This window comes from Pseudophryne corroboree, chromosome 4 (genome assembly GCF_028390025.1).
Source record: "Pseudophryne corroboree isolate aPseCor3 chromosome 4, aPseCor3.hap2, whole genome shotgun sequence".
In the NCBI taxonomy this organism is placed as follows: Eukaryota; Metazoa; Chordata; class Amphibia; order Anura; family Myobatrachidae; genus Pseudophryne; species Pseudophryne corroboree.
The window spans coordinates 449,974,284-450,046,372 of NC_086447.1; the positions used below are offsets into that span (position 1 = coordinate 449,974,284).

General features: G+C 45.8%; 1 long non-coding RNA gene across 1 annotated transcript; it reads left to right on the forward strand.

Moving 5' to 3' along the window:
* The first annotated feature begins 9,227 nt into the window (after window positions 1–9,227).
* On the forward strand, window positions 9,228–60,576 carry LOC134909748 (uncharacterized). Its single transcript, XR_010176021.1, has 8 exons — window positions 9,228–9,426; window positions 32,906–33,024; window positions 52,464–52,833; window positions 53,004–53,132; window positions 53,285–53,402; window positions 59,649–59,786; window positions 59,926–60,063; window positions 60,369–60,576. It is a non-coding gene; the product is annotated as an uncharacterized LOC134909748 (long non-coding RNA).
* Window positions 60,577–72,089: the final 11,513 nt, after the last annotated feature.

The following is a 72,089-nucleotide window of genomic DNA, read 5'->3' on the forward strand; positions in this document are numbered from 1 at the left end:
TTTCAGAACAGGCGCAGAGATGAACCTTTGTTTTAAAAGATGAAATGCTTGCATGGCTTCTTCAGACCACTTGGACGGGTTAGCACCCTTCTTAGTGAAAGCAGTAATAGGCGCCACAATGGTGGAAAAGTCTCGTATAAATTTTCGGTAATAGTTGGCGAACCCTAAGAACCTCTGGACCCCTTTGAGGGTTAAGGGTACCGGCCAATTTTGGATTGCTTGTAGTTTCTCAGGATCCATCTCTAGTCCGGAACCGGACACAATGTACCCTAGAAACGGAATGGACTTGACTTCAAAGACGCATTTCTCTAATTTGCAATAGAGATGATTGACACGGAGACGGGACAGAACCTCTTTAACCCAAAAAAGATGTTCCTCTAAATCTTTGGCAAAAATGAGGATATCGTCTAGATAGACCACGACATGACGGTATAGAATGTCTCTGAAGATCTCATTGACAAAATGCTGGAAGACAGCTGGAGCATTGCTCAATCCGAAGGGCATGACGAGGTACTCATAATGTCCGTCACGGGTGTTAAAGGCGGTCTTCCACTCGTCACCCTCACGGATCCGGATGAGATTGTATGCACCTCTCAAGTCCAGCTTTGTAAAGATGGTAGCTCCGCTAACTCTGTCAAAGAGCTCAGTAATCAGGGGTAAAGGATAACGGTTCTTGATGGTAATGTCGTTCAAACCTCTGTAGTCGATGCACGGCCGCAGACCACCATCTTTCTTTTTTACAAAAAAGAAGCCTGCGCCGGCTGGGGAAGAAGAAGGTCGAATGAACCCCTTTGCTAGGTTCTCTTTAATGTATTCCTCCATAGAATGCGTCTCAGGCAGAGACAACGGATAAGTTCGGCCTCGAGGTGGAACCTTCCCTGGAACGAGATCAATCGGGCAGTCCCATTCTCTATGAGGAGGAAGGATATCAGCAGAAGCTTTACTGAACACATCCGTGAAATCTTGATATGGAGGAGGTGGAACATCAGACGACCTGGGGGAGGAAGAACAGACAGGCAATACTTTAAACAAACATGTCTCAGCACAGGAGGAACCCCATGCCAGGATTTGCGTAGTCGTCCAATCAATTGTAGGATTGTGAAGACGGAGCCATGGAAGGCCCAGGACCACAGGATGTGTGGCTCTTGGAATCACTAAAAAAGAAATAAGTTCGGAATGAAGAACTCCCACTCTCAGACGAACTGGTAGAGTCCTTAAAGAAATAACTGCATCAAAAATTTTGCTGCCATCCACGGCAGTTAAAGAAATGGACGAAGGAAGTCTCTCGGTGGGTAGGGACCACCGTTTAACATAGGCTTCGGTAATAAAGTTCCCAGCTGCTCCGGAATCAAGGAGGGCAATGACGTTCCGATAATGTTGAGCAACTTGAAGCGAGACTGGGAGATTACAATCTTGAGGAGATGGAGAGGAGATCATTACTCCTAGCCGGCCCTCTCCTTGGCGAGCTAGGATTTGGAGTTTCCCGGACGTTTGGGACAGGCATTAATGGTGTGAGACGGAGCTGCACAATAAAGACAGAGAGACTCGGAGAGACGTCTTCGGCGCTCAGCAGGAGTTAAACAGGAACGGCCAATTTGCATGGGCTCATCTTTAGTTGGTGACAGTTGGCGAGGAGGAGGAGCAGAAGATTTTGGAGCAGATGATCTTCCACGCTCAGTTGCTCTCTCTCTGAAACGTAAATCAACTTTCGTGCAGAGTGAGATTAGCTCATCTAACTTAGAGGGTAAGTCTCTGGTAGCTAACTCATCTTTAATACGCTCAGATAAGCCATGCCAGAATGCAGCATACAGGGCCTCGTCGTTCCATGCCAGTTCGGATGCCAGGATCTGGAACTGTATCAGATATTGTCCTACAGTACGTGACCCCTGGCGTAAACGGAGAATCTCGGATGAAGCTGAGGTTACCCGGCCTGGCTCGTCGAAGATGCGCCTGAATGTTGACACGAAGGCAGTGTAGGAAGATAGCAGGGTGTCGGACCTCTCCCATAACGGTGATGCCCAATCAAGGGCTGAGCCACTGAGAAGAGAAATAATGTAGGCAATTTTTGTACGGTCACTGGGAAAATTGCCAGGTTGTAGCTCAAACTGAATCTCACACTGGTTGAGAAATCCCCTGCAGAATCTTGGAGATCCGTCAAATTTTGCTGGCGTTGGAAGATGAAGACGTGGAGCAGAAATGGGTAAGGTGGGTGGGGTTATAGCTAGAGTTACTGTGGTTGACGCACCAGACGCGCCTGATCCACGGAGAGTTGTCTGAATCCCATCCAGCCGAGTAGAGAAATCCTGGAGACAGCGGATGATGTGGCCCTGTGCAGCCTCCTGATGTTCTAGTCGGGCTGCCAGTTCTTGCATCGGCCTGGCCGCTTGATCCTGGTCTCCGGCTGGATTCATTAGGTCAGTGCTTACTGTCACAACTGAGGGCCTGAGCTGACGGGAGGCAGCCTCAGTTGTAGGGGCTGAGATGTACCGGAACCTGGGAGGTTGTATCAGACCCCTGGACATGTAAGTAACATGAATAATAACTGCCCGAAGGCGTGACCACGACAACTTGGATAAAAGTCAATGATGTTTATTATGACAACTCCGCAACACAGCAGCAGTAAAAGAAAACATAAAAGTCAGCAAAGAATAAATACAGTTCCTGGGTACTACAGGGTGGCAGGAGCCACAGGGCACTGGTAGTGTGAGATAGTTCTTATAATCTTCTAGATGGAAAGTCCTTACCAGGCCCGACTGTAGCAATGGCGATAACCCAGGATTGTACCAGCTGGTGTTCCAGGAAAAGCTGGGTTGCTGAAGATAAAACGGCTGCTGTGGATACTGGCTGGAACCAGACTGTTGTTAGCACGGAGTGGATACTGGCTGGAACCAGTTAAATAATAAATGAAGCTTGAGAGCGATGCAATATGAATGAAATGTAGAACTTGAGAGCGGAGAAATAATAATACCGGTGGAGAGTGGTAAAGTGTAGAAAGGACACCGGCCCTTTAAGAGAAGCTGTACTCTGCTGGAAGCTGGGCTGGAAGCAGGTAATGTTGTAGCTGGAAACAGATGAATCCACAATGGATCGGAGAGTCAGGCTACACCGCAGGTGGAATGCTGGTGCGGGTCTCTATGGTGGAAGTCTTGAGACAGGAGCTGGAACCTGGAAGACAATCACAGGAGAGAGACAAACAGGAACTAGGTTTGACAACCAAAGCACTGACGCCTTCCTTGCTCAGGCACAGTGTATTTATACCTGCAGCAAGGAAGGGATTGGCTAGGCAATTATGCAGATTAACAATACTGACAACAGATTGGAGTAAATGATCAGCTGACAGAATCCAAGATGGCTGCGCCCATGCAGACACTTGGAGGGAAGTTTGGTTTGTAATCCATGTGGTAATGAAAACAGCAATGGCGGCGCCGGCCACTGGAGACAGGAGGCGCCAGGCTGACAGATGCACATCCAACCACGCGGACACAGCGGAGGCCGCGGCTGACGTAATCGCCACTCAGACACTCTGCATGCAGAAGTTCAGGGACGGCGGCGGAGGCCGCGGGAGACGCCATGCCAGGTGTAATATGGCGTTTACTGTGACAGTGTCCCAGAGTGACAGGAGAGGATACAGGAATGTACACATCAGGATAACAGATGGGATCCGGTCCTGGAGCGCTGAGCCAGCCTTAGGAGGCATCTGATGGGTAAGAAATGGCGTCCAGATACCCGGATCGTGACAATGGTATTATTGGTCCAAATCACTGGAAGAAAATGACAAAATCACTGGAATTAAATGGCAGTAATGTCGGGAATTATATCAAATGGCAGTACCACTGGACATATACGGAAGTGTCAGACAGGATGGCATTTAAAAAAATTGGCCCCAAACAGCACATGATGCAAAGAAAAGAGAAAAAGAGGTGCACTGTGGTCGCTGGATGGCTAAGCTAAGCGACACAAACACCTCAATATCACAGGACTTATTTGTTCTAATCAATGGTATTATTGGTCCAAATCACTGGAAGAAAATGACACAATCACTGGAATTATTCGTTCTAATCAATGGTATTATTGATCCAAATCACTGGAAGAAATGACAAAATCACAGGAATTATTCGTTCTAATCAATGGTATTATTGGTCCAAATCACTGGAAGAAAATGACAAAATCACTGGAATTATTCGTTCTAATCAATGGTATTATTGGTCCAAATCACTGGAAGAAAATGACAAAATCACTGGAATTATTCGTAAACATTTGTAGAAAGTCGCTGCTTTCTGATTACAGAAATGCTCAGATATTCCTGCTAATCCACAATCCCTTCCTAGAGGAAAAAGAAATTGAGAAACCGTTGTTTGAGAACGTTTGTTATCTTTCCCTTACAAAGGAACAAACCACTTTCCAAGAAGACTGACGTTTTTGGGATTATGGAGACATAATGTTTTTGAATATAAATCCTAAAGCAGGTGGTGTATTAGAGCAAAAGAGTGCAAGAGACCAGCCATGCAGTTTCTGAAATATTATGACAAAATGTTACTGTATTTCATAAGCACTCATTCCTAACTCTGCTAAGTACTGTTTGGTATACTGTATCTGGCTTCCATGAGGTAGTTGTCCATTATTTCAGCTTCCATTGACCTTTTTGAAAGCGGTAGAAGTTATCGATTCTTTTTTTTTTTTCCCCTATTTTTAATTTTCTCCTGCATAGCCCAGTAAAATGTTGCAATGTTAAGTATTGACTTGTGCCTTCTGGGGGTCCACTTCTTCACCAAACCCAGCCAAATCTCATCCTAACCCTCTGTTCCACGTTCTCTGTGTACCCCATCTGTGTCACCCATGTCTGTCTACCCCTCCCCTTTAGATTGTAAGCTCTCACGAGCAGGGCCCTCCCTCATGTGATTATCCTTTGTCTTACTTTAATAATCTTCAACTGTACCACATCCATCAGTCTTCTGCCACCTGATACTTATTCCAGTGTCATCTGCTGATGTAACTATGTGTATTTACCCTGTACTTGTCCTATACTCTCATCAACTGTAAGTTGCTGTTTTCCTGTTTGATTATTTATGTACTCTGTAATTGGGCGCTGCAGAACCCTTGTGGTGCCATATAAATAAAGGATAATAATAATAATAATAATATAGGGTGTATAATCCCCAGGTGTATCTCACACATCGCTCAGTACAGATTACAGGATGTATAATCACCAGGTGTATAACACACGTCGCACAGTACAGTATACATACTGGTCACAACAATGCAGCAGATATTGAGCACTGATCAGGATAATAGAAGTGACACAGAGCTGCAAGATACAGCAATGGCCTACTGTACTGTACTATATATGTATACTGCTGGTCACCAAAATGCTGCACTGTCCTATTATATACTGCTCACAAAAATGCAGCACAGATATGGAATGGATACTTGCAGTGACACAGAGCTGCAAGATACAGCAATGGCCTACTGTACACAACTATATACTGTTGGGTCACCAAAATGCTGCACTGTAATACTATATATACTGCTCACAAAAATGCAGCACAGATATGGAATGGATACTTGCAGTGACACAGAGCTGCAAGATACAGCAATGGCCTACTGTACACAACTATATACTGTTGGGACACCAAAATGCTGCACTGTAATACTATATACTGCTCACAAAAATGCAGCACAGATATGGAATGGATACTTGCAGTGACACAGAGCTGCAAGATACAGCAATGGCCTACTGTACACAACTATATACTGTTGGGTCACCAAAATGCTGCACTGTAATACAGCAATGGCCTACTGTACACAACTATATACTGTTGGGTCACCAAAATGCTGCACTGTAATACTATATATACTGCTCACAAAAATGCAGCACAGATATGGAATTAATACTTGCAGTGACACAGAGCTGCAAGATACAGCAATGGCCTACTGTACACAACTATATACTGTTGGGTCACCAAAATGCTGCACTGTAATACTATATACTGCTCACAAAAATGCAGCACAGATATGGAATGGATACTTGCAGTGACACAGAGCTGCAAGATACAGCAATGGCCTACTGTACACAACTATATACTGTTGGGTCACCAAAATGCTGCACTGTAATACAGCAATGGCCTACTGTACACAACTATATACTGTTGGGTCACCAAAATGCTGCACTGTAATACTATATATACTGCTCACAAAAATGCAGCACAGATATGGAATTAATACTTGCAGTGACACAGAGCTGCAAGATACAGCAATGGCCTACTGTACACAACTATATACTGTTGGGTCACCAAAATGCTGCACTGTAATACTATATACTGCTCACAAAATTCCTGCACAGATATGGAATGGATACTTGCAGTGACACAGAGCTGCAAGATACAGCAATGGCCTACTGTACTGTACTACTACATACCTCCCAACTGTCCCGATTTTCGCAAGACAGTCCCGTTTTTGGGGGACTGTCCCGCTGTCCCACCCGCGGGCCACAGTGTCCCGCGGTGGGGGGGTCAGTTGGGAGGCTCTGTCAATCGCTGCTCTGCTTAGCAGAGCAGCGGTGAACAGACGCTGTGCGCATGCGCACAGCGTCTATTCAGTTGAGTCAGAGGGAGAGGGAGCATGCCAGCGGCTCACAGAGCGCTGGGCATGCCTCCTCAGTGACGAAAACGGGGGCGTGGCTCGCGATCGCGGGTCCTCCCACGAAGCCACGCCCCCTTTTTATAGGTTACGACCCTTTTCAGGAGCGCGCGCGGCTTCGCCGCGCAAGTGTCCTGCTCCACGAGTAAAGAAAGTTGAAAGGTATGAACTATAATTATATACTGGTGGTCCCCAGTCCCCACAATAAAGCACACTGAGCACAGATATTTGCAGCACACTGAGCACAGATATGGAGTGTTTTCAGGCAGAGAACCTAGATATTTTCAGCACACTGAGCACAGATATTTGCAGCACACTGAGCACAGATATTTGCAGCACACTGAGCACAGATATGGAGCTTTTCAGGGAGAGAACGCAGCCACGTCCTCTCTGTTCAATCTCCAATGCACGAGTGAAAATGGCGGCGACGCATGGCTCTTTATATAGAATACGAATCTCGCGAGAATCCGACAGCGGGATGATGACGTTCGGATGCGTTCGGGTTAACCGAGCAAAGCGGGAAGATCCGAGGCTGCCTCGGAACCGTGTAAAATAGGTGAAGTTTGGGGGGGTTCGGATCTCGACGAACCGAACCCGCTCATCTCTAGTTTTTTCTGTTTTCTTCTGTTTACAAAATATTAATACATGTGAGCATTCTTTGTATTTCTTATATCCATTGCGGATGCTGGTGGTAGTAAGGAGCCCTGTCGCTTTGATTGTGGTTTTGTTTTGTATTATCCTAATCCTATTTAGCCCTAAGTCCTTTTGGCTACAATCCTTAGCGACACTGTTGTTGCAAATGCTTTTGTGCTTTGTGCATTCTACACCTATGTCCATCCCAGTCTCTTGTTTTGTCTCTCACCCAATGTCTTCTCCCCCCCCACTGTATTTGGCTATGCCCATACTTTAAATACTTGCAAATCACATCACAAGGGGGGCTAATGACGCTATGTATCTGGCCATGCCCCAATTAGTGAGCCGTAGTGACTCAGCTGTTGCTGTGTTACCTGCACCTGAGGCATGCCTACTGGTAAGTATGGTGAATGGGCGATGTGTGTTCAGGGAGATGTGAGGAGACAAGTAATGTGTACCTTAACACAAGAGACTGACAATGGTGTGTGTGTGTGTGTGTGTGTGTGTGTGTGTGTGTGTGTGTGTGTGTGTGTGTGTGTGTGTATCTATGCCCCAGGATGAAAGTGCTTAAGGGTACTGAAACGGCTGTCGGGTCATCTGCTGAACCATGCAACTCATGATCACTGTACCCTGTCACATGATGAATATACAGCATTTTTGCATGTTTCAATGTGACTGATGGTATGATATTACATTAATGCACTTTTCTTTGTTTTTGCAAATATGATGTGCCGGTTTATTTCTGGACATTCTAGAATACGCTTGGTAGTAATCTTTTACAATTGTATCTACTTTCCTATCAATTCTTTCTAAATAATAATAACTGTGCACCCACACAAGAGTCTTCTTTCTGGTGTAGTCACATCAGGAGGGATGATGGGCAGGCAAACTTGGTGTGCTTGTCATTGGAATGTGAACTGGATGACAGGCTGATGGGGTTGCGCAGCACTGTGTGCCTGAACAGGTCATAGTATTGCCATTCTATGTGCACATCACCACTTTTATTCTGTTGTGGTTATGGACTCTCATTAAATGTTTTTGCAGGGGTTTAAGTTTGCTAACAATCTGTTGTGTCATGGTGATTTCTCTGGATTCCAGCAGCTTTGCAGTGTTCTTGTAGAATATAGCGTCTTTCACTGTGTCTGTCATCTGCTGGTGACTCTCCTCTGATAGAGTACTGTAGCTCCCTCACTTCCTCATTCATCCAATTCTCCATGCTGCTGTCTCTGTACTGTTTTCCTGGACTCTGACAGATGACATCATGTCAGAGCATCCCAAGAAGCTTCAATAAGCTGCGTTTTCAGAGAACCTAAAGGAGTTAATGAAGCGATTGCCAGCTGGGAATAGTTGCAGCCTGGCACACCATACAGCATTCCGGGGGCAACATGCCACATCACAGTAAGATGAGCATGGCTACATCTGTAAGTCTATGACCAATTCTCCCCAAGTGACTACTGGTTTCCTCTATCATTAAGCAGTAAACAGCTGCTGATGCTATACTTTCAACATGTTTATATTGTATGTGTGCTGCTATCTACCATTGCTATTAAATGTCACCAATGGCATTTTGTGACCATGTATTTCCCAGCACAGTAAGCATGGACCAAATTTTCATGTATACGCACACCTTCTAGGTGACATCAAAAACTTTAGCACAAAGTGATAATATCAGGTCTCCTTCCTGGTCTGTCCTTCTCTATCGGATCTCCTTGCCCAGCGAAGAGACAGCAACAGCACCTGTCAAATGGAGGGATGCCATGGTGCATGGGGGAAGGGGGGGTGTTAGATAGTGTTATCTGCCCTCATTCCGCCTCTTCTTCCCTGCTCCACAGCAACTGGACTTGGTGGTGGCAAAGATCCCCTCCCTTCTATCTCTCTTCCTCTCCCACACTTTTCTGTATCTCTCTCTCTCCTCTGTGGGTGGGGTGGGAAGCTGTAGTTGCCTCCTCCCCCTTTATACTTCCTCCCCATCAGCCCCGCCTGTGTGCGGTGCTGATCCTCTGGGGTCCCACCACGTGCCTCCTCTCACAGAACTGCGACTTCCTGTACCAGCCGTGCAGTAACCAGTGTGTCTGTGTGTACCGCAGAAGATGCACCTGCCACCAACAGTGAAGCTGGAGAGCCGGGCGGGAGCAAGCAGATCCTGCAGAAGGGGAGGTATCTGTGTACTTACCACACACACACACGCAGGTCCCTGCTACCCTCACAAAGAGGGAGGGGGAAGCTGCTGTCCTCTACGTGGCCGGACACTGCTGCCAGCCCACCTACCCACTCTCTCTGACTGCCTACTGAGGGCAGACTCCAGAAACCCATCCTTCATGCCCTGGGACCCCTCTGACACACTGCTTAATTTACAAGCTCCAATAGTTCTGTGCTCTGTCACCCTCTCTACTAGCACTTAAGGCCAGGGGTCATACATGTGCCCCTCCAACAGGTTGCTTATGATATTTGCAAATGCTACATGCGGACTATGTACTCTGTGCAGGCTGGTTAATGCAGAGGGTGCCAGGGGTACATAAAATCCCAATTATTGCTTATTAGCCAGTAGTGTCTGTCGCCTGATGTTGTTTTTACATTATACAACATATTTTGTATGCTGTATAATGTTCTATGTTAGAACACTGTTTAAACAAATCAGTATTCAAGAGATTGCTGGTATCTGTACTTGTTCTTCGTGACATGGTTACATAAGTTTTTAGATGTGTTGGTCTGGCCGCCTATCTTATTGTTCATTAACGGCATTCTATTAATGAACAATAAGATTGTTTAGTGATTTACTGTATATGTTTATATAGAACATGTATGGAGTATATTGTATTAAATATGTGTGGGCACACGGAGAGTAGTCACAGACTTAGCATGGAACCATCTCTTTGGGGCCAGACAAGACAACACTCGGATAAGACAGGAATAGGGACAATGTGCTGCACCTCACGTGGGCTGGAGTCCAACAATTAAAATATATTTTTCTCTGACGTCCTAGTGGATGCTGGGAACTCCGTAAGGACCATGGGGAATAGCGGGCTCCGAAGGAGACTGGGCACATCTAAGAAAGAATTAGGACTACCTGGTGTGCACTGGCTCCTCCCTCTATGCCCCTCCTCCAGACCTCAGTTAGAATTCTGTGCCCGGCCGAGCTGGTTGCACACTAGGGGCTCTCCTGAGCTCCTAGAAAAGAAAGTATATATTTAGGTTTTTTATTTTCAGCGAGATCTGCTGGCAACAGACTCACTGCTACGAGGGACTTAGGGGAGAGAAGCGAACCTACCTGCTTGCAGCTAGCTTGGGCTTCTAGGCTACTGGACACCATTAGCTCCAGAGGGATTGAACACAGGCCCAGACTCGGTCGTCCGGTCCCGGAGTCGCGCCGCCGTCCCCTTTGCAGAGCCAGAAGCAAGAAGAACGTCCAGGAAATCGGCGGCTGAAGACTCCGGTCTTCATTAAGGTAGCGCACAGCACTGCAGCTGTGCGCCATTGCTCCCCATGCACACCACACACTCCGCTCACTGATGGGTGCAGGGCGCTGGGGGGGGCGGGCGCCCTGGGCTGCAATAAGAGTACCTTATATTGGCATAAAACACATAATATAGTCAGTAAGACTATATATGTGTAAAATCCCCTGCCAAAAATATCCTTAAAAAAGCGGGAGAAATCCCCAGAGAAGAGGGCGGGGCTATCTCCCTCAGCACACTGACGCCATTTTCTCTCACAGCTCCGCTGGAGGGATGCTCCCCAGGCTCTCCCCTGCAGTTTCCAAGCTCAATAGGGTGAAAAAGAGAGGGGGGGCACTAAACATAGGCGCAAACTGTATATTTATAGCAGCTATAGGGGAAAAATCACTGTGTGTAGTGTGAATCCCTGCATTATATAGCGCTCTGGTGTGTGCTGGCATACTCTCTCTCTGTCTCCCCAAAGGACTTTGTGGGGTCCTGTCCTCAGTGTCAAAGTCAGAAAAATGTCTCAATGCACGTTGCCATATTTGCACCGCACACTGGTCCGCGCTGCGCGTGCGTGCGCTCTCCCGTGGATGCGCATGCCCGCAATAACGTGCACTCGCAGGCGCGGTATGCGTATTTACGGTAGAGTTTATGTAGTCGTAGCGTGCGACTCATTCGTTACAAATGTTCACAATTAATGTAGTTTATAGATCATGGTCCCTTTGATAGATTCTGAAAGTTTGGTTAAAATACAATGTCCCAGAGCTGAGGAATCCCTCTTTATATCGTACGAAGGGTCTAACAGGAATCATACAGCAGTGTTTGGTACCCATCGGAAGAGTATTTAATTAGCAATATTCCGGTGTTGGTTTGGAGCGTATTAATCGCTCGTGCGAATAGTTATGGACATAAGAAGTTTATGTCCATTTCTATTATTTACACATACTCAGGTATGCGGCGGGAAACCCAGTTTCCCACCCACCTGAGCTGTTGGAAATCATCACAGCCCACCTGTATGAATCACCCTATGACCTTTTGTTATGATGCAGGGCCGAATTCCTTCGGCCAATGGACAATGGGATTGTAGGACCAGGAGATTGCATTGTGTGTGGGGCATAAATAGGCAGGCCGACCACATCCAGCTCACTCTCTCATCAACGGTTATCTGCTGATAGCCGGGAGCTGGATATCGAGGCGCAGGCGATCATACCCTTTGTGCGTAAGTTTCTCTCCGTTATCATTGTCTTTCTGTGAGCCAATATCTCTCTCTCTCTCTCTCTCTGTTCTGTTCTCTCATATCTCCCCTAGACTAGGCTAGTATTGTATTGTATTAGATAGTATTGTATTGTATTGCATTTAGGTCAGTGTAGTATTGTCTTTTTGTATTTATGGTTTAGTTCTGTGGTTAGGAAGTCTCTGTTATATTGTAGTGTATCAATTGTACTGTTATCCCCTTTTACAAGTATATTAGATATAATACAGTTAATAGGCCTTGGAACCTAAACCAGCATCTGTGTATTTCCTATAGTGTTAAGTGTTCACTTGAGCGTCGGTGACGCTCAAGCAGCTTTGTAGTTAGTCAGGTTACACAAGGTTGCACTTACACCCTGTACTCACATTAAGGTATTCAGTGTATTTCATTGGTATAAGGTTTTAACATAAAGGTATAGCGTTGTGAGCGTCTGCGCCGCTGGTGACCTCCTCGTGGTCTCGAGCGTATGCTACGCCATAGCGAATCATTCCCCTAGACATAGCCAATAACGTGTCCTGTGATCCCTGGGCCGTGAGCGAACGTGACGCTTGAGCGTCTCGCCTACGGCTGAGCGATCGTTACGCAACTAGCGTACCATTACGGTACTTCTTAAGTAAACAGCGTACAGTGTTCTTAGCTTCATAAAGGGTTGTTATAAGGCAAAGGAATTTAGCATTGTCAATTGCGGGCTCGTCCTATACTTCTCATATCTGCACTAGGTAGATCAGCAGACATTATCCCTCCAGCAAAGGGTGGGAGGTTGTCTCACAGTGCTGACGGGATAAGCGTCTGCTTCGCTTAGATAAAGAGTGCTGAAGGAACCCGGTAACCGGAAGTAAGAACAAAACGCTTGTGTCCTTTTAAAACTGTTTATTTTTCTTTTGTCTTGCGTACGCACGCATACATACCTGCATTTCTTTTCACTTGTGTATTTCATTTTTCGTATATCACTATTCCTGTTTGCCAAATTTTATAGTTGATAGAAAGTGCTAAAAAGAGATTTGCTGTTATTTAATAGTAGAGGTAATAGTTAAAGTATAGAACAACACACGGTTTGTCTGAAGATACAAGGCAGTCAGTGTGGATTGCGGTAGATGATCAGGGATCATTTACATTGATAAAAATATATTGTGTTACGGTGGATCCTTTGCATTGCGTACACGTGTCGCTAACAAAGACTAGCGTACGCAATCCAAAGGCAGACGCACGCAGCGTTCATTACGCAACGTAGCGTCCGGTTACGCCCACGTAGCTCAAGTTGTGATAAAGTGAAGTAACGCAAAGGCGATAAGTAACGCACAGCGGTAGATAACGCGACGCGGAAAATAACGCAAGTCTATTTTTGGAGAATCTGAAATTTAGTTTAACAGATCCTGCTCCTAATTGGTAACACTGTTGGGCTGAAGACAATTTCTGCGCAGAAATAGATATAGAAACAAAAGTGTACATGTGTTGAGTGAGTGTGTTTTGTATACAAAAGTTTATATAACTTTAAGGTGGAACCAAAAGGAAAGCCGGGTACTCGTCAAGGGACATACGTGTAAGTGACATATACGGTGGCTAGGGAGGCATCCCTGGTTAAATAATATTTGAGCATTAGAGTATAGCGGACCATAAGGTAACAAGACCAGGAGGTCATAAGGTAACAAGACCAGGAGGTCATAAGGTAACAAGACCAGGAGGTCATAAGGTAAAGGTAACAGACCAGGAGGTCATAAGGTAACAAAGAGGTCCGCTATAAAAGTACAGTGGCACAACGCCTGGGGTGTTGGTGCAGAACCCATATAGGCCATACAAGCTCTGGCTGAAGGAATCGCAGCCGGAAACATAGATTCCATTGATCTTTCAGTACATGACAAGTAGTGCTCGTGTACTGAACGATTGGACCGCACGTAATTGTGTGCAGTAGTTAGTAATCTGACCTAATACCATTAGAGTAAAGTGGTCACAAACGCTATCTGTACATTCTGACGTGATTTGTGTAATTTTTTATTTTTGGAAGGGAAGTTCGCTGGTCACTCAGGAACTATCTAACAACCCCAACTTTACTGGAAAGAGTAAGTGTCCTGCGGGTAACCCTCATATGTTCCAGTAAATAAAGGTTCACAGGGGCCCTAGGTTGGGTACAGCAGCTCTGGCTACAGTGATTGCAGCACAGGCCAACGTGGGCGAGAAGTAAGTGGGGTACTTGATAAACCACCACCGCCGGCCTGCCCAAGGACATCTTGGTTTGTTTGTAAGGGTTCGCTGAAAGCCTTGATATTCAAGGAGGAATAGGCAACGCCTGCAGATTATGGGGGCCATTTGTTCAGGTAGGGGGCGATCAACCTCGGTTCGGGTTGATTCAGAGAACCGATCCATCGGGTCGGCACGATATGTGATGTGTAAGAAATATGGAAATCACGCTGAAGTTTTATGTGATGAATGGGAGAGAATGACTGTACAAGACAGGGACAAATTCCCAAGAATAGGTAGCTTCAGTCCAGTAGTGTTACAAAAATTTAAGGAGGAGGATAAGTCTCGTTGAACCAACGAAGAGACAAAATAAACATTATGAATATTTACAGTTATGGCACCAGGAAGGTGAGATACAGAGAGGTTTGGCTCTGGCGGCAGGATCTGGGGCAGTCAGGAAGTTGATTGCCACAGCTCCTCCTCCACCATACATTGCAGGAGAGGAGTTGATTGCGGAGAGAAAAGCACAAGGGTGAACAATAAAAATGCTCTTAGCAACAGTAGTACAGAGTATAAGAATAAGTGTAATAAATGTAACAATGATTATTGTAATACTGTTGAATGTACAACTATTAACCTGTGCAAGCTGCACCCCATGTCAAACCTCCCTCAGGAATACAAACAAGAAAGTGAGCCCAGAACGATGTCGGCACCTCTTCCAGAAGCCATCCTACAAGACATCCAGGTGGACACGACCAAATTGGTAAAGGCAATAATCAAACCCCCTAACGGAGGGTCAGGTGAGGTCGTGTCCACAGGTACGTACAATGTTTTATATCACGCACAAACAAATGTACCCCATATTGTAAGACCAAAACAAGGTGATGTAATTGAGTTTAGTCCTGTCAGGGTGATCACAGTCCCCAATGGGAAGACTGACGATCAGGGAACCATTCCCGTCAAGGACAGTGCAATGCGCCATCCCTGGTCCCGGACAGAATTGAGATCAATCATGTCTGATTACCCAGATCCTAGGAAAGATCTAACTGTATGATCAAAGATTCACAGAAGGTATATGAACCCCCTAGACAACGACATAATCATGGTATACAAGGAATCAGGTAGGTACAGGGAAAGCGGTTGAGGGTGATGAGCATCCAAACGTTTGAGGAGGCATCAAATCAGCCAAGACCCCAGTTCACTGACACTTGGAGAAAGCCAAGGATCTGTTACCATTGTAGAAGAGAAGGGCATTATGCCAACAACTGTAATAACCCACATAAAGTTAGACCCCCTAGACATGAAAATGAGCATGAATATGACACACCAAATTACAAGCAGGGATCATATAGGAAGAATTTTGGGCCACACCCATAATATATAGTCAGGAAAGGTGATCATTAGGACTGATGGTAAGCCTGAGGTAACGGTTGATAAATTGGGAGGTCATTCACTGAAAGACACAGGAATGACCAGGTGAAACGTTGTAAATGTATTTGTGAAAAATGTTTTTCTCTCCCTCTCTCTATCCCCATCTCTGACGATTATTGGTAAGAATTCAAACATTGCATATTCGCTTGGTCCTTGCAGAAGTCTACCAAACCCCAGCATGACCTATCCACCACAATGTATTCTGGCCAGATACAGACAGTGGAATAATGCAAGTGCTGGTGGGGAGGGACTGCTCAAGGAAACCATTAGACACGTAGATACGACAGCCAAATAGTCTGACAATGTTTTCTTAATGTTGACAATGTTTAAAAATGCTTTGTTTCTCTTTTCCTATTGGTGGTTAATGTCGAGTTATGTAATATATATATGCATATGAATTGTTCTCTATCTCTTTTGTTTTTATTTTCTCTCTCTTCTCACTCATGTTTCCATGATTTAAAGATGGTATGTCACCCCTCAGTTGGACCAATGGTAATGCCAGATTTTTGCTCCTTACAGAAAGATCGTCGGTTAGGAAGGAATATTGCATCACCAGAATGATCGTTTTTGAAGACTGAGAGACAACACCTTTGAGAGGACAGCAGAACAAGAAGAACAACAAGACGAGAGAACTTATTATCGTAACGAGTTCTCTCCCCCTCAAACTGATTTTCTTATACCCCATTTACAAATTTCTTCTTTTCTCCTCCTGTAAGATGGACTTGCCCCAAGAGACTGTGATATGGATTTTTCCCGTTAACCATGATGTTGACCAGAGCAGTCTGTTTCGGTGAGAGTACCAGTGAGGTCGAGAAAGGATCCAGAAAGGTCCTGATGACTGAGACGGAGGTGTAAAATTCCAATAGCAACCCAATCACCAAGCAAAGGCGAGTACCGGGCACGATCTAACAACCATGTTATCTGTAAACATTTTCTTTGAAGGATTGTTAGTTCAAAAAAAAAGAAAAACTGTATCTGTAGGCTCTGTGACAATGGTTGAAGATGGATGCATAAAGAAATGCCAATCCAGTCTTAATATCCATATGGACCAGCATCCATTGAGTGACCATCACTCCTTAGTGGGTAACGTGTTAAACCAAACAGATTGTTGGGTATGCTCTCAAGTACCTCAGGGTCACAGCAAATCAGGGCTAGTACCATTTCCTTTAACGTTAGGGGAGGTACTTGAGCTAAGTGGTGGGAGACCGGTGGACCGGAGGTTTAACATCTCCAGCCCTCCTAGTTTGAAGCTCCACCAATACCATGTGGATAGGTCCCTCTTATGTTTTAACATCTCCAATCCCAGAAAACCGGGAAATTGGGAAGTGTCATGGAGCAACCTTACCATGACCTTTTCACACAGAGCAGATAGAATGCCTACAGATACAGAGCTTGTACGCCACATAGCCAGTAGAGGAAAATCTTTCCGGTATCGATATACCTTAGGAAATAGGATTACTAGAGTTGGAGAGGTATCACCAGGATACTGTGCACATATCGTACAAACCGATACGTGCATTAGGCAGATGGAAGAATTAGGGTCAGGAGATTTCACCTGGAAGGTTTGTAACATGGTCATGTCCTTCTCCGTCCCTTATGTTCTCCCCGATGACGCATATTTCATATGCGGGAGAAAGGCGTACAAGTGGCTTGCCCCAAACTCTGAAGGATTGTGTTATATTGGAAAAGTATTGCCTGAAGTGATGACTGTTACACATGACAAAATGAAAGACATACACCGTGGTGCCCAAGCTCCTTATACTCACACTCATTACGAGCACCGAGTTAAAAGACAACTGTCAGAAAGGTTAGAGCATCCGGCCTCTGATTTTATCCATGAATCCACCGGGATTCAGGTTCTGGTAGCGTTAGATTTCACTCGTACCGCTCGGGGAGTGATGAATTATAGATACATTTCCGCACTCGCCAATTTGTTAGATAATATCACTGAAATGTATGATGACACGTTTAGATACACTGGAAGAGAACTTCAAGCTTATAAAACAGAACTAGTTCAGCATAGGATGGTTCTTAATTATCTTACAGCAGTAACAGGCGGATATTGTGTTACATTGGCAACACAGTACGGCATAAAGTGTTGCACGTATATCACGAATAGCACCGAGGATCCGGTAGAGGTCATAGACCAAAAGATGGACGATATTCTCCAATTGAAGTGGGAATTTCGTCGAAAACACAATCTCACCCTTGCTGCTGTAGGTAATGAGCTGACTAGTTGGGTGTCATGGTTGAACCCGCGAAATTGGTTCTCCGGTTTGGGGGACTGGGCTCAAGGAGTCATAAAAGGATGTTGGAAAGTTTCTACTATGTATCTTGGGTGTCGTTATATCGATTGGATTGATATTTAGATGCGGGCAGGCTTTAATGAGGTGCAAACAAAGTACAAAAGTGATGAGCTTGAGGAGTGAGGAAACTGTAATTAACCTGGATTTGATTTATGACCCAATGATAGAAACCAGAATGTGATGAAAATGCGATTATACGGTCCGTTTCTTTCACCTGTTTTTCTGCTTTTCTCCAAGATACAAAGACCCCCTTGGACGAGGAAGCTGACGAGACGAGATGTATACAGACAACAGACAAGCACCGAAGAAGAAGATTTGACAACTTTAAATATGGACACTTGATGAACTTTGCCATGGATCCCCAGTTTCCCTAGTATTTTTAAACTCACGCTAGCCCAACATTTTTGTAAATCTGATGGCACTGACAAAGCTTGTTGCTCATGCCTAAGGAGCAAAACAGCGCAAAGAAGACGACTCTCAACAGATACCGAACACAACTTCAACAACAGATGTACATTTCCCTGACATAGAATATCATTGCATTTTTCGTAAGTGTTCTTTATCTTCATCTCTACAACCCTCAGGTAACGACACACATAGACGATAGGGAATACAGGCACAGATATCAGCAACCACATACCTCCCCCATTCATGTATCATCAACTAAAATGTGCATCCCCATTTTGTTACAACCACAGCCGAAATGAGCTCGGTAAAGTTTGACAGCCCATCCACAGACCTGTACCACAGGATAAGAAGGAATTCAAATGTATACTTCGCAATACCTCGAAGCTTGATTTACAACACGTACGGCACGATGATACATGACCCCCCAAACATGGATTCATACACACATGCTTCTGCTATCTCACTAGGTCATACCCTCTTCACACCTTCTCCTCTCTCCTCCCCTACCCAACCATGGAAATCAATTAACCCCTGACTTACATTTTTCTCCTTAAATGTTTTGTGGCAGTTATTATTGACTGCCAAAGGGTGGACTGTCAAAGTCAGAAAAATGTCTCAATGCACGTTGCCATATTTGCACCGCACACTGGTCCGCGCTGCGCGTGCGTGCGCTCTCCCGTGGATGCGCATGCCCGCAATAACGTGCACTCGCAGGCGCGGTATGCGTATTTACGGTAGAGTTTATGTAGTCGTAGCGTGCGACTCATTCGTTACAAATGTTCACAATTAATGTAGTTTATAGATCATGGTCCCTTTTGATAGATTCTGAAAGTTTGGTTAAAATACAATGTCCCAGAGCTGAGGAATCCCTCTTTATATCGTACGAAGGGTCTAACAGGAATCATACAGCAGTGTTTGGTACCCATCGGAAGAGTATTTAATTAGCAATATTCCGGTGTTGGTTTGGAGCGTATTAATCGCTCGTGCGAATAGTTATGGACATAAGAAGTTTATGTCCATTTCTATTATTTACACATACTCAGGTATGCGGCGGGAAACCCAGTTTCCCACCCACCTGAGCTGTTGGAAATCGTCACAGCCCACCTGTATGAATCACCCTATGACCTTTTGTTATGATGCAGGGCCGAATTCCTTCGGCCAATGGACAATGGGATTGTAGGACCAGGAGATTGCATTGTGTGTGGGGCATAAATAGGCAGGCCGACCACATCCAGCTCACTCTCTCATCAACGGTTATCTGCTGATAGCCGGGAGCTGGATATCGAGGCGCAGGCGATCATACCCTTTGTGCGTAAGTTTCTCTCCGTTATCATTGTCTTTCTGTGAGCCAATATCTCTCTCTCTCTCTCTCTCTGTTCTGTTCTCTCATATCTCCCCTAGACTAGGCTAGTATTGTATTGTATTAGATAGTATTGTATTGTATTGCATTTAGGTCAGTGTAGTATTGTCTTTTTGTATTTATGGTTTAGTTCTGTGGTTAGGAAGTCTCTGTTATATTGTAGTGTATCAATTGTACTGTTATCCCCTTTTACAAGTATATTAGATATAATACAGTTAATAGGCCTTGGAACCTAAACCAGCATCTGTGTATTTCCTATAGTGTTAAGTGTTCACTTGAGCGTCGGTGACGCTCAAGCAGCTTTGTAGTTAGTCAGGTTACACAAGGTTGCACTTACACCCTGTACTCACATTAAGGTATTCAGTGTATTTCATTGGTATAAGGTTTTAACATAAAGGTATAGCGTTGTGAGCGTCTGCGCCGCTGGTGACCTCCTCGTGGTCTCGAGCGTATGCTACGCCATAGCGAATCATTCCCCTAGACATAGCCAATAACGTGTCCTGTGATCCCTGGGCCGTGAGCGAACGTGACGCTTGAGCGTCTCGCCTACGGCTGAGCGATCGTTACGCAACTAGCGTACCATTACGGTACTTCTTAAGTAAACAGCGTACAGTGTTCTTAGCTTCATAAAGGGTTGTTATAAGGCAAAGGAATTATTGTCATCAGTCAGAGCATTCCCTGTGTGTGTGCGTGTGTCGGTACGGCTGTGTCGGCATGATTGATGAGGAAGATTATATGGAGGCGGAGCAGGTGCCGATAAGTGTGATGTCACCCCCTGCGGGGTCGACACCAGAGTGGGTGGATATGTGGAAGGTATTAACCGACAGTGTCAACTCCTTTACATAAAGGCTAGATGACGTACAGCAGTGGGACAGCCGGCTTCTCAGCTCGTGCCTGCCCAGGCGTCTCAAAAGCCATCAGGGGCTCAAAAACGCCCGCTACCTCAGATGGCAGACACAGATGTCGACACGGAGTCTGACTCCAGTGTAGACGACGATGAGACAAATGTAAAATCCACAAGGGCCATCCGTTGCATGATTACGGCAATGAAAAATGTATTGCACATTTCTGACATTAACCCAGTTACCACAAAAAAGGGTATTATAGTTGGGGAGAAAAAGCATCCAGTGGTTCTTCCCCCATCAGATGAATTGAATAAAGTGGGGTTCCCCCGATAAGAAAATAGTAATTTCTAAAACGTTACTGATGGCGTACCCTGTCCCGCCAAAGGACAGGTTACGTTGGGAGACGTCCCCTAGGGTGGAGAAGGCGCTCACACGCTTGGCAAAAAAGGTGGCACTGCCGTCTCAGGATACCGCCGCCTTAAAGGAGCCTGCTGATAAAAAGCAGGAAGCTATCCTGAAGTCTGTATATACACACTCAGGTATATACTGAGACCTGCAATTGCTTCAGTGTGTAGTGCTGCAGCAGCTTGGTCCAATACCCTGTCAGATAATATGGATACTAGACAGGGATACTATTTTGCTAACCATAGAGCATTTTAAAGACGTGGTCTTGTATATGAGAGATGCACAGAGGGATATTTGCCGGCTGGCATCTAAAATTAATGCAATGTCCATTTCTGCCAGAAGAGTATTATGGACTCGGCAATGGACAGGTGATGCTGCTTCTAAAAGGCACATGGAGGTTTTGCCTTATAAGAGTGAGGGATTGTTTGGGGAGGGTCTCTCGGACCTAGTATCCACAGCAACAGCTGGGAAGTCGAAATTTTTACCTCAGGTTTCCTCACAGCCTAAGAAAGCACCGTATTATCAGGTACAGTCCTTTCGGCCACAAAAAGGCAAGCGGGTCAGAGGCGCTTCCTTTCTGCCCAGAGGCAGGGGAAGAGGGAAAAAGCTGCACCAGACAGCCAGTTCCCTGGAACCAAAATCCTCCCCCGCTTCCTCTAAAGTCCACCGCATGACGCTGGGGCTCCACAGGCGGAGCCAGGTGCGGTGGGGGCGCGTCTCCGGAACTTCAGCGACCAGTGGGTTCGCTCACAGGTAGATCCCTGGGTTCTACAAGTGGTATCTCAGGGATACAAGCTGGAGTTAGAGGCCACTCCCCCTCGCCATTACCTCAAATCTGCCTTGCTGGCTGCTCCCAAAGAAAGGGAGGTAGTACTGGACGCTATTCACAAGCTGTACTTCCAGCAGGTGATAATCAAGGTACCCCCCCCCCTTCAACAGGGGCGGGGTTACTATTCCACAATGTGGTACCGAAACCAGATGGTTCGGTTAGACCCATCCTAAATTTTAAATTCTTGAACACTTATATAAGGAAGTTCAAGTTCAAGATGGAATCGCTCAGGGCGGTTATACAAGCCTGGAAGAGGGTGTCCCCAGGTACCCACCTCACCAGGAGTACCTCAGGTTTGTGGTACAGGACTGTCATTACCAATGCCAGACGTTGCCGTTTGGTCTGTCCACGGCACCGAGGGTATTTACCAAGGTAATGGCCAAAATGATGATACTCCTTAGAAAGAAGGGAGTTATAATTATCCCGTACTTGGACGATCTCCTGAAAAGGCGAGGTCCAAGGAGCAGTTGCTAGTCAGCGTAGCACTATCTCAGGAAGTGCTGCATCAGCACGGCTGGATCCTGAATATCCCAAAGTCGCAGCTGATTCCCGCGACGTGTCTGCTGTTCCTGGGTATGATTCTGGACACAGAACAGAAGAAGGTTTTTCTCCCGGAGTAGAAGGCCCAGGAATTATCATCTCTGGTCAGGGACCTCCTGCAACCAAAACAGGTGTCGGGGCATCATTGCACGCGAGTCCTGGGAAAAATGGTAGCTTCTTACGAAGCGTTTCCCTTTGGCAGGTTCAATGCGAGGATCTTCCAGTGGGATCTCTTGGACAAGTGGTCCGAATCGCATCTTCAGATGCATCGGTGGATCACCCTGTCACCAAGGGCCAGGGTGTCTCTGCTGTGGTGGCTGCAGAGTGCTCATCTTCGTGAAGGCCGCAGATTCGACATACAGGACTGGGTCCTGGTGACCACGAATGCAAGCCTCCGAGGGTGGGGGGCAGTCACTCAGGGAAGAAAACGTCCAAGGACAAAAAACTTCTTTGCATATAAATATTCTGGAACTACGGGTCATTTACAATGCCCTGGGTAAAACAGAATCCCTGCTTCAAAAACAACCGGTGCTGATTCAGTCAGACAACATCGTGTTACGGCAACACGGCTGGATTCTAAATATTCCAAAGTTGCAGTTGGTTCCTACGACTCGTCTGCCTTTCCTGGGCATGATTCTAGACACAGACCAGAAAAGGGTTTATCTCCCGATGGAGAAAGCTCAGGAACTCATGACACTGGTCAGAGACCTATTAAAACCAAAACAGGTGTCGGTGCATCACTGCACGCAAGTCCTGGGAAAGATGGTGGCATCATACGAGGCCATTCCATTCGGCAGGACCTTTCAGTGGGATCTGTTGGACAAGTGGTCCGGATCGCATCTTCAGATGCATCGGCTGATCACCCTATCCCCCAGGGCCAGGGTGTCTCTTCTGTGGTGGCTGCAGAGTGCTCACCTTCTCGAGGGCTGCAGATTCGGCATACAGGACTGGGTCCTGGTGACCACGGATGCCAGCCTTCGAGGCTGGGGGGCAGTCACACAGGGAAGAAACTTCCAAGGCCTATGGTCGAGTCAGGAGACTTCCCTACACATAAATATTCTGGAACTAAGGGCCATTTACAATGCCCTAAGTCAGGCAAAATCCCTGCTTCTACACCAGCCGGTACTGATCCAGTCAGACAACATCACGGCAGTCGCCCATGTAAATCGACAGGGCGGCACAAGAAGCAGGATGGCAATGGCAGAAGCCACAAGGATTCTCCGATGGGCGGAAAATCATGTACTAGCACTGTCAGCAGTGTTCATTCTGGGAGTGGACAATTGGGAAGCAGACTTCCTCAGCAGACACAACCTCCACCCGGGAGAGTGGGGACTTCATTCAGAAGTCTTCAAGCTGATTGTACACCGGTGGGAACGACCACAGGTGGACATGATGGCGTCCCGCCTCAATAAAAAGCTAAAAAGATATTGCGCCAGGTCAAGGGACCCTCAGGCGATAGCTGTGGACGCTCTAATGTGTTCCCTCCTCTTCCTCTCATACCCAAGGTACTGAGGAGAAGAAGAAGAAGAAAAAGAGTAATAACTATAATCATTGTTCCGGATTGGCCAAGAAGAGCTTGGTACCCAGAACTTCAAGAAATGATCTCAGAGGACCCATGGCCTCTGCCACTCAGACAGGACCTGCTGCAGCAGGGGCCCTGTCTGTTCCAAGACTTACCGCGACTACGTTTGACGGCATGACGGTTGAACACCGGATCCTGAAGGAAAAGGGCATTCCAGAGGAAGTCATCCCTACGCTGATTAAAGCTAGGAAGGATGTGACCGCAATACATTATCACCACATATGGCAAAAATATGTTGCGTGGTGTGAGGCCAGGAAGGCCCCAACGGAGGAATTTCAGCTGGGTCGTTTTCTGCACTTCCTACAGTCAGGGGTGACTATGGGCCTCAAATTGGGTTCCATTAAGGTCCAGATTTCGGCTCTGTCGATTTTCTTCCAAAAAGAACTGGCTTCACGGCCTGAAGTTCAGACTTTTGTTAAGGGAGTACTGCATATTCAGCCCCCTTTTGTGCCTCCAGTGGCACCTTGGGATCTCAACGTGGTGTTGGATTTCCTAAAGTCGCATTTGGTTTGAGCCACTTAAAACCGTGGAGCTAAAATATCTCACGTGGAAAGTGGTCATGCTGTTGGCCTTGGCTTCGGCCAGGCGTGTGTCAGAATTGGCGGCTTTGTCTTGTAAAAGCCCTTATCTGATTTTCCATATGGATAGGGCAGAATTGAGTACTCGTCCCCAATTTCTTCCTAAGGTGGTATCAGCGTTTCATTTGAACCACTCTATTGTGGTGCCTGCGGCTACTCGGGACTTGGAGGATTCCAAGTTGCTAGATGTAGTCAGGGCCCTGAAAATCTATGTTTCCAGGACGGCTAGAGTCGGGAAGACTGACTCGCTATTTATCCTGTATGCACCCAACAAGCTGGGTGCTCCTGCTTCAAAGCAGGCTATTGCTCGCTGGATCTGTAGCACGATTCAACTTGCACATTCTGCGGCTGGACTGCCGCATCCTAAATCTGTAAAAGCCCATTCCACGAGGAAAGTGGGCTCTTCTTGGGCGGCTGCCCGAGGGGTCTCGGCTTTACAACCTTGCCGAGCTGCTACTTGGTCGGGTTCAAACACATTTGCAAAATTCTACAAGTTTGATACCCTGGCTGAGGAGGACCTTGAGTTTGCTCATTCGGTGCTGCAGAGTCAGCCGCACTCTCCCGCCCGTTTGGGAGCTTTGGTATAATCCCCATGGTCCTTACGGAGTTCCCAGCATCCACTAGGACGTCAGAGAAAATAAGAATTTACTCACCGGTAATTCTATTTCTCGTAGTCCGTAGTGGATGCTGGGCGCCCATCCCAAGTACGGATTGTCTGCAATACCTGTATATAGTTATTGCTTAACTAAAGGGTTATTGTTTTGAGCCATCTGTTGAGAGGCTCAGTTGTTATTCATACTGTTAACTGGGTATAGTATCACGAGTTGTACGGTGTGATTGGTGTGGCTGGTATGAGTCTTACCCGGGATTCCAAATCCTTTCCTTATTGTGTCAGCTCTTCCGGGCACAGTTTCCTAACTGAGGTCTAGAGGAGGGGCATAGATGGAGGAGCCAGTGCACACCAGGTGGTCCTAATTCTTTCTTAGATGTGCCCAGTCTCCTTCGGAGCCCGCTATTCCCCATGGTCCTTACGGAGTTCCCAGCATCCACTACGGACTACGAGAAATAGAATTACCGGTGAGTAAATTCTTATTTTAATTAGCTTAAACATTGTATTATTTTATTTGGACACTACTGTGTGGTGTGGTGTGAATCAGGGGCACTATGTGCGGTGTGAATAAGATAGTGCTACTGTGTGGCATAATTTTGGGGTACTATTGTGTGGCCTTCGGCACGTGCTCTCCCTTGATTAAGTATGGGAAGGAGGGGCGGGGGGGGGAGATATTATCAGGGCCGGATTAGCAATGGGGCGGATGGAGCTGCAGCTCCAGGCCCCCCATTGAAAATAGGCCCATGGGATCCCATGCAGTGCAACCAGCCAGCGGTGACAGGAGAGGTACTTTTCTCCTGTCACCACTACTCAACAGCATACGCCTCCCTCCCGGCCAAGGTTCCGCCTATCCCCTCCGTGCTGCCCGCAGTGTGCACATCCGCCCTCATCCCCCCATGTTACCTGAACTCAGATACCGAGTTGTGCTAAGCTCCGCCCACACCGCGATAAACTCTGCTCCCGACCCCATCCATGGTGCCTGCAGCTGTGCTTCAGATTGTCTGATGCTCCGTTCCCATGCCATCCAAGGCTGAGGGTCTGTCCCCCGATGATAAGCTCCGCCCCCTCCTTTACTCCTTCCACACTGAGCCTGGAGCCATCTCCTGGAAAGCCTGCAGTTCCGCACACATGTTTGATAGCTCCACCCCCCCTGGACAGTCAGCAGCTTGGTCCTCTCGGGTCACCTGAAGTCCTGCCACTTCAGCGAGCTGCTGTCAGTCCCGTTCTTCCAAAGGTTTAAATATGCAACCAGTGTGCAGAGAAGGATTAAGGCCCCAGGGGGGCCTGGGGCACTTACACAAGGGGGTTCCTTTTGCTTAATGTGTATATATATATATTGCACCAGAAGTTTTTTTTTTTATTGAATAGAAAATAGTGCAGCAGGAGGCGGGTGAAGTGGCCAGCCTGCTGCACTTACAATATGCTGCTCCCGTCTCTGCCGGAGCCCCGCCAGACGCCAATATGGTGTGCACCCGGCTCTCCCTGCCGCTGCCAAAGTCTCGCCGGGCACCCATGTGGGGTTCACACAGATTTCGTCCCTGCTACCGCCGGATGCCCACATGGGGTGCGCCCGGCTCTCATCCCTGCCGTCGGACGCCCACGTGGGGTGCACCTGGTTCCTGTACCTGCCGCTGCTGGAGCCACACAGTTTGCCCATCAAGGACTGGTAGGCTTTAATGTTAAATCAGAATGCCCAATATGCCCCTATCCCACCCTGCGTTCTCTCCCACTCAGTGTCCCAATCCCCAATATGTCCCTCTCCCACTCAGCGTCCTCTTCCACCCAGTGTCCCAATCCCCAGTATATCCCTCTCCCACCCTGCGTCCCCCCTCCCACCCAGTGTCCCAATCCCCAATATGTTCCTCTCCCACCCAGTGTCCCAATCCCCAATATGTTCTGCTCCCACCCTGCGTCCCCTCCCACTTAGTGTCCCAGTCCCCAATATGTCCCACTCCCACCCTGCATCCTCTCACACCCAGTGTCCCAATCCCTAATATGTCCCTCTCCAACCCTGCGTCCCCCCTCCCACCCAGTGTTCCAATCCCTAATATGTCCCTCTTTCATCCTGTGTCCTCTCACACCCAGTTTCCCAATCCCCAGTATGTCCCTTTCCCACCCTGCGGCCCCCCTCCCACCCAGTGTCCCAATCCCCAGTATGTCCCTCTACCACTCTGCGTCCTCTCACACCCACTGCCCCGATCCCCAATATGTCCCTCTCCCAGCCTGCGTCCTCTCCCACTCGGTGTCCCAATCCCCAATATGTCCCTCTCCCACCCTGCGTCCTCTCCCACCCAGTGTCCCAATCCCCAATATGTCCCTTTCCCACCCTGCGTCCTCTTCCACTGAGTTTCCCAATCCCCAATATGTCCCTCTTTCATTCTGTGTCCTCTCACACCGAGTGTCCCAATCCCCAATATGTTCCTGTCCCACTCTACATCCTCTCCCACCCAGTGTCCCAATCCACAATATGTCCCTCTCCCACCCTGCATCCTCTCCCACCCTGTGTCCCAATCCCCAATATGTTCCTCTCCCACACTGTGTCCTCTCCCACCCAGTGTCCCAATCCCCCATATGTTCCTCTCCCACACTGCGTCCTCTCACACCCAGTGTCCCAATCCCCAATATGTCCCTCTTTCACCCAGTGTCCCAATCCCCAGTATGTCCCTCTCCACCCTGCGTCCCCCCTCCCACCCAGTGTTCCAATCCCTAATATGTCCCTCTCCCACCCTGCGTCCCCCCTCCCACCCAGTGTTCCAATCCCTAATATGTCCCTCTTTCATCCTGTGTCCTATCACACCCAGTTTCCCAATCCCCAGTATGTCCCTTTCCCACCCTGCGGCCCCCCTCCCACCCAGTGTCCCAATCGCCAGTATGTCCCTCTACCACTCTGCGTCCTCTCACACCCACTGCCCCGATCCCCAATATGTCCCTCTCCCACCCTGCGTTCTCTCCCACACAGTGTCCCGATCCCCAATATGTCCCTCTCCCACCCTGCGTCCCCTCTCCCACCCAGTCCCCAATATGTCCCTCTCACACCCAGTATCCCAATCCCCAATATGTTACTCTCCCACCCTGCATCCTCTCCCACCCAGTGTCCCAATGCCCAATATGTCCCTCTCCCATCCTGCGTCCCCCCTCCCACCCAGTGTACCAATCCCCAATATGTCCCTCTCACACCTTGCGTCCTCTCCCACCGAGTGTCCAAATCCACAATATGTCCCTCTCCCACCCTGCGTTCTCTCTCACCCAGTGGCATAGGCTCTAGAGAGATGTACCTGGTGTCAACATCTAGTAGTGGATACTATTAAGGCACTGTTAGAGGGGAGCAGAACATCAGGACAGGTGAGGTATATCTTTAATGGGTCACACTTATGGAGTGCAATGGAGTATGTGCCTATAACATCTGGGAAAAGTGATGTGTAGCTTGTTCACATTTTTTGATGGGTCATAAATTACACCAACGCAGGTAGTATCTAGAGGTCTCTATGTGTTAGCGGTAACATTGCTACTTGGTATCTCCCTTCATATATAAGATCTGCCTGCAGCTTGCTGTCTGATTTATCCCATTCAAGAGGCCATACATAGTGTGTTGCTGTGATGACCTGGGTATTTTGTGATTGTCGTTGGAGTTCTTAGTATCATATGCTCTCTGTACTTTATGGCACTCACTGTGATGCCCTCTGTATTATATTGTGGTCACTGATGCTTTTTGTAATTTGTAGCCGACCAGCAGTGCAGGTTTCATAGGAGTCTGCGGATAGGGGGGGAGGTTAGACAGAGAGTAAAGCCTAATGCTGAGTCCCAGGTGTCGCACAACAGCTGTGAGACATGCAGTGCCAAACCCCAGGATAACCAGCATGCCAGTATGTTTATATGTGCTGACCTTCCCCCCCCTGCCCAATGTGCTGTAGTGACCACTCGTGGTCATTGATGCTCGCTGTATTATATAGTGGTCAATGTGATGCGCTCTGTTTTATGTGGCAGTCAGTGCGTTGTCTGTGTTATATTGTGGTCACTGATGCTCTCCATATTATGTGACAGTCACTGTAATGCTCTGTATTATATGGTGGTCACTAAGATGCTGTCTGTATTATACTAAATATTTAATCATACAAAGAAAAAACAAACAAAATTGGGCGTCAATGGTTGCATTGGATGGTAGCCGCACGTTCCTAGGGCCCGGTTTCTCTGACCCCAAATAAATATATCAAAAGAAGGAAAGAATGGAACTGCGCATATCATCCAAAATGAGACATTTATTCAATATCACAATATAAAACATAAAGATTAAAACACACTACACACTGAGGAAGCCGCTGAGGTCAGATCAAAGCGGAGAAACGCGTATGTGGATGACCGTGAGTTTATAGCCAGCCGGCTCAACTGTTAAATAAGGACATCTCTGTGGGCATAATTGCTTGTGGTATGCATAATTGCATGGTGCTATACTAACATCCTGGCACTCGGACCCCAGTGCTAAGGGGACTATGGAATGCGCTCCCATATCCGTGTGCTTCACTAATTGCCTGCTATCAGAGACTGCCTATTAATAAACATTCCTGCTTTAATAAGACTAACAAACACAAGCTCACACTGCTGTTCTGTCTTTACATCAAATAATCCTTGGGACATTTTTGCTACTCTATAAAACCCCGGTTGTGCAGGGGTAGAACAACTGAAGTACAAATACATCTTTGCTGCTTATTGAAATAGTCCCATGGACATTTGATATATATGTAACATGCAGGGACGCCTGCTGTGTTATATAAGTCACCTGTGAACAGATACAAGAATTAGACTAATAATTTTAGGTGGTAGAGAGTATAACATTGTGATATATGTGCTTGTTGTATGATAGGAATTACTGAATATATATATAAAATAGTAATTTTATTGCTTTACCGGCCGGTAATTGGAGGAACTTTTTCTTTTTAATCTTTATGTTTTATATTGTGATATTGAATAAATGTCTCATTTTGGATGATATGCGCAGTTCCATTCTTTCCTTCTTTTAATCATACAAAGGTTGGTTGAAAATTAAGAACATTTTTAGAGAGTGTGATTTCAAGGTATAAGGGGTAGATTTTTATGTTTTTTGCCATAGACATAAAAGGTAATACAAAAGAAAAAGTTTTAGCTATCTCTAATAATAATAATAATAGTAATAATAATAATACTATACACAAAGTCCCCATAAAGAAACCACTGAGAACTAAACTGTTTTATTAGCGCTATCTCAGGATGGCAATGACAGCTTAATTTTTTTTTTAAATATATATATTTTTATATGTAAATACTGTTTTGATTTTTTTAATCATCTTTAATATTTTTATTTCAAATTTTATTTTAAAATTTATTTATTTTTTAATGAAAAAGTATAACTGAACCCAAACCAGCTCACACATGCACATCTGCAATGCTGTAAGCTAAACCTGATTTATTTTTATTTTCTATAAATTTAAACTATTCTAGCACTCAAGAAAAGGCAGATAATACAGTTCTCACCCATTCACAGTAAAACATTTTTTTCTTGTTATAATTCCACTATAAAGTGGTTGAAGGTATGCACCAGCTATGCCCTCCATGGGGATAGCCATACCCACAGTACTGGCTACACCCCCATATCAGTCATTCCGCCACAGCAATTGTCCCACCCCCTGTAGCGGCATACAATAGGCCCTTCATAAATTTCAGCTCCAGGCCCATCGCAGTATGCGCTGCTGGTATACCTTTTGGAGCTGCACCAAGTGGACGCAATCACCCGAGTAAACGCTGACTGCACACACCTCGCTCACACCCCCGGAAGCCGCGGACCGCGAAACCGGAAGCTAAAGTGGTGCGTTCCAAAGCCCACGAGCAGTGCAGAGCAGAGAAGCACTGCGGCTCTGGGAGGCGGCGGACGGCTAACAACTGAGGAGGGGGCCCGGACAGAGACGGAGATCCGGCAGACGGAGCGGAGGATAAAAGGTATACCAGCAGCGCATACTGCGATCAGGAACTACCTGTGTCAGCATACACTAATCCAAATAGGGTGTATAAGGTCTTGCTGCTTTGGTTCATTCATATAAGCACTAAATGAGACCTTAGTGTGATTTTATAAGCACACCACTTTTAAATACCAGCACGGTTAAAAATACCGGAAGCCCTTGCGGCAAAGGAAATCAGGTCTCAGGACACTTGAAGCCGATTAGGCTGTGACTTTGTGGACACGTTTTTATCCATCTAATTAGAGGGATTGATACTGGAAAAAGATTTTAGATATGAATTGTGGTTATCGGTCTTATCTATTGTGCTCATATAGATTTTTAATCAATTGTGATGAACAAATGTGTTTTAATTTATTCAGTCTGATATTTTCCTACATTCTTTCTTCTTCCTTTTTCTTTTCTTTTCTTTATTTTCCAATTTAAATGGTAAATATTATAGAACAACATAATTCCACTTCCAGTCCAATCAAATTCACTATGGAGATTAACGACAAGCAGATTCATTTTCTTGATGTGTGCATAACCATCACCGACAGTGTTATCAACACTAGATTGTTTACTAAACCCACGGATATGAACAATTTACTAAGGTTTGATAGTTTCCATCCTAAGCCTACCATTTCAGGCCTTCCCTTTTCCCAGTCCCTGCGGGTCTGTAGAATTAACAGCCAGGAGACACAGAGAGATAAACAACTGAGTGATATTTTTGTCAAATTTGTTGAGAGGGGCCGGGTATCCACTAGGATTGTTGGAACAAGCCAAACAGAAAGCGCTGAGAGTTACACGTCAGCAGCTACTGAAACCTAGCATACATAAACCACTTGATGGAAGGTTCCCCTGGGTGACACGGTATAATACCAGTAGTACACGATTAACTAAACGCACCAGACAATTGTGGCCCATCATTGCCTCTTAATAGGGATCTAGGGGAGGCATATCAGTCTAGACTACTGCCCAGCTATTCCAGGGGGCGGAGTATAAGGGATTTTGTTGTTAGGACTGATGTCTCTTCTTTTGGAAAAGATAATTCACAAAAAAAAATTCTCAGACGCAAGAATGGGTGCTATAAGTGCAGTGGCTGCACCACTTGTTGCTACATGGTACAAGGGGATACATTTCAGCATCCCCATACCGGGAAATTTGTGATATATTTATTATCTTGTCCTTGTGGACTTGCCTATGTTGGCAAAACTGATTGTGCCTTCAAAACAAGAATGGCACAACATAGGTATGCCATACGTGAGGCCATCAAATCGGGAAGTAGTGATCAGCCTGTGGCACGCCATTTCGTGTCAGCAAAACACGGAATATCAACGTTACGATATAAAATAATAGATCATGTCCCATTCTCGCTGTGGGGTGGGGATCGTTCTAAAAAGTTGTTGCAGGCGGAATCTAAATGGATATATACACTAAATACCCAATGGCCTAGGGGTCTTAATAAAGCCTTAGTCTAAAATGCTTCTTATAATAGACTTAGAGGTTTTTTGTAAGGTGATAGCAGCACTTATTCCATGGTTTGAATTATGTAGACCTCAATAATGAGGAGTGGGGGTGGGAGTTATTAATATTTTACTCCAATTATACGAGAATACTGTCTAGGTGTTTATGGTACTGTAAGTACTATAAAACAAGATATGTGGCTTAAATTGTTGTCAGAAAATATTTTTATATCCCCCTGTTGGGCCCAGTAGAGCGACGGAATGTAGCATATTTTATCATTTATTATTATTTTGTTCACTTACCTGTTTTAGACATTATGAGACATGATTACACTGTACACATTTGTTGCAATAGTATATATTGGTTATATATGCTTGCCGCTAAGCACTTTATTTGGTTAAGTTGTATTTACACTGTGTAACTGTTTCTATGGTTACTGTTTCCCCAGCCCCAGTGCGCCAGCCGGACGGACCGGAGCCGCGTCATTTCCTGTGGGCGGAGTGACGTCAGGACCGGGACCCGGGCAGCGTGGCTGGAGGCGGCGATGCGGACCTCTTCTCACTGAAGGTATTTATACACTGTATTTTGCACTGTTTGGTTATCCTGACGAAGGGGCTGCGTCCCTGAAACGTAGAAAGAATAAAGGCACGTTTTATTCACCATACCTTACAAGTCTCCTAGTGCCGCCCTTATTGTCGTTGCTGTATATTGGTTACAGGTCCATGAGGAGAGGGCACAGGAGCAGGTTACCGAGACGCTGGGGAGCGTGAGGAGTGCCGGGGCATACCGCATTGTGTATATATATATATGTATATATGTATGTATATATATATATATATATATATATATATATAGTTTATGAATGTATTAACATCTGATGAATTCTAAATTATTACAAAACAATGTATATAGTTTTTATTCAAGTATCTGATCTCTACGTACAGTGGTTGCCATGGAGACGTGACGCTGGGGTATGGCGGACTTCCGGGTGTTCACACTGTGACGCTCATCCTCCCAGGAGTCCGCGGATCCCAGCATCTGTCTCTTAGGCAACACATTCTAATCGTCATCTCCCCTGCTCTTTTGGGTTGCTGTGGGGGCATGGCTGTGGGGACTGTGGACTTCCAGGTCTGCACACTATGTTGTGAGCCTTCTCCGGGGTCCGCCGTTCTCGACGCTTGTTCCCATGGCGACATGGTAGCATCTAGTTTCCCTTCGTGGAGAGGACCTTTCCCATAAGCCCCTGGGTCCATGTCACAAACTATTTAAAATAGTAACCTGTGGCGAGAAAAGCGAGACACCAAGCCCGAAGCGTGGTGAGCGAAGCGAGCCCGCGAGGGTCCAATGGTGCATAGAAAAAAATAATAACCTCGAACGAACGGAGAACGGAGAAAACATTTAGGTGCTGTAAGGGCGGAAGTTCTCTCCTGCCCTCTCTTTATGTCACTTCCAGGTCCTGATCACGAAGGGAGCATAGACACAACCATGGCGACATATTTAACAATTGGACAAACCATGACCTCTATATATCACGTGTCATAGATATCACGTGACCAAATCTGATTCTTTGTCTTTTGATTAGACAATTGCTCTTATTTCTTATGTATAAATAAAGAAAAGCTATATAAGTGATGATTTTACAAGGTCATAGTCATATAAGAGGACATAATATCCCTAAAAGTCCGATCATGTGATTGATATTAACCAACCAGAGGATCTTATTCCATATATCTGATTGGTCTCTGAAATCACATGATCAGCCAGAATCATTGGGTAATTATTCTGGTAAATATACACCGTTTCCTGTTTACTTATTGCTAAATCTGACCATTTATAGAACATAACACCTATTAAACAACATAGCATTGCCTCAGTTATATATTTTTAAGATTTTGCTAGACGGTTTTTTAATTCATGTCTGTATACACACACGTGCATACAATTACACAATTATCTGGCAGGTATTTAAAGTAGGACTGGGAATACTACATTCATATGCTCCTGAGGAAACTGGGGTGTAACAACCCAGCGAAACGCGTTGAGCTACAAGGACCCCAAGTTCCTACACTATTCCATCTCATTGTGGACTCTCTGCTATCACCTACTGGACACAATATGAACAATACAATCCCTCCAGCGGAAAGCTCCTAACCCTTGCACAATTTGAGGACACCCCTAGAGTACCTTCATTTACGGGAAATTCATTGTGTATTTATACAAATTGGGAATTGCATCCTACTGGGCTATGTCAGCAATTTCAAGTGCTTATAGGAGGAATCCGGAGAAGGTCCTAATTCTGTATGATTAATTTAATGGAGTCAGATATGCAATGTATTGTTATTTTATGAATTCTGTCATTTTTTAGACTAACATTATCTTTAATTAAAAATATTTTAAATGTTCAAACCGTCTAGCATTATCATATATCTATGTCTTTTTGATATATTTATATAAGCGCTCGTTTTCTCTATATATACCTTTTGTACTATAGTGTACATATAGGGGCCTCACAACCCCCTTTTTTCCAGCTGCTTTAATTTGACTGCGCATATACACAAAACTTTTATTCTCTTCTGTCAGTGCTTGGAGATTATATCATCTCCAAGCTCCAGAAAATCCGTATCTCCCCATGCTGTAAATGTGATCCGGGTCGGATGACCCGGGTTACTGTTTACAATACAGCCTTACCTGGGTCCTTCCCGGGTACTACCCTGGTCGCTACTGGACCTGTGGGTTTTTTTGAGCTGCGACCCGGGTTATCCCAGGTTTTAGTGGCAATGGAAAATTGTTATTAGTATATACTGAACAAAATCTGGAAGAAAGGATATAATGACAATATCAAAAACCTCAGAGAAAGTTTCAAAGTTATGCAACTATGGTAGTATGGGGAATAAAATTCCCACAGTGAAATTCTCAGACAGTGCACATAAGAAGATTGTGTTATATTACAGTATTTAAACAAATGTGTCAATAAAATATACTTCCTGCAGGTAAAATTCAAAAAGTCCAATATTGTAAATACACAAAGCAGCTGTGAGATTATTACAATTTTTTTTTAGTTCATTAGACATTTGATCAACACATTGTATTATAGCATTCAAGGTTACACATTGTAACATGTGTAACTCCATAGTGAAACACTAAAGGTGGGTACACACTAATAGATATATCTGCAGATCAACTGATCTGCAGATATATCTATGGACGGATCGGGCAGTGTGCTGTGCATACACACTGCCCGATCCGTCGGGGACTGACGTCATGAACTGGGCGGGCGTGTACACATGCCCACCCAGTTCAGCTGTCAATCACCGCCGGCCGCCGCAGCATGTGTACCGCCCCGTACACACACAGCGACGCGCCAATATATCGGTAGATATATTGGCCGTCGGCTGTGCTGCGCGGCCGACGCGATACGTCTGTGAACGACGGAGTTCACAGACGTATCGGCCGTACACACTGGCCGACGGTCCTGCGATATATCGCCCGTTCAAGAGAACGGCCGATATATCGACCAGTGTGTACGGGCCTTAAGAGACAAAATAATGGTACAAATAACAATCTTGTAAGAATCTACAGTATTTTAAATAATTGAAGCAAAAGTGCAGTAGAAGTGTTAAGGTGTGTACAGGGCCGGATCTTGGGCGCTGTGCGACCCAGGCGACAATAGGGGGCGTGGCTTCGTACAGGGGGCGTGGTCATTTACGCCCCCTGTGCAGACTGAAATGATGTGCGGTGCGCGATGACGTCATTGCGCACCGCACAGCAAAGGTCCTCTCCACGAAGGGAAACTAAACGCGTAGCGTCTAGTTCCCTTCGTGGAGAGGACCTTTGCTGTGCGGTGTGCGATGACGTCATCGCGCACCGCACAGTAAAGGACCTCTCCACGAAGGGAAACTAGACGCGTACGCGTCTAGTTTCCCTTCACAGCGGCAGCGGGGGGCAAGCGGGCAGCGGGGGGCACAGCAGCAGCGGATCTTGCCCTGGTGCGGCGCCCTCCGGGAGGCAGCGCCCCGGGCAAAAGTCCTGCTTGCCCGTGGCAAGATCCTCTACAGGGTGTGTACACATGGTAAGATTCGGGCTAACCCTGATTCTCACTATGTGACAGGGGCTAGGTCATCATCGCAAGCACATAATGAGTGTGCTTGCGATACTGACTATCTGCAATTTTGGATAAGTGTCAATTTTGACTATCTTTTCTATGAGATAGTCAAAACTGACTTGCCTGCACAGTCTATCTATGCTTGCCTGCACAGTCTATCTATGCTTGCGATGCCGAACGCGTGGGACCGCGCATCGGGATCGCAAGGTGACTTTCACCTTGCGATCTGCACTAACTTTTCTTACGATTTTGACTATATAGTCAAAATCGTAAGAAAATATCTCACCCTTTGTACACACCTTTAGCCTTATTAAATCAGTGTATAAGGTCAAACATGTAGGATTCAGATAGGTTCAAACGCAACTTTGCATATAGAGCATTGAAAAGGTACTGAAGGGTGTTAAATTTATATGGCTTTCACATTGCATCAATATTACCCCTTTAACACTGCAAATATACCCTGGGATGTTGCGGGTCAAGGTGCAGTCTAATACCCCTTTCACATCGCCAAAATAACCCGGCTTTTTACTGGGTTGCTGCTGAGTCGACCCGGGGAGAGGCGCGGTGTGAAAGCACCAGTCTGAATATCCTGGGACTTCCAACCCGGTATTTCTTCCCGGGTTAAAAGAAGGGTTGAACTCGTGTCAGACCAGGATTATTGTGCACTAAAATGGTACAGTCCCGGGATATTTGACCCACCTATGAAGAAATAGCGCTGATTGGTTGTTTCCAGTCAGCTGAGGTTTGTTTGCAGTACTGCACTGCGGGCACACGTGTTTTAAAGCAATCTGCACAGTTCTGCACTCCTTTGGACCTAGTTCTGCACTCCTTTGGACCTAGTTCTGCACTCCTTTGGACCTAGTTCTGCACTCCTGTGGACCAGTTCTGCACTCATTTGGACGTCATTGGCCATGGTAAACTGGAGTGATGAGGAAGTGAGGGAGTTGCTGAGGATCAGGGGTGAGGAAGAAATACGTCGGCAGATAACGGGTACAGTCAGGGATGCGATAACATATCGCAACATCAGTAAAATGCTTGCGGCATCAGGCTTTTAGGTCCTAACAGCGGGTGGTCAATAAGCTGAAGACACTCAAGAAACAATTTCACAAGGTTAACAACCACAATAGGAACCGCAGTGGTGCTGCCCGCATGCATTGGCAGTATTTTGAGCTGTGTGCCCATGCATTTGGCCATACCGCATTAAGCAGCCCTGTGACATTGTCATCCAGGCTGGCTGCCGCTGAAACTAGCCATGCCTGTGCTGCAGAACCCCTACCCCCTGTAGTGACCCCAGAGAAATGATCATCTCCGCCACCGCCAACGTCACCTGCATTGTTTGTGGATGAGCCAACACCCATGGCGGAAGATCCACTGCTGAAGGAAGAAGAAGCCGGTGTGTTGCCTACAACACAGGTGGCTGATGAGATACAACCTGGACCTAGTGTGGCCGCAACAACCCCAACAACAACAACCCCAATGCAGACTTTACGAGGACCATGTAAGTTAACGATTATATATTTTCAACAAAATCTGGACATACACTTGTCTAATTATTTGGCTAGTTGTTACCAGATCTCGATGTATATGCAGAGAAAACGTGTAGAAAGTGGCCAAATAATAAAATATTCAAAAGTAATTGGAGATGAATTACAACTAAAATAATATTAAAAATGATAAATGATGCAGTGTGAAGGTGGGAGGAGACCACAGACCCGCTTGCTATCATCACTGCAGTTTTTTATAGACTCACTGCAATTCACATTTGTTAAGAAATTTTTGATATCTTGCACCCACAGTATATACTGTACCGCCACGCAGGAGGAGGCCTAACAAGACAGAACAGGCAGCCAAAGCCATAACGACTGTTATGCTGGATAAGCTTGAGCTAATGGACGCAGCCATGGCAGCCAGGGAAGATGCTCGCATGGACCGTTTCCTGGCAGCGGAACAAACCATGCAGAACAATTTTATGAATCATATTCGTGAGCTACTAAGGGAGAACCAGGTGTTTCTCACATCTCTATTTGGTAACCAAAGTCAACGCTTAGGGCACCCACATAATATGCCTCCCCAATACAGTCACTACTATCCCCATTTCAATCCTGCACCGTACCCAGCACCGTATGAGTATAGTCATCCCCAACCACCCCCTACACAGAGGCTGGTAGATCCTAATGCACCGGTGTACCCAGCACCGTATGAGTAGTCATCCCCAACCACCCCCCACACAGAGGCCGGTGGACTCTAATGCTCCGGTGTATCAAAATTTACCTTAATCTCCTTGTCTTTTAATTATTTATATTACCAGAGAATTTGCTGACTTGTTGCTGCTGTTATTCTATTTTCGAAAAACCTTAAAACATTTAGAATATGCTATATATTAACATAGTTTTGTTATTTGGTATGTACAGTTCTTGTTTTGTATAAAGTAAAAAGGTGTCACACCTGTTTTGTAAACCTACTGAAATGTAATTTTTCAACAAAAAAACAAAGTGTAACACACAATCAGTTGAACATGGGCACAGAAGTTGAATGGCCAAAAAATTTTTTGGGAAACTATAAAAAACTACAAAACATTTAAACCAACAAAGATGAAAAGTTGCACATTATTGCAGCCCTAATTTGTTCCGCACTTGCTGCATAGTCACCAAAATATGACTCCGTATCAAGTGCAGGGAAAACACATTCAGAGTCCTTTACGTCCACTCCGGTAGGAATTCCTCCCTCCTAAACTCACAGAGATTATGCAGTATACAGCATGCTGCCACGATGTTAGGCATAATCAAAAGGTCCACATCGTTCCTTTTCAAAAGACAACGCCAACGACCTTTCAACCTGCCGAACACATTTTCGACAACCATTCTGGCGGAGCTTAGGGTGTGAGTGTATCTTATCAGCTGACCGTGTTGCGTGAACTCCTTCAGCAACCATCTTCTCAAAGGGTAAGCTGCATCCCCAATTATATGGACCGGTACTTCCACTCCATCAACTGTTTTAGAGTTCTACACAAAGAGTAAAAAAAAAAAACTTTAAGAATAGGAGCAGATTCCTCCATCAGGGGCAGACTGGGGGCCACAAATGGGGTGTTGGCGTTTGCGGGTAAGATGAAATAATATTTGGGTACAATGATGGAATCACGTTCAATAGGAAACCTTAACCACTATTTTAATGCTCAGGGAGTCATTAAATATGCATGAACAACAGGACCAGCTAAAATAACATAGTAAAAAAAATGTCAATTTACTTACCACTCTAGGGAAAAGCCAGCCACCTTGCTTTTCCTCTGCTAGCCGAAACAGGTGAGAATTGCCAAGTACCCGAGCATCATGTGCCCGTCCAGGCCAACCGATAAATACATCTATGAAGCTGGGAAACAAAACAAATTAGTTTGGATATGTTGAAAGATAAGTTTTATCACAAAAAAAAGGACACAACATTCTTACCAATATTTATGATCCACCACAGCCTATAAAATTATGGAGTGCCACCCTTTTTGGTTATAATAATCAGCATGGTTATCATGAGGGGCTATGATAGGAATGTGGGTTCCATCAATTGCACCTGTGCATTGGAGATATCCGTGGGTCTTGAAACCTTTTATGGTGTCCTGTAAGCGCTGTCCTTAGGGTAGACAAATAAATCAATGGTATAGATTTTGCACCAGTGCCCATGTGACTTCATAAATGATGTTGCACACTTTTGATATGCCCACACCAAATAGGCACGACAGGGTGCGATATTCACCGGGAATTGCGTACCACCACAATGCTATCGCTAGCCTCCTACTTGGCTCTATGGGTGTACGGAAATTTGTGGTCTGCCTAGCGAGTGTTGGGGTCAATAGATCCAAGAGATAATAGAAGGTCTGCGGTGACATCCTGAAGTGTGACTTCCACTGGATATCCTCAAAATTAAGGCCGCTGTGCATGAACGCTTGTCCATGCTGCCTCTCTCTGGACCACAATCTTCGGTCAGAAGAGAGGTGGAGGTTCAGGATAGTAGACACCGATGCTCTTGTGAGAGATCTCCTCCTACACAGATTTGTCTCCGCGAAATATCCCTTTCAGCCAGAAAATGCAACCTCCTCCATCTTATTAAATAACTGCTGAAGAAGCTACAGACAGTGAGAAGCTGCAATAACCTCTCACAACCTGAATCCAGCAGAAGTACAGCTGAGACAATCATGAATTCCGGGCTCTGTTCTGGGATATGTGCTCTGTCGGCCTTGACTGCTGCACTGTGAGCATTCCCCAGCCCCTTCCCTTTCTTGTTGAAAACTGGGAACCAATCAAGTCCTTTTAAAATGACATCACACTGGTTTAACATGGGTGACCCGGGTTGAGCAAAAAGGCACCAACATGGCAATAACCCGGGAATAACTCAGGTCATACCCCTTTCACACCACAAATATATCTCGGGATATTGCCAGGTTGAGCCAGCTCGACCCGGGTCGAGGTGCAGTCTAAAATCACCATTTTTGAATACCCCAGGTCGAGTAACCCTGCATTTCAACCCGGTATAAAAGCAGTGTTATACACGGGTTGGACCCGGGTCAATGTGCACTCTAAAGTGTCCAACCCGGGTTATTCCACCCTGCATTCATGTAACAGTGCTGATTGGCTGTTCTTTGTGTGCCTTGATGATGTCAGCACCCTGAGCCCTGCTACACAGGAGAGAACAGAGAGCATTAAGAATTAGGGGTGAGGCAGAGATTGCTAGGCAGCTTACTGCATACCTCCCAACTTATTAAAAGTACAAAGAGGGACCTTGGGGTGCGCCACGTGCATGCGCGCCTGAAAAGGGTGTGTGACCTATATGAAAGGGGCATGGTCTAGTGGCAGAGCTGCGAACGCGGGTCACGCCCCCTTGTACCGTCACTGAGGCGGCATGCCCAGGACTCTCTGAGCTGCTGGCATGCCCCCTCTGTCATCTATGAATAGACGCTGTGCGCATGCTAAACAGAGCAGCAATGACAGGAGCCTCCCAACTGCCCCCCCCCCCCACACACACACTGCGGGACACTGCGGCCCGTGGGTGGAACAGCGGGACAGTCCCAAAAAAACAGGACTGTCCCGTGAAAAACGGCACAGTTGGGAGGTATGATATTGGAACAGTTAAAGATGCAACTTTGTATAAAATCATAGCTCTGTCAGCCATTATTCCTACAATGCTGTGAGCTGTCCCCACCCTCTTATCTTTCTGAGCCAAAAAAAGTCAATTTAAAATTACATCCATGGTGTTTTAATTGTTGACACAGGTTGAGTTCAAAGGAGCCAACCCTGCAATAACCCGGGTTGAAAGTGTAGTGTGAAAGGGACGGACCCGTGTCCGACCCGGGTCGGACCCGGATTCAAAATACCAGGTTGGACCCTGGTTTGCAGTGTGAAAGGGGTATAACTCAGGTTATTACCGGATCGACCTGGGTCGAGGTGCAGTGTGATAGCACCAAAGTGAATATCCTGGGTCGAGCAACCCAGCATTTCAACCTGGGTTAAAAGAAGGGTTAAACACGTATTGGACCTGGCTTGTTGTGTAGTGTGAAAGCCTCTGATCTGGGATATTCAACTCGAGTCTCATAAGAAGGTGCTGATTGACTGTTTATGTGTCTGCTCAGAGCAGTCCCCAGCTCCTCCTTTTATTTCCTTTGAAACCTCATCAATGTGAGCCAGAAAAGTCCATTTTAAATCACATCACAGTGTTTAACATGGATTCAGTGTGAAAGGTACCTACCCGGGAATAACCCGGGTCAAAACCGCAATGTGAAAGGGTCTGAGCCTGCTCGGACATGGGTCTGACCCGGATCCAAAAACCAGGTCTGACGCTGGTTTGCGATCTAAAAGCGGTATAATAGAGTGTCCAACAAAGTCACAGGGGATATAAATACAGGATGGTAGTTTGCACCTGATATATTACTCAAATCAGACTGTGGTGCAGAAGAGGCGTGGTGTGCACAAAGTAGGATACCCTGGAAGGTCTGACATGCATTCCGCTTTCAGGATATGTTCAGGATAAGTTCACTTGACTTCCTGGTGTCGAAGTTATGTTATAATATAATTAAACCAATCCACGATTGTCACGGTGTCCATTGGATCTTTAGGACTGATGGGCAGGTACACATTCCAATCATGATGGTGGAGGACTATCAAAGTATACGTAATGAGTGGAGTGCTATTTAGACACAATGATAAGTGTGATTATATTTGGTGGATATATACTGTATGTTGTCTAATCAGCTGGAGAGAGACTAATAAATATGACAGCGGAGATATACTGTTATAAGCCACAGACGCAGCTCCTCAGCCATTACCAGGCGACCAGGATGCCACATCAGACCTGCCACACTGATCAATGGTCCTATGGTTGCTAGGCAACTGGGACTAAGAGTGGCTGCGGTGCCTCCTGGCCCCAGCTGTTACTAAGCAGCCAGGACGCTATGCAGCAGTGTCATTGGTTCATGCTTTTGTTATATACAGTCAGTCCTGTGATTCATTGCTGGTGATAGTTTCTCTCTGGAGCCTTGTCATTCAGTCCCTGTTCTTTGCTACTGATTTTATGAAGTCTTGTTGTTGATGCCCATACCATGCTTCCAGCTCTATTACTTTCAGCTAAGTGCCTTTTTCTTTGTATATTACTACCAGTGGTGTACATGAATTAAGATACCTTATTACTGCTACTGCATTAGTAGTTGTTGTTTGGAACTGCTTTCATCTCCCTTGCTATGGATACTATCTGTAACTTGCATGCTCTTTTGCAGTGGTCTCTAACCTTAATTGCAGTGTGAGCTACTACTACTATGTCTCCAGCTATATCCTGCAATCTCCAGCTGGTTATATAAGCCCCTACTGCCTGGAGGTTTAAGATCTAGTGGCATTCCTGTACCGGTGTATGTAAGGGAACAATGTGATAAGCAGAAGACCCTCTCTAGTGGCTCTAGGGGTCTTATGTAATCGTGCAGGAGTTTCATAACATATACTACAGTATATAAATAAATATTCTAGATAAAATAATACTCAGGATGGAAATGAAGAGAGCAATAGAAGAGGGAGTGTCTGAATGCACGCACTGGTATAGTAAAGTGTGTATCTCAAACATATTTGGTTAGGAAATCCCTAGCAACTGATGAAATTCGTTTGAATTTGGTGATGTCATTTAGTATTGAGGATATTGGCCCTCATTCCGAGTTGTTCGCTCGCAAGCTGCTTTTAGCAGCTTTGCACACGCTAAGCCGCCGCCTACTGGGAGTGAATCTTAGCTTATCAAAATTGCGAACGAAAGATTAGCAAAATTGCGAATAGACACTTCTTAGCAGTTTCTGAGTAGCTCCACACTTACTCGGCATCGCGATCAGTTCAGTCAGTTTCGTTCCTGGTTTGATGTCACAAACACACCCAGCGTTCGCCCAGACACTCCTCCGTTTCTCCAGCCACTCCCGCGTTTTTCCCAGAAACGGTAGCGTTTTTTCGCACACACCCATAAAACGGCCAGTTTCCGCCCAGAAACACCCACTTCCTGTCAATCACATTACGATCACCAGAACGAAGAAAAAAACCTCGTAATGCCATGAGTAAAATTCCTAACTGCATAGCAAATTTACTTGGCGCAGTCGCACTGCGGACATTGCGCATGCGCATTAGCGACTAATCGCTCCGTTGCGAGAAAAAAATAACGAGCGAACAACTCGGAATGACCCCCATTGCCAACATGTTCAAGAATGTTGTTTCAGGATTCTTGTTGTCCTACCTACATACAGTACCTGAGATTACAGTCACATTCCAAAAGATAAAGGACTCCTATGGCATTACAGTTACTTAATTTTTAAGTTTGATTATCTTGCCATTTTTGTTGTCAATATCCTTAGTTCTGTGCATGTGACAGTAGGCTTTGTAGGCTCCAAAAGAATAGGTTCAAAGGAGACTGCGCTGATATAACCCACAATGAATAATATCAAGACGCAGAATTATAATAAAAAGAACACTTAATTTTATTTATAAACAATCACATATTAATTAAAAATCAAGATAAATATTACATTGAAATATATGTACCAGTAATTGTAGATGGGTTTGCCTGTGTCATGGAAAAGTGGGTCTTCACCAGGATGTCTCTTAGATTTGTTGACCTCTGCCAACTCATGGATATCTTAGGTTCTAAATGGGTTTTTAAGGTCATGATCAAATAATAAAATTGTCCAGTATTTTGAAATATATTCTTGAGGTCTTGTCAATACAAAAGTCACCCACAAATCTAATCTTACTTATGTTTTTTTTATACTTTTTTCTCTTTTGGTAGGGGAAATGAGAGTGTTTCACTTGATTGCAAAGACTTGACATGTGGCTTTTTTAATAGAATAGAACAGTGACTGTATCCTATGCCTCTTAATATGATTGTAAGTTCCTGGCAGCCTTTGCTGAATGTGTCTTCATATGTGCAGTTTCTTCTGAGATAAAGAAATTCATATTTTGGAATATTGGAAATTGTGGGTGGAAAATGTGAGCTGGAATAATGAAGAAGGCTGCTGCTTGCTATGGATTTCATATGTAATAATGTATTGAGATCACCATCTGAATGTGATGGTACCACAACTAATATTTTAAGTCAGTTTGATATTAAATTGATTATTATTGAGAACTTCTAGGTATTCTAGGAGTAGTTCTGGCTTCTGCTCTATATGAGAAAAATATTGTAAATGTAGTGGAACCAGGTGAAGACATGTTGGGTATATTGGTCATGGGTGTCATCAAATACATGTTCCCGCTGCCACCTGCCCAAAAACCGATTGGCATATGCCAGACCCCATTACTGTACCTCTGGTTTGTAAATAGAATTTTTCATTGAATGTAAAATAATTCCTATTAAGAACACATTCAAGAAGATCAATGAGGAAATCCTGTTTCACCGTCCATGTACAAGCTGAATCTTGTGCCATTAATCCCATTCTGATGATCAATACTTGTGTATAGGGACTAAACATCTAGGAATGTTTTAAGTAAGACACCAGCTGTATCTTGTTGATATGATGGTAGAGTAGTTATGTGAGTTCTTAGGCGAGGGTCTACAAATATGCTTGCCTGTTCAGATAGGCCACCAATGAACAAAGCTATTGGCCTGCCTACAGGAATCTGGACACTTTTGTATATCATAGGCAGAGGTTAGTATGTGGGAACCGTAGGGATATTGCATTTATATAAGTCATGTTCCTGTTTATTGATCATTCCCTCTTTATATGTGTTGTTGATCATCTTGTTGTAAACTATCAGAAAGTTATCTGTGGGATTGAAAAAAAGATGTTAACAACTTTTGTCTAAAAGTTATCTAAAGGCCTCTTTAAAGTATGAATCTTTGGCCCAGATAACAATATTACCGCCTTTGTCTGTTGGTTTGATTACCACTATGTCCCAGTCTTGTATTTTTGTGCATAGTCATATTGTCATGGAAGTGAGGTATTTTATTCCTACAATAGATATATAAATAGTGTACCAAATTATTTAGTGACCATTTCCAGGAAAAAAAATAATTTTAGGACAGATGTTGTTCTGAAGAAAAAAGGTGGCTTGCTTCTTGCTTAATATTTTTTTGGGGTGTGTTTCTCCATTAGGTTCTTTTGTATCTTCTAATAATTCCACTGTTTCAATCAAGGCTGTAATTTCTCTGACGTCCTAGTGGATGCTGGGAACTCCGAAAGGACCATGGGGAATAGCGGCTCCGCAGGAGACTGGGCACAACTAAAGAAAGCTTTTAGGTCACCTGGTGTGCACTGGCTCCTCCCACTATGACCCTCCTCCAAGCCTCAGTTAGATTTTGTGCCCGGCCGAGGTTGGATGCACACTAGGGGCTCTCCTGAGCTTCTAAAAAGAAAGTATATTCCCTGTCAGAAAATATTGACACCCTAGACAGGGACACTATTCTGCTAACCATAAGACTCAGTCTTATACATGAGAGATGCACAGAGGGAGATCTGCCGGCTGGCATCTAAAATAAGTGCATTGTCCATTTCTGCTAGGAGAGGCTTATGGACTCGCCAGTGGACAGGGGATGCAGATTCAAAAAGGCACATGGAAGTTTTGCCTTATAAGGGTGAGGAGTTATTTGGGGATGGTCTCTCGGACCTAGTTTCCACAGCAACTGCTGGGAAGTCAGCATTTTTACCCCATGTTCCCTCGCAGCCTAAAAAGGCGCCGTTTTATCAGGTACAGTCCTTTCGGACTCAGAAAAACAGGCGTGGAAAAGGCGTGTCCTTTCTGTCCAGAGGCAGAGGTAGGGGAAAAAGGCTGCAACAAACAGCAGGTTCCCAGGAGCAAAAGTCCTCCCCCGCTTCTTCCAAGTCCGCCGCATGACGGTGGGGCTCCACAGGCGGAGCCAGGTACGGTGGGGGGCCGCCTCAAAAATTTCAGCGATCAGTGGGCTCGCTCACAGGTGGATCCCTGGATCCTGCAAATAGTATCTCAAGGGTACAAACTGGAATTCGAGGCGTCTCCACCCCACCGGTTCCTAAAATCTGCCTTGCCGATTACTCCTTCAGACAGGGAGGCTGTGCTAGCGGCAATTCACAAGCTGTATTCCCAGCAGGTGATAATCAAGGTGCCCCTACTTCAACAAGGACGGGGTTACTATTCCACACTGTTTGTGGTACCGAAACCGGACGGTTCGGTGAGACCCATTTTAAATTTGAAATCCTTGAACACATACATAAAAAAATTCAAGTTCAAGATGGAATCGCTCAGGGCGGTTATTGCAAGCCTGGACGAGGGGGATTACATGGTATCCCTGGACATCAAGGATGCTTACCTGCATGTCCCCATTTACTATCCTCACCAGGAGTACCTCAGATTTGTGGTACAGGATTGCCATTACCAATTCCAGACGCTGCCGTTTGGACTCTCCACGGCACCGAGGGTGTTTACCAAGGTAATGGCGGAAATGATGATACTCCTTCGAAGAAAGGGAGTTTTAATTATCCCGTACTTGGACGATCTCCTAATAAAGGCGAGGTCCAAGGAGCAGTTGTTGGTGGGAGTAGCACTATCTCAGGAGGGGCTACACCAGCATGGTTGGATTCTGAATATTCCAAAATCACAGCTGGTTCCGACGACACGTCTACTGTTCCTGGGTATGATTCTGGATACAGTCCAGAAAAAAGTGTTTCTCCCGGAGGAGAAAGCCAAGGAGCTGTCATCTCTAGTCAGAGACCTCCTGAAACCAAAACAGGTATCGGTGCATCACTGCACGCGGGTCCTGGGAAAGATGGTGGCTTCTTACGAAGCAATTCCTTTCGGCAGGTTCCATGCAAGAATCTTTCAGTGGGACCTGTTGGACCAATGGTCCGGATCGCATCTTCAGATGCATCGCCTAATAACCCTGTCTCCAAGAAACAGGGTGTCTCTGCTGTGGTGGCTGCAGAGTGCTCATCTTCTAGAGGGCCGCAGATTCGGCATACAGGACTGGGTCCTGGTGACCACGGATGCCAGCCTTCGAGGCTGGGGGGCAGTCACACAGGGAAGAAACTTCCAAGGCCTATGGTCGAGTCAGGAGACTTCCCTACACATAAATATTCTGGAACTAAGGGCCATTTACAATGCCCTAAGTCAGGCAAAATCCCTGCTTCTACACCAGCCGGTACTGATCCAGTCAGACAACATCACGGCAGTCGCCCATGTAAATCGACAGGGCGGCACAAGAAGCAGGATGGCAATGGCAGAAGCCACAAGGATTCTCCGATGGGCGGAAAATCACGTACTAGCACTGTCAGCAGTGTTCATTCCGGGAGTGGACAACTGGGAAGCAGACTTTCTCAGCAGGCACGACCTCCACCCGGGAGAGTGGGGACTTCATCCAGAAGTCTTCACGCTGATTGTAAATCGATGGGAACGGCCACAGGTGGACATGATGGCGTCCCGCCTAAACAAAAAACTAGAGAGATATTGCGCCAGGTCAAGGGACCCTCAGGCGATAGCGGTGGACGCTCTAGTGACACCGTGGGTGTACCAGTCAGTTTGTGTTCCCTCCTCTGCCTCTCATACCAAGGGTACTGAGAATAATAAGAAAACGAGGAGTAAGAACAATACTCGTGGTTCCGGATTGGCCAAGACGAGCGTGGTACCCGGAACTTCAAGAGATGATCTCAGAGGACCTCAGACGGGACCTGCTGCAGCAGGGGCCCTGTCTGTTCCAAGACTTACCGCGGCTGCGTTTGACGGCATGGCGGTTGAACGCCGGATCCTGAAGGAAAAGGGCATTCCGGAGGAAGTCATTCCTACGCTGATTAAAGCCAGGAAAGATGTAACTGCAAAGCATTATCACCGCATATGGCGGAAATATGTTGCTTGGTGTGAGGCCAAAAAGGCCCCAACAGAGGAATTTCAACTAGGTCGATTTCTGCATTTCCTACAAGCAGGAGTGACTATGGGCCTGAAATTAGGCTCCATTAAGGTACAGATCTCGGCTCTGTCGATTTTCTTCCAGAAAGAACTAGCTTCACTACCTGAAGTTCAGACGTTTGTGAAAGGAGTGCTGCATATTCAGCCCCCGTTTGTGCCTCCAGTGGCACCTTGGGATCTCAACGTGGTGTTGAGTTTCTTAAAATCACATTGGTTTGAGCCACTTGAAACCGTGGATCTAAAATATCTCACGTGGAAAGTGGTCATGTTATTGGCCTTGGCTTCAGCCAGGCGTGTGTCAGAATTGGCAGCTTTGTCATGTAAAAGCCCTTATCTGATTTTCCATATGGATAGGGCGGAATTGAGGACTCGTCCCCAGTTTCTCCCTAAGGTGGTATCAGCTTTTCACTTGAACCAACCTATTGTGGTGCCTGCGGCTACTAGGGACTTGGAGGATTCCAAGTTACTGGACGTAGTCAGGGCCTTGAAAATTTATGTTTCCAGGACGGCTAGAGTCAGGAAAACTGACTCGCTATTTATCCTGTATGCAGTATGCACCCAACAAACTGGGTGCTCCTGCTTCTAAGCAGACTATTGCTCGCTGGATTTGTAGCACAATTCAGCTGGCGCATTCTGCGGCTGGACTGCCGCATCCTAAATCAGTAAAAGCCCATTCCACAAGGAAGTTGGGCTCATCTTGGGCTGCTGCCCGAGGGGTCTCGGCTTTACAACTTTGCCGAGCTGCTACTTGGTCAGGGGCAAACACGTTTGCAAAATTCTACAAATTTGATACCCTGGCTGAGGAAGACCTTGAGTTCTCTCATTCGGTGCTGCAGAGTCATCCGCACTCTCCCGCCCGTTTGGGAGCTTTGGTATAATCCCCATGGTCCTTACGGAGTTCCCAGCATCCACTAGGACGTCAGAGAAAATAAGATTTTACTCACCGGTAAATCTATTTCTCGTAGTCCGTAGTGGATGCTGGGCGCCCATCCCAAGTGCGGATTGTCTGCAATACTTGTACATAGTTATTTTTAACTAAAGGGTTATTGTTGAGCCATCTGTTGAGAGGCTCAGTTGTTTTCATACTGTTAAACTGGGTATAGTATCACGAGTTATACGGTGTGATTGGTGTGGCTGGTAGGAGTCTTACCCGGGATTCAAAATCCTTCCTTATTATGTCAGCTCGTCCGGGCACAGTGTCCTAACTGAGGCTTGGAGGAGGGTCATAGTGGGAGGAGCCAGTGCACACCAGGTGACCTAAAAGCTTTCTTTAGTTGTGCCCAGTCTCCTGCGGAGCCGCTATTCCCCATGGTCCTTTCGGAGTTCCCAGCATCCACTACGGACTACGAGAAATAGATTTACCGGTGAGTAAAATCTTATTTTTGCCCTCAGTAGTTCAAAATTGGCATACTTGCAATGTGGACATCCCAGTTATATCAATAGGGTCATTAATTCTTGTTATGTTTGATAGCATGAAATTTCGTAAGAAGAGTTTTCCTAATGAAATCTTTTGAAATTCTTTTTCAGGGAAAAGGAAAGATCTTTGCTAAGGATGTAAATTTAGTTATTAGATGATGTGGAAGTCATGTGTTCCTATTTGTCCATTGGGATTAGCATTGTGGTAGTGGAGAATTGTATTTTTATTGGATCTTTTCTCTTTTTTTTTTCCTCGTCCTCATCCCCCTTCTCTTGTTTTGTACCATCCCTTGATCTTCTGGTATCTGCTAAAAAGGAAGATAATTTAGAAGAGATTGAAGGTGAGGTGTTGGGAGATTTATTTGGTCCCAGTGGATTCTGCCTCAGAATATGAGTAGTGAGTGATAGTAAGTGGGTTGCCTGGATGATGCTATTTTATTCTGTTGGTTCCACTTAAAATATGCCCAATAGCAAAGTTTTCCTTATCCCTGGTAAACCTATTTTTATTTTGCTTTCAATAATGGTCTGTTCATATGCCTCCAATTCTTTATATATTTTTCAAAGCAATTTTCTAAATTGTTCCCACTTTTCCAATGTTTTGCCAAGGTTGTCTATTTCTTTATTTATTCAAATATGAAAAGATTATGCTTAAGTAATGGGGTATATTCAACTGGTGTCGAATCTCTTTATTTGTCGAAAAACTGGGCTTTTTCTACCAAAAAACCATGTCGAATCGGATTCAACAATTCAATACGGCACTTATCGTCAAAAAACCTGTTGAATCAGTTTCAACTTTTGACTATTCGACAGTCGAATGTCTGTAATGATAAAAAGGTGGCATTTCAACAAAAGTATATTCAATTGAAGAACGTCGAATCGGTATCAGTGCTTTTCGACATTACTTTCGTCAATTTTTATTGCGCCAAGTTTTTCTGGCATTAGCTGACAAGAAATCCTAAATACTTTAATTTTTTGGGTGTTTTTTTGATTTCTAATAGCATATCTATTTATATTTGAAGTAATTATCTACTTGGTTTTTGTATTTATGACCCACATTATTATATTTAGATTTTTTCCAAGAATATTTTTTCCTGTACTCGGCTGAGGGAAGAAATGTACCCATGATTTCAGTTTTACCCAGGTTACACTGCTCCAAAGCCACTCCTCCAAAGTTACTCCTGTGTTTGAGACTTTAGGGAGAAGAGCAGCCATTACAGTCAGCTCTCTTGTGGGATCATTTTTTTAGGGCAATCTGCGTTTTGAAAATATATATCCTATTTTTTTACACTGACTACAATAATGGAGCCTTTTTCTGACCAGATTGCGATGTTCATGCTGGTGGCAAGTGTGGAGGATGAACAGGCTCTGGAACATCAGGATCGTGGTCAGCAAATGTCTGCATTGGGTGAGTCAGTGCGTGCATCATTTCCATGTCCACGCCAGTATCGCACTATGCATGTACTGGAGGATCTCTCCAAGTTCAAGGTGATACAAAATTATCGCTTATCAGCTCGTGAAATATATTCGCTGTACGATCTGTTGGAGCCAGACCTGGAACCTCGGGCACGGACAAATCACGCAGTCAGTGGTTTCCAGAGACTGCTGGTTACGTTACATTTCTTGGCATCAGGCACATTCCAGCCTACTTTGTCTCAAATGTGCGGTTTTTCACAGCCGACACTGTCGCGCTGTATAACCCAGGTCATTAAGGCGTTCCGCAAATTAACGACCCAGTTCATCAGATTTCCAGATACGGACAGCGGATGGCATGAGATCAAATTAGGCTTTTACAACACATTTGAATTTCCCAACGTTCTGGGCCCGATTGACTGTAGTCATGTGCACATCAGGCCGCCACGGAATTCAGAAGAATGTTTTCGGAACCGAAAACGCTTCCATTCCATGGATATTCAGGTGATCTGTGATGCCGATATGAAATTTACCAACCTTTTTGTGGGATTTCCTGGGTCATTTCACGACTCCTTCATCCTAAGCCAGTCATCGCTGTTTCAGGATTTTGAGACAGGAAATATGCCGGGTGGCTGGCTGTTAGGTAAGTTGTATTTTTTTTATATATTTTTTTATATTACACACCATTTTTCTTTTTCCCATAGGCGATGCGGGTTATCCCAACAAACCTTGGCTCTTGACCCCATTTTCTAATCCTGTCGGTGAAGCCCAAGAACGGTACCAAGAGACACACATTGCATCGTGGGGAGTTATTGAGTGTGCCTTCTGTGTACTTAAAAGCCGGTTTCGATGTTTAGAATCTTCCGGTGGTGCTCTTTAATACTCACTATCGAAGGTTTGCGGCATAGTAAATGCATGTTGTATTCTACACAACATTTGTGTTGCAAACCGTTTGCCGTGACTATTCGTCGCAGGGCTTTCCGCAACGGGAACCGTTTTTCTACTCCACCGGTGGGTATGGACAAAGGAGATGAGCTAGAAAAAATTTGATCGAGTCTTATTTTTCCTCAGCCTGTGAGTATACTTGTATTTTCATGTAAAATCAGTGTGTCATATTTTTAATTAAATTATTATTTTTCCCCCCCAAAGTTGTCCTGTTGATATCCCTATTGATGTCCCTATTGATGTCCGGTTGATGTCCCGTTGATGTCCCTATTGATGTCCTGTTGATGTCCTGTTGACAGTTTTATCCACATGTTGCATCCTGTTGATGGGTTGTCGCTGTTCATCTGCCAGTTTACCCCCCTCTACCATGGATGGCCTACTTGTGATGTGGACCTGCCCCACCTCCCTGTTACAAAGAGACCCTTCAGGTGAGAAGTATTGACCAAAACTCCCTCTTGTAAGTGTAACCTGATTTTTCTGCAATATTGCTGGTACCTGTTGTTCTTTTCCAGGAGGGATGACACGCTTCAAAATACCTTGAACTTAATCCTTTTTCTCTTCCTCTGATCTTACGGAGTAGCCCTCCCAAAGTTTAAAGTACCCTCTCCGGTGTAAAGTTACAGTACCCCCCTCTACCAGGAACGGCCTACTTGTGATGTGGACCTGCCCCAGCGCCATGTTACAAAGAGACCCTTCAGGTGAGATGTATTGGCCAAAACTCCCTCTTGTCGGTGTAACCTGTGTTTCTCTAACGTCCTAGTGGATGCTGGGGACTCCGTAAGGACCATGGGGAATAGACGGGCTCCGCAGGAGACAGGGCACTTTAAGAAAGAATTTGGATTCTGGTGTGTTCTGGCTCCTCCCTCTATGTCCCTCCTCCAGACCTCAGTTTGAATCTGTGCCCGGACGAGCTTGGTGCTACTTAGTCAGCTCTCCTGAGCTTGCTAAAAAGAAAGTATTTTGTTAGGTTTTTTATTTTCAGAGAGATCTGCTGGCAACAGGCTCTCTGCTACGTGGGACTGAGGGGAGAGAAGTAGCCCTACTCACTGAAGATAGGTCCTGCTTCTTAGGCTACTGGACACCATTAGCTCCAGAGGGATCGTACATAGGATCGCACCCTTGGTCGTCCGATCCCGGAGCCGCGCCGCCGCCCCCCTCGCAGAGCCAGAAGACAGAAGCCGGTGTCAGAAGCAAGAAGACTTCGAAATCGGCGGCAGAAGACTCCAGTCTTCATATGAGGTAGCGCACAGCACTGCAGCTGTGCGCCATTGCTTCCACACTAAACCCACATACTCCGGTCACTGTAGGGTGCAGGGCGCAGGGGGGGGGGGGGGCGCCCTGGGCAGCAATTAGGTACCTCTTGGCAAAAAGTAGCATATATACAGTTGGGCACTGTATATATGCATGAGCCCCCGCCATTATTTTACACACAAACGCGGGACAGAAGCCCGTCGCTGAGGGGGTGGGGCTTCTTCCTCAGCACTCACCAGCACCATTTTATCTCCACAGCTCCGCTGAGAGGAAGCTCCCCAGGCTCTCCCCTGCAGAATCACGGTAGAAGAGGGTAAAAAGAGAGGGGGGGCACATAAATTTGGCGCAAAAGCAATATATACAGCAGCTACTGGGTTAACACTAAGTTACTGTGTGACTCCTGGGACATATATAGCGCTGGGGTGTGTGCTGGCATACTCTCTCTCTGTCTCTCCAAAAGGCCTTGTGGGGGAACTGTCTTCAAAAAGAGCATCCCCTGTGTGTGTGGTGTGTCGGTACGCTTGTGTCGGCATGTTTGACGAGGAAGGCTATGTGGAAGCAGAGTGGGAGCAAATGAATGTGGGGTCGCCGCCGACGGCGCCGACACCCGATTGGATGGATATGTGGAAGGTTTTAAATGATAATGTTACTTCCTTGCATAAAAGGTTGGATAAAGCTGAAGCCTTGGGACAGCCGGGGTCTCAACCCATGCCTGATCCTATGTCGCAGAGGCCGTCAGGGTCTCAGAAGCGCCCACTATCCCAAATTGTTGACACAGATGTCGACACGGATTCTGACTCCAGTGTCGATGGCGATGATGCAAAGTTACAGCCTAAAATGGCTAAAGCCATCCGTTACATGATTATAGCAATGAAGGATGTGTTACACATCACAGAGGAAACCCCAGTCCCTGACAAGAGGGTTTATATGTATGGGGAAAAAAGGCAAGAGGTGACCTTTCCCCATTCAAATAAGTTAAATGAGTTATGTGAAAAGGCTTGGGAATCTCCAGATAGAAAACTGCAGATTTCCAAACGGATGCTTATGGCGTATCCTTTCCCGCCAACGGACAAGTTACGCTGGGAATCCTCCCCTAGGGTAGACAAAGCTTTAACACGCTTATCCAAGAGGGTAGCCCTGCCGTCACAGGATACGGCCACCCTAAAAGATGCTGCGGATAGAAAGCAGGAGGGTATCCTGAAGTCCATTTATACGCATTCAGGTACCCTACTAAGGCCGGCGATTGCGTCGGCCTGGATGTGTAGTGCTGTAGCAGCATGGACAGATACCTTATCTGAGGAACTTGATACCTTGGACAAGGATACTATAGTGCTGACCCTGGGGCATATAAAAGACGCTGTCCTATATATGAGAGATGCTCAAAGAGACATTAGCCTACTGGGCTCTAGAATAAATGCAATGTCGATTTCGGCCAGAAGGGTCCTGTGGACTCGACAATGGACAGGCGATGCCGACTCAAAAAGGCACATGGAGGTTTTACCTTACAAGGGTGAGGAATTGTTTGGGGACGGTTTCTCGGACCTGGTCTCCACAGCTACGGCTGGAAAGTCATATTTTTTGCCATACACTCCCTCACAACCTAAGAAAGCACCGTATTATCAAATGCAGTCCTTTCGATCACAAAAAGGCAAGAAAGTACGAGGTGCGTCCTTTCTTGCCAGAGGCAGGGGTAGAGGAAAGAAGCTGCACAATACAGCTAGTTCCCAGGCTTCCACTAAATCCACCGCATGATGCTGGGGCTCCACAGGCGGAGCTAGGCCCGGTGGGGGCGCGTCTCCGAAATTTCAGCCACAAGTGGGTTCACTCCCAGGTGGATCCCTGGGCTATAGAGATTGTGTCTCAGGGATACAAGCTGGAATTCGAAGAGATGCCCCCTCACCGTTACCTCAAATCGTCCCTGCCAGCTTCCCCCTTAGAGAGGGAAATAGTGTTAGCTGCAATTCACAAATTGTATCTTCAGCAGGTGGTGGTAAAGGTTCCCCTCCTTCAACAGGGAAGGGGTTACTATTCGACCATGTTTGTGGTACCGAAACCGGACGGTTCGGTCAGACCCATATTGAATTTAAAATCCCTGAACATATACCTGAAAAGGTTCAAGTTCAAGATGGAATCGCTCAGAGCGGTCATCGCAAGCCTGGAAGGGGGGGATTTTATGGTGTCTCTGGACATAAAGGATGTTTACCTTCATGTCCCCATTTATCCACCTCATCAGGCGTACCTCAGATTTGTGGTACAGGATTGTCATTACCAATTCCAGACGTTGCCATTTGGTCTCTCCACAGCACAGAGAATATTTACCAAGGTAATGGCGGAGATGATGGTGCTCCTGCGGAAGCAAGGAGTCACAATTATCCCATACTTGGACGATCTCCTCATAAAGGCGAGGTCCAGAGAGCAGTTGCTGATCAGCGTAGCACGCTCTCGGGAGGTGTTACAACAGCACGGCTGGATTCTAAATATTCCAAAGTCGCAGCTGATTCCTACGACTCGTCTGCCCTTCCTGGGCATGATTCTGGACACAGACCAGAAGAGGGTTTATCTCCCGATGGAGAAGGCTCAGGAGCTCATGACACTGGTCAGAGACCTATTAAAACCAAAACAGGTGTCGGTGCATCACTGCACGCAAGTCCTGGGAAAGATGGTGGCATCATACGAGGCCATTCCATTCGGCAGGACCTTTCAGTGGGATCTGTTGGACAAGTGGTCCGGATCGCATCTTCAGATGCATCGGCTGATCACCCTATCCCCCAGGGCCAGGGTGTCTCTTCTGTGGTGGCTGCAGAGTGCTCACCTTCTCGAGGGCTGCAGATTCGGCATTCAGGACTGGGTCCTGGTGACCACGGATGCAAGCCTCCGAGGGTGGGGGGCAGTCACACAGGGAAAAAACTTCCAAGGTCTGTGGTCAAGTCAGGAGACTTGCCTTCACATCAATATCCTGGAACTAAGGGCCATATACAACGCCCTATGTCAAGCGGAGACCCTGCTTCGCGACCAACCGGTTCTGATTCAGTCAGACAACATCACCGCAGTGGCTCATGTAAACCGCCAAGGCGGCACAAGGAGCAGGGTGGCGATGGCGGAAGCCACCAGAATTCTTCGCTGGGCGGAGACTCACGTAAGAGCACTGTCAGCAGTGTTCATTCCGGGAGTGGACAACTGGGAAGCAGACTTCCTCAGCAGGCACGACCTCCACCCGGGAGAGTGGGGACTTCATCAAGAAGTCTTCACGCAGATTGCAAGTCGGTGGGAATTGCCACAGGTGGACATGATGGCATCCCGCCTCAACAAAAAGCTACAGAGGTATTGCGCCAGGTCAAGAGACCCTCAGGCGATAGCTGTAGACGCATTAGTGACACCGTGGGTGTTCCAGTCGGTCTATGTATTCCCTCCTCTTCCTCTCATACTCAAGGTGCTGAGAATCATAAGAAAAAGAGGAGTGAGAACAATACTCATTGTTCCGGATTGGCCAAGAAGGACTTGGTATCCAGATCTGCAAGAAATGCTCACAGAGGACCCGTGGCCTCTGCCTCTAAGACAGGACTTGTTGCAACAGGGGCCCTGTCTGTTCCAAGACTTACCGCGGCTGCGTTTTTGACGGCATGGCGGTTGAACGCCGGATCCTAGCAGAAAAAGGCATTCTGGATGAGGTTATTCCTACGCTGATAAAGGCTAGGAAGGACGTGACGGCTAAACATTATCACCGTATATGGCGAAAATATGTTGCTTGGTGTGAGGCCAGGAATGCCCCTACGGAGGAATTCCAGCTGGGCCGTTTCCTTCACTTCCTACAGTCGGGAGTGACTTTGGGCCTGAAATTGGGTTCCATTAAGGTCCAGATTTCAGCCCTATCCATTTTCTTTCAAAAAGAACTGGCTTCTCTTCTTGAAGTTCAGACTTTTGTAAAGGGAGTGCTGCATATTCAGCCTTTTGTGCCTCCAGTGGCACCTTGGGATCTTAACGTGGTGTTGAGTTTCCTGAAGTCATACTGGTTTGAGCCACTCAAAACGGTGGAGTTAAAATATCTCACGTGGAAGGTGGTCATGCTATTAGCCTTGGCTTCGGCTAGGCGTGTGTCAGAATTAGCGGCTTTGTCACATAAAAGCCCCTATCTGGTTTTCCATATGGACAGGGCAGAATTGCGGACTCGTCCACAATTTCTGCCAAAAGTGGTGTCATCTTTTCATATGAACCAACCTATTGTGGTGCCTGTGGCTACTCGTGACTTGGAGGATTCCGAGTTACTAGATGTGGTCAGGGCTTTGAAGGTTATGTAGCCAGAACGGCTAGAGTCAGGAAAACTGAGTCGCTGTTTATCCTATATGCATCCAACAAGCTGGGTGCTCCTGCTTCAAAGCAAACTATTGCTCGCTGGATCTGTAACACGATTCAGCAGGCTCATTCTGCGGCTGGATTGCCGCTTCCAAAATCAGTAAAAGCCCACTCCACAAGGAAGGTGGGCTCTTCTTGGGCGGCTGCCCGAGGGGTCTCGGCATTACAGCTTTGCCGAGCGGCTACTTGGTCAGGTTCAAACGCTTTTGCAAAGTTCTACAAGTTTGATACCCTGGCTGAGGAGGACCTTGTGTTTGCTCATTCGGTGCTGCAGAGTCATCCGCACTCTCCCGCCTGTTTGGGAGCTTTGGTATAATCCCCATGGTCCTTACGGAGTCCCCAGCATCCACTAGGACGTTAGAGAAAATAAGATTTTACTTACCGGTAAATCTATTTCTCGTAGTCCATAGTGGATGCTGGGCGCCCGTCCCAAGTGCGGACTTCTTCTGCAATGCTTGTATATAGTTATTGCTTAAATAAGGGTTATGTTTGGTTGCATCAGGGTTGATCTGATGCTCCGTTGTTGTTCATACTGTTAACTGGGTAAATTTATCACAAGTGATACGGTATGATTGGTGTGACTGGTATGAGTCTTGCCCTGGATTCCAAAATCCTTTCCTTGTACTGTCAGCTCTTCCGGGCACAGTTTCTCTAACTGAGGTCTGGAGGAGGGACATAGAGGGAGGAGCCAGAACACACCAGAATCCAAATTCTTTCTTAAAGTGCCCTGTCTCCTGCAGAGCCCGTCTATTCCCCATGGTCCTTACGGAGTCCCCAGCATCCACTAGGACGTTAGAGAAACACAGGTTACACCGACAAGAGGGAGTTTTGGCCAATACATCTCACCTGAAGGGTCTCTTTGTAACATGGCGCTGGGGCAGGTCCACATCACAAGTAGGCCGTTCCTGGTAGAGGGGGGTACTGTAACTTTACACCGGAGAGGGTACTTTAAACTTTGGGAGGGCTACTCCGTAAGATCAGAGGAAGAGAAAAAGGATTAAGTTCAAGGTATTTTGAAGCGTGTCATCCCTCCTGGAAAAGAACAACAGGTACCAGCAATATTGCAGAAAAATCAGGTTACACTTACAAGAGGGAGTTTTGGTCAATACTTCTCACCTGAAGGGTCACCAGAATCCAAATTCTTTCTTAAAGTGCCCTGTCTCCTGCAGAGCCCGTCTATTCCCCATGGTCCTTACGGAGTTCCCAGCATCCACTACGGACTACGAGAAATAGATTTACCGGTAAGTAAAATCTTATTTTTTGTGCAATGTTGCTGGTACCTGTTGTTCTTTTTCAGGAGGGATGACAAATACCTTGAACTTAATCCTTTTTCTCTTCCGCAGGTCTTACGGAGTAGCCCTCTCAAAGTTAAAAGTATCCTCTCTGGATGTAAAGTGACACTACAGTACCCCCTTCTACCATGGACGGCCTACTTGTGATGTGGACCTGCCCCACCTCCCTGTTACAAAGAGACCCTTCAGGTGAGATGTATTGGCCAAAACTCCCTCTTGTCAGTGTAACCTGTGTTTTTGAGCAATGTTGCTGGTACCTGTTGTTCTTTTCCAGGAGGGAGGACACGCTTCCAAATACCTTGAACTTAATCCTTTTTCTCTTCCACAGGTTTCACGGAGTAGCCCTCACAAAGTTACAAGTACCGTCTCTGGATGTAAAGTGACACTACAGTACCCCCCTCTACCATGGACGGCCTACTTGTGATGTGGACCTGCCCCACCTTCCTGTTACAAAGAGACCCTTCAGGTGAGATGTATTGGCCAAAACTCCCTCTTGTCAGTGTAACCCAGGCATGTCCAAACTGTGGCCCTCCAGCTGTTGTGAAACTACCTATCACAGCATGCCCTGACACAGTTTAGTTGTCAGAGAATGCTAAAGCTGTGTCAGGGCATGCTGGGATGTGTAGTTTCTCAACAGCTGGAGGGTCGCAGTTTGGACATGCCTGGTGTAACCTGTGTTTTTGTGCAATGTTGCTGGTAACTGTTGTTCTTTTCGAGGAGTGATGATACGCTTCCAAATACCTTGAACTTAATCCTTTTTCTTTTCCGCAGGTTTCACGGAGTAGCCCTCACAAAGTTAAAAGTACCCTCTCCGGATGTAAAGTGACACTACAGTACCCCCCTCTACCATGGACAGCCTACCTCAAGACCTTCAATACCACCGCATTCCTGAAATGCCCTATTGTAAATTACATTTACTATAATTTAAAGAAAAAACACGAAACTTCTAAATTGAAAATTTTATTGAAGAAAATTAAACAGTTGTATTTTGTATTGTTCAGAAAAAATAAATTGTAATAAAACAAAAAAGAAGTGTTTGTTTTTCTTCATACATTCCTTGTTTTTGTGTAGATATCTGAAAAAAGAATAGAAAATCAGACTTAAGTAAAGGGCACTGTAATGATGTCACGTTCACATTCCTTTTCCAAGAACATTTGTGGAACCACACAGTCCAGCAATTGGTTTTGCTGGACTGTGTGGTTCTCCATGGACAGGCGGGCCAAAGTGGAAGAGTCGTGGTGTCAGTATTCTGCACTTTGCCACGCCTGCACTTGTGGAACCACACAGTCCAGCAATGGGTTTTGCTGGACTGTGTGGTTCTCCAAGGGCAGGCGGGCCAAAGTGGAAGAGTCGTGGTGTCAGTATTCTGCACTTTGCCACGCCTGCACTTGTGAAACCACACAGTTCAGCAATGGGTTTGCTGGACTGTGTGGTTCTCCAAGGGCAGGCGGGCCAAAGTGGAAGAGTGGTGGTGTCAGTATTCTGCACTTTGCCACACCTGCACTTGTGGAACCACACAGTCCAGCAATGGGTTTTGCTGGACTGTGTGGTTCTCCAAGGGCAGGCGGGCCAAAGTGGAAGAGTCGTGGTGTCAGTATTCTGCACTTTGCCACGCCTGCACTTGTGAAACCACACAGTCCAGCAATGGGTTTTGCTGGACTGTGTGGTTCTCTAACGGCAGGCGGGCCAAAGTGGAAGAGTGGTGGTGTCAGTATTCTGCACTTTGCCACGCCTGCACTTGTGGAACCACACAGTCCAGCAATGGGTTTTGCTGGACTGTGTGGTTCTCCAAGGGCAGGCGGGCCAAAGTGGAAGAGTGGTGGTGTCAGTATTCTGCACTTTGCCACACCTGCACTTGTGGAACCACACAGCCCAGCAATGGGTTTTGCTGGACTGTGTGGTTCTCCAAGGGCAGGCGGGCCAAAGTGGAAGAGTCGTGGTGTCAGTATTCTGCACTTTGCCACGCCTGCACTTGTGGAACCACACAGTCCAGCAATGGGTTTTGCTGGACTGTGTGGTTCTCCAAGGGCAGGCGGGCCAAAGTGGAAGAGTCGTGGTGTCAGTATTCTGCACTTTGCCACGCCTGCACTTGTGGAACCACACAGTCCAGCAATGGGTTTTGCTGGACTGTGTGGTTCTCCAAGGGCAGGCGGGCCAAAGTGGAAGAGTCGTGGTGTCAGTATTCTGCACTTTGTCACGCCTGCACTTGTGGAACCACACAGTCCAGCAATAGGTTTTGCTTTACTGTGTGGTTCTCCAAGGGCAGGCGGGCCAAAGTGGAAGAGTCGTGGTGTCAGTATTCTACACTTTGCCACACCTGCACTTGTGGAACCACACAGTCCAGCAATGGGTTTTGCTGGGCTATGTGGTTCTCCAAGGGCAGGCGAGCCAAAGTGGAAGAGTCGTGGTGTCAGTATTCTGCACTTTGCCACGCCTGCACTTGTGGAACCACACCGTCCAGCAATGGGTTTTGCTGGACTGTGTGGTTCTCCAAGGGCAGGCGAGCCAAAGTGGAAGAGTCGTGGTGTCAGTATTCTGCACTTTGCCACGCATGCACTTGTGAAACCACGCAGCCCAGCCAAAACCCATTGCAGGACTGTGTGGTTCCACAAGTGCAGGCGGGACAAGTGTCAACCATCTCTATGAAGAATTAAAAAAAATGACTAGTGAATGCTCAAGCAACACAAAAGGAATGCTTAATTTACACAACTTTTCACCTAAGGATTTAAAAAAAAAGTGGTATCAGATTAGCTCTTTGGCCCGTCATATATGTAACCACAAGGAGCTTTCATCAGTTACCACACTCATACATGCCCGCGCATGTATGTCTACACATAGCTCCTTGGTAGTACCTGGTCAGGAAAGGGGGGAGAACAGAACACATATGAAATTGAAACAATACAAAGAAAAAAACAAACTAATGGGAGGGCGAAAAGGGGTAGCAGGAAAAATAACATTTGAAATAATGAAATAATACGACCGTGCTATCGTGTATGAGGGCTGTCCTGATCCTCTTCCTCCTGATGTGGCGATGGTGTTATTGGCAGCTGTTGAATGCGTTGTATTGGCCTTCCTGGCCGCGCTGGTGTAGATGTTGAGGCCGGTGTCTGGTAAGTGGGGTACATCCCTGTATATCCTTGGTACTGCTGTGACTGTCCATACCAGAATTGTGGTGGAGCAAGGGCAGGAGGCGTCAGTGTGGCTTGTGGTGGCGTATGTGGTGGTTGACCAGCATGTTGATGAGCTGGCTCTGGGAGTTTGTCGTAGATCTGTAGTGTTGTTGCGATGATCTGTTGGCTGGCTGTGGAATGTCGCTGGCTCTCAGACATGTTGTGAACGCTGTGTGATTGGCATGCCGTGTTGTCCACCAGCCGGTTGATGGATGTGACCAGAATGTGAAGCATGTCCATAGTCTCCCTGTGATCTGCCTGCCTGGTCTTTCGCATTTCTGCCGTGCTGTCGGCCAGAGCCTTTTGCATTTCAACCATACTGGTGGCCATCTTCTCCACTGACTTCTCAATGGCCTCCAGTCTGGTGTCAACAACATCCCGAAAACTCTCCTGGCGGTCCTGCATCTCTGTTGCCAGGGTGTTTACCCTCTGAATCTTTGAGGGATCCTGCCCTTGCTGAATGTCTGCCACCAATTGCATTTGTGCAGCTGCAAAGAAAATTAGAAATAAATTAGAAGACACATTCCTACGTAGGTTTTAAGGTACACAAACATTTTTAAACAAAAAGTTTGTTTTATCTAATTACTTACACAGGGATGTAGAAACTGCGCGCTGCTGCACTACCACCTCGTCATCGGAATCTTCCTGTAACAGATCCGGCCTGAAGTAGGGACCAATCCCTGACGCGAATCCGCTGCTGGTCTGTGGCACCTCTGTTTGCAAAAGTACACAAAAAAAATAAAGTTAGTATACAATAGGAAATGGTGACAAAAAAACCACTGGATTCATATATTAACCTTCTGCATCCTGTGGTGCCGCTGCTCCAGGAGCTTCTCTGGGCAACAAATCTGGAGTCTTTTCTTGGGTATGGCTGGATGCGTCTGCATGGCTGTCATCAAACCCTAGAAATGTATCGTCGGTTAACCCTGTCCACTCAAACAGTTCAGGTGATGGGTCCACAAGGGTAATGTCTGCTTGAGGCTCTTGGGTCACAGTCTCTGAGCTCCTGGAGGGAAGATCACGAGCTGGGGATGCCCTGTGCGCAGATGATGTACTGCGTACTTTTGAAGTTTGGTGCCCAGGTGCTGGTCTTGGTGCTGATGATGTCCAGCACGCTGGTGATGTCCGGCGCAGGTGATGGTCTGCCCACTGGTTATGTCTGGCGTGCAGGTGATGGTCTGCGCGCTGATGATGTCTGGTGCGCAGGTGATGGTCTGCATGCTGGTGATGTCCTGCGCGCAGGTGATGGTCTGCGCGCTGGTGATGTCAGGCGCGCAGGTGATGGTCTGCGCGCTGGTGATGTCCTGCGCGCAGGTGATGTCCTCTGGGCAGGCATGTCTAGGGGAAAGAACAAACACATTAGCAAAGAAAATAAATAATAGTTTAGTACAGCTCATTTGAATGTACTGTATTCTTACCATCACGCCTCCTTTTGGACTGCTGGTCTCCTGCCGTCTTCCATCTTCTGGGTAGTTCTTCCTCCTCGGGAAAGCCAGCAGGACGGGTGGAGTCCACACCTCCTTGAACTCCTTGGACCATGACAGGGTTCATGCGCCTTTTTATAACTTTCTCCGAGGGCAGCCACTTGAAATTGAGAGGCGGACCACCTCCGGTTCCTGTCTCATGTCGGCGCTGAATCCCCATCTTTTTTTTGGTCTGTCTACGGCAATCACTGTACCGCTTCATGCAGTTTCTGGTGCTCCGGCAGTTTCCAGATACAGCAGTGACTTGACCCGCGATGGTGTCCCAGATCTTCCTCTTTGTCTTTGCTGCTGTTGTCTGTGCCCTTGGTCCATACAGAACGTTGTAGGACCTGTCGACGCCATCCACTAGGGCACAGTTTTCCGCCTCAGTGTACCAGTGTCCACGCGGAATCTTCCGCCCTGTGTCTTCTCCAGAGGCTTCCTCCTCTGACTGATCCTCTGGCTGGCTTCTTGCCTTTTAGGGAAATAAAACATGCAATTAATACTATCACAATGATCTGTAGGTGTCCCTGGGAGTGTGTCAGTGTTCCTGGCAGTGTGCAAAGACACCTGTAGGTGTGCCTTGGGGTATGTCAATGTGCCTGGCAGTGCGCAAACTAGCCCATGGGTGTGTCAAGTTGGATGCTATTGTGGCTGCAGGCGCTGAAAGTAATTACCTGTCTTGGCCTTTTCTTTTTCTTTCTACTTTCTTGTTGGTCCCTTGTGACCGCGGCTGATCGCTGGATGCCTGTTCGGCCATCTCCTCCTCCTGGGTCGGCGCCCACTCCTCATTGCTGTCCAGCAATTTTTCTGAGGAGTGGGGGGAAGGGGGGTAACGGGGGCACTGGTCCCTGGACATCCCTGGTGTAAAAAGAAAAAGAAAAAATATTTTTACTTATGTACCCCCAAAAAACACAACCAAACACACCAAAAATAAAACACAGAGCCGCGCACCCCACATTACATAATTAATTAAGAAAAAACACTAAAGCCACCCCTGCACCCAAATATGTCATGCTGCTAGTATACCAAAGAAATCTAAAAAGTTCCTTTTCCCAACAATTGGGAAAAAGAAAGTTGAGGCGCTGATATGAAAATATTATAACAAACAAACCATACGACAGTGTATAAGTAATGATTTATTTAAGCTATAAAACCATTGATATGTATAGAGTACCGGCCGGTAAATATAAACAAATTAATACAATTCTTAAAATAAAACAATTTAAAACAAGTGCATTCCTGTATCTGAAAGGCTACACTCCAAGATATCCTTTGAAAAAAACATGTATCAAAATGCTCACAAAAAGTATATGTATATATATATGTATGTATAATGTCCAACTTCGGAATTAAAGATACACTTCCCGTCCGCTGGTGGCAATTCCTTTTTATGCGGACATATCTGGAAGTCCGTGGAGTATTTTATAATACAAGGTTGGTATATGTGATACTCAGGGTGGAATATTGATTTACTCAGAGTCTTATATTGTGGAGCAGTCACTTAATGATTATAACCCAGAGTGTGCACGCTATAAGCAGTCTCTGTATTACTATACAGCAAGAGGGGCACTCTTATCCTTCGTGCAGGTATTGATAGACTGAGTGATGGGGAAAATTAGATGGCAAGGATTTTTATTATTAACACGAGGTGTTTATCATGTGCTCACCTCGTCCTCCACACTGGTCAGACTGCCGCTTCCAAATTGGGCTGCCAGCGTTATTGCAACCGCTCGTCTTTCCCACCTCTATTATACGGGTATCTCCCTCTGCGACGCGACGTTAGACACTGTGCTGCACCCGGGCTGGCCGGCAGATGTTACTTCTCGTGCCGCCCGCCTCCACACCAGGTCATCAATGCTGCTGTTCTGAAGAAGCTGCCGAGTGTTTTAAAGGCAGAGAAACGCGTAAACATTCTGATGAGTGTACCTCTAGCCGGTATTGCCATTTACTGGTCATTTTGCTCTGCAATTGAGGATACCTGAGGAGGAGTGAGACGGAGAACAACGGCTGCCAAACGGCAGCGTGGAGCCGGACAGTGCAGGCAAGCAGACATTGACGAGGAGACGGCTGCAGGAGAGACAAGTGTCCCAGCAGCATTGATGACCTGGTGTGGAGGCGGGCGGCACGAGAAGTAACATCTGCCGGCCAGCCCGGGTGCAGCACAGTGTCTAACGTCGCGTCGCAGAGGGAGAAACCCGTATAATAGAGGTGGGAAAGACGAGCGGTTGCAATAACGCTGGCAGCCCAATTTGGAAGCGGCAGTCTGACCAGTGTGGAGGACGAGGTGAGCACATGATAAACACCTCATGTTAATAATAAAAATCCTTGCCGTCTAATTTTCCCCATCACTCAGTCTATCAATACCTGCACGAAGGATAAGAGTGCCCCTCTTGCTGTATAGTAATACAGAGACTGCTTATAGCGTGCACACTCTGGGTTATAATCATTAAGTGACTGCTCCACAATATAAGACTCTGAGTAAATCAATATTCCACCCTGAGTATCACATATACCAACCTTGTATTATAAAATACTCCACGGACTTCCAGATATGTCCGCATAAAAAGGAATTGCCACCAGCGGACGGGAAGTGTATCTTTAATTCCGAAGTTGGACATTATACATACATATATATATACATATACTTTTTGTGAGCATTTTGATACATGTTTTTTTCAAAGGATATCTTGGAGTGTAGCCTTTCAGATACAGGAATGCACTTGTTTTAAATTGTTTTATTTTAAGAATTGTATTAATTTGTTTATATTTACCGGCCGGTACTCTATACATATCAATGGTTTTATAGCTTAAATAAATCATTACTTATACACTGTCGTATGGTTTGTTTGTTATAATATTTTCATATCAGCGCCTCAACTTTCTTTTTCCCAATTGTTGGGAAAAGGAACTTTTTAGATTTCTTTTTCTTTTTAGTGGGACGAGCACACCCACTATTAGAGGCTGCAGATATCTAAATATTATCAGCTTGCGCTGGGTTATCTTTCTTTTTATATTTTGCTAGTGTACCAGTGTTGAAGCATGACCAAAAACACATTAGCACATTAAACAAAAACATGAAAAACCACGCCCAAACAACCCAAAAGGCCAGCAAATGTACCCCACATGTCATGCTGCTGGTACAACAGTGCTCAAGCATGACCAAACACACATTAGCACATTAAAAAAACCATGAAAAACCATGCCCAAACAACCCAAAAGCCCAATAAAGCCACCCCCGCACCCCAACATGTCATGCTGCTAATACGCCAGTGTTGAAGCGTGACCAAAAACACATTAGCACATAAAAAAAACCATGAAAAAACACGCCCAAACAACCCAAAAGGCCAGCAAATGCACCCCAACATGTCATGCTGCTGGGACAACAGTGCTCAAGCATGACCAAACACACATTAGCACATAAAAAAACCCATAAAAAACCATGCCCAAACAACCCAAAAGGCCAGTAAAGCCACCCCTGCACCCCAACATGTCATGCTGCTAGTACACCAGTGTTGAAGCATGACCAAAAACACATTAGCACATAAAAAAAAACCATGAAAAAACACGCCGAAACAACCCAAAAGGCCAGCAAATGCACGCCAACATGTCATGCTGCTGGTACAACAGTGCTCAAGCATGACCAAACACACATTAGCACATAAAAAAAATGAAAAACCATGGCCAAACAACCCAAAAGGCCAGTAAATGCACCACAACATCTCATGCTGCTGGTACACCAGTGCTCAAGCATGACCAAATACATTAGCACATTAAAAAAACATGAAAAACCTCACCCAAACAAACCAAAAGCCAAGTAAATGCACCCCTGCAGGCCTGCACCCCAACATGTCATGCTGCTAGTACACCAGTATTGAAGCATGACCAAAAACACATTTTAGCAAATAAAAAAATAAAAAAACATCCCCAAACACAAAACTCCACTAAAATCATGCAGCAATAAAAGCAGGACCTTAAAAATACAAACCTGTACACATATACATACCCCAAACACACCCAAGAAGCACCAAATTTACACCTGATGGCACCCCCCCATCACCCAAACATTACATGCTGCACTCATACCTCATACAAAACAGTAGCCAAGCCCTCAAAACAACACCCATACACTACACAAACACCTACATACAACGCCAGACCACATGTGGTGCTTACCTACAAATGTCGAATTCGCTACAAAAATTATTCTCCTTCGGGGTGGCTGAAGGTCTTCTGTCCGTCCTGGATGAAAGTCTGCTGGGTGTGTGAACGATACCACAACAAGCAAAACCAAATTGATCACTCTGCAGCTCCTCACTCCGCTCTGCAGGTTCACAAAATGGCTGCTGAGCACGCAGCAAACAAACCTAATATATGATTCCAAACGACTGGAAGTCGAATCCAGGCCGCCCACTATTCAACGATTGGTCCGTTTTCGACCGGGGGGGGTGTCGAATCCGTTTTTAATTGAATATGTCGAATTCAGTGTCCCGGGTGGAGGGTTTCGGCTGTCGAATAGTGTTGAATCTGAAAAATTACGAATCCACGGCGGGATTCAACACCAATTGAATATACCCCATATTCATCAATTCAAGTGAGCACCTGAGAAGAAATGTTTCCCACTCAGCTTTATGGTTGTCCATTGCCAAATCAAAGGTGGAAAAAGTTTTTGGCATAAGGCCAAGTGTATGTTTAAAATAATTTTCCAGGGTGGTGAGTTTCCTATTTGCTCATAGATGTTTCTGCATATTGTATTTGAGTTTTTTTAAATCCTCTCCCCAATTGATAATTTGTATGTTGTCTAATATGTTGGTAGGGAAGATACTAGTCAGATCCTCATTTTTTTGCATTTTGTCTGTAATTCATTATTCAAGCTAAAACAGGTCTTAGAGCCTAATTCAAGGTTGATTGCAAAACAACATTTTCCTCTAATGGGCAAAACCATATGCACTGCAGGTGGGGCAGATATAACATGTGCAGAGAGAGTTAGATTTGGGTGGGGTGTGTTCAAGCTGAAATCTAAATTGCAGTGTAAAAATAAAGCAATCAGTATTTACCCTGCACAGAAACAAAATAACCCACTCAAATCTAACTCTCTCTGCACGTTATATCTGCATCCCCTGCAGTGCACATGGTTTTGCCCATTAGAGGAAAACGTTGTTTTGCAATCAACCTTGAATTAGGCCCATAATCCAGCAGTCACTAAGATGAAATATGTGATGTGGTGTGTTGTATGTAGAGAATCAGGGTAGTCCCTGCTAGATGTTGGAAAATATCCATGCTGGAGAGTAAAGAAACTGGGAATGACTCCAGGAAAACATGTAATGCAAAACTGATTCCCACACAGAATAGGGGTATAGTATGAGGGGGATGTTGTCAATATACCAGTGCTCAGCAAGCTGATGGTCTGAATCCTGTCAGCGGATTACCCACGCTCAAAATCCTGATGGTAAGTATTCGGTTTAGGCTACGGGAGGGTATGGTTAAGGCTAGGCATTGCTGAAAGGGATGGATGGTTGCGGGAGGTGCGGGTTAGAGTTACAATATTTACCAAAATCTGTTGGAATTTGAATGACTGGATTTCACTGCCGGGATTTTAATTATCGGCATGCAAAGTACCAGGATATCATAACTAACCGGTATGAGGATATAAACATAAATAGAAAAGTAAAAGTAGAAAACCAGAATAACCGATAATGTAGGCAATAATAAGGCAAAATGAATCTCTGGTAGTGCTCCTCATGAATCATAAAAATATACATAAAATTGAATAGGGAATAACAAGAAGTGCTAACTTTTTTGAGGGAACACTTGTAATTGTTATAATGACAATATTAAAATACTAGTTATCAGGCCATCAAAATGACGGAACAACATAACAGTAATGTCAGCGCCGGTGGCTGTGCATGCCCAAGCAGAACAACACTTGAATTGCTCAGTCGGGCGCCATCTAGTGGCCGCCGTCACGCAAAACACTTGAATTCCACCCATAGAGATGAGGAGCAACATTAGCTTTAGACTAGAAGTATTATACTAGAAGTGATGGGTTGTGCGTTATGACACCTGCTTTCAACCATTACCATTTTGCAATGAAGAATGGTGGATGAAAGAGTTAATGGCGCATTCCTGTGATCTAGTGTAATTAGAAGGAATAACAAGGGTCTGCTTAGAGATGAATGGTCACTTATGTTTTTCTCCATTTTTCAAAATATTAGACAGTAAATGAGATTCATGTAAAACAGATCTATATAAGTTGTTGTAACAGTGAAAATAAATATATGCAGAGCCGGCTCTACCATTAGGCAGGTTTAGGTGGCTGCCTAGTGGCGCCAGCTCCTGGAGGGCGCCACTGAATTCATCTATCACAAAACTGAAGGATGTTTCTGTATGCGGCCTCCTCATTTTACACTGTGTTGAATGCTGCTGCAGGTCTAATCAGGTGCAGCCAATGCTATCAGGCTGCACCAGTGCCTCAGAGCTTCCACCGTGCCAACAACATTTTGTGACTTTGTTGACAATACACTTTTTAACTTTAAAAGTCCTTAAGTGTTGTCCCTTTATATAAGTATAATGTTGCAGTTCACTCCAGCCCACCTAGTGGCCATTGCATCTCCATTTCAAGATGCAGTGACGGTGGTAATGGTGGTGGTGATGGTGTTGGGGGGGGGGGGGGGGATATAGTTGCTGGTTAGGGGGCACTAGGCTGAAGCTTTGCCTAGGGTGCGGAGAGACCTTGCACCAGCCCTGAATATATGTTAAACAAAATGGAGATCTCTGAGAGAAAGGATTTATTGACAACTTCATAAACCCCAGAGAAAGTTATGTATCTATGGTAGTATGTTTAATAAAATTCCCATGATGGAATTCTCACAGTACATTAAGAAGATTGTGTTGGATGATAATATTTAAACAAATGTGTCAATAATTTCACTACCTCCTGCAGGTAAATTGAAGTCAAATATTTTTAGTATAATTATTTAGTTCACAAAGGGGCAGCATTGAAGTCATGGGTTCAATTCCCACCACAGCCCTAACTTGCATGAGTTTCCTCCCGGTACTCCGGTTCCCACAATCCAGAAATATACTGGTAGGTTAACTGGCTCCCAACAAAAAAATTAATCCTAGTTTATGTGAGTGCGTCCACATATGGAATAGGGGATATAGATTGTTAGCTCCACTGAGGCAGGGACTGATGTTAATGGCCAAATATTTTAGAGCACTGCAGAATATGTGTGCACTATATAAATAATTGGTAATAAATAATAAATAAAGCCATTTGATCAACACATTGTAGCATCCAAGGTTACACATTGCAACATTTGTATCTCCATGGTAATACAAAAAAGTAACACAATAATGATAAAAGAACAATCCTCAAGCACCTTTCGAGAATCTGCTAAATTTTTATTGAATTAAGTAAAAGTCTTGTAGAAGTGTTAACTTTAAACCAGCATATAAGGTCAAACAAATGTAGGATTTGGGTGGTATTCAGTATGCCGGGTGTTGGGATCCCGGCGCTCGGTATACCGGCGCCGGAATCCCGACACCTGGAATACCGACAAGTATTCTTCCCTCTTGGGGGTCCACGACCCCCCTGGAGGGAGAATAAATACGCGCGCCACCGTGCCCGCAGCGTGGCAAGTGCAGAGAGCCCACAAGAGGCTCATTTGCGCTTGCCCAGCTGTCGGTATGCCTGCAGTCAGGATCCCGGCGCTGGTATGCTGGCCGCTGGGATCCTGGCCGCCGGCATACCATACTACATCCGCAGGATTTAAATAGGTATAAAGTAAACACAATTTTTCATATGTATGTTAGAGCTTAGAAAATGCATTTAAAGGTATTAAAGTAAATAAGTATGT